Source organism: Pinus tabuliformis, chromosome 2_2 (assembly GCF_031772625.1).
Source record: "Pinus tabuliformis cultivar Carrire ecotype Pingquan chromosome 2_2, CPIR1, whole genome shotgun sequence".
NCBI classification, from domain to species: Eukaryota; Viridiplantae; Streptophyta; class Pinopsida; order Pinales; family Pinaceae; genus Pinus; species Pinus tabuliformis.
This window is the reverse complement of record NC_142300.1, coordinates 831,750,946-831,823,034: the sequence shown is the minus strand read 5'-3', so window position 1 is coordinate 831,823,034 and position 72,089 is coordinate 831,750,946. Positions and strand designations below refer to the sequence as shown.

At 36.3% G+C, this 72,089-nt stretch overlaps 1 pseudogene; it reads right to left on the bottom strand.

Moving 5' to 3' along the window:
* Positions 1–11,671: 11,671 nt before the first annotated feature.
* On the bottom strand, positions 11,672–46,909 carry LOC149195554 (serine carboxypeptidase 1-like; annotated as a pseudogene).
* Positions 46,910–72,089: the final 25,180 nt, after the last annotated feature.

The following is a 72,089-nucleotide window of genomic DNA, read 5'->3' as shown; positions in this document are numbered from 1 at the left end:
ACAAAGTGACTCGAGGGTGAGTCATGATGTTTGTGTTGGGGGCCTGTTGGGCATGCAATCCCCCCAAGACATGTTTTGGGGCATAAGGCGCAAGTTTTGACCAAGTCTTTTGTAAATGCTCCACAAATTGTGGGCACAAAAGTATAATAGAGTCATAGGGTTGTCCACCCTAGTTTTTGTAATGTAATGTCGGCTAGATAGACCTACCCATGGTCCATGGTCCATGGGATTGTATAAATAGAGTGAGGATCTAAGTTTTAAAAGACATGAAGAGAAAATTGATTCTAAGGGTGTAGAGTGTGTCTTTGGGTTGTAAAATAGGAGAAGGCTCTGCAGCTGAGTGTGCAAAGGCCTTGTAGTTCACAACTGAGTGTGTAGGGTAGGTCGAGTCTGTAATAGTTCGAATAACCAATAAAGAGAAAGTCTACCTTATTTCTGTGCATCTTTTTCTATTTCAATATATGCTTGGATATAATTCATAGATATATTGTTTATATGTTGCGTGAGCTTATTTGAATATTTTGTATAACTAATTATAACCTAAGGCATACAAATACGTGAAGGTAATTAATTGATATAAGAGAATAAGTAAGGTCACATAAGATAGCCTGGAGCAACACGGAAGCTCCACAATCCTTGGTTAGGGATGTGCAAAGAAAGTATCTCAAGGCATAAGGACTAAAAGGCACACGAAGTAACCCGTGCACAAGATCATTTAGTGAGACCAGTCGAGCCTCTCAAACATCTAAAAGGTGCAGAAACCTGGTTCTCGTACCCTCCCATACTACTTTGAGTGAGACCTCTGTTCGTGCTCAGTGGACTATTCTTGAAAGTTCCAGTAGTACAAAGATTTTCTCGGCTAGCTAACTCCGAACCTGGGTCAGGCCCTAACAAGCCAACACTCTCAAAAAGAGGAATTTAATGAACATATTATCTTGGTTATCTGAGTTTTCCAATGTGTAATTTGACCCTATTTGAAAAAATTAAGAACATTTTCTCCTAGTTGAGGTCTCCAACTTCCCAAGTTGACCTCAACACATGGCTCCCTTGGGCTTCTACAAATTCTGTCAACAATTGGAAAACATCCCATGCGTCAAACCAACCAACTACCATCAACAAATACCTTGTTCATGGACCTCTTAACTACTGTAGATTTGGTTCTGGTTAGGGCTTCATTGCATGTTGCAAAAAACCCTATTTTTTCCACCAAAATATCCTTCGATTGTTGCAGCCTAGCTTCCTGAGCTTCGTCCTCTTTACACTTCTCCTTGAGACACTTGTTTAGGCCTTTATTTCCCTCATAGATCCATATTTTATGGATAGTAAGGATGGTGGCCTACTTCAATTTCCCTTGGAATTATAAATAGAGGGAACATCGTCACTAAATCCACCCTTAATAACCCTGAACACCCTCTCTGCAATTTGGTTGTCTCCAATACTTAACTTAGACCTGCAATCTTATTTAAACACCCATAAAAAATCCCAAAACTTACCTCTAGACTTGTAGCTTCCTCTCTGTGGTCTCTCAACCCTATTGAGGATACAAAGACTCTCCAAAACAGTTCTTCTAATCCCACTTTCTATCCTCTCTAGAAATCAGCATAATTTCATAGATGTATTGTGGTATTTTATGCCCTTGTATGATAAAAATTGAATCAATTCACCTCCTATTTATACACATAAATAGCGCTCCACGAATTCATTCGAAGGGACATGTGTCCTAGACCAAGCCTACATGACTTGACTGTCCATTATTAATTGTCAACTTCAAAAATTCATAACTTCATTTCTAGAGCTCTGATTTGAGTGATATTTGGAGCATTGGAATTGACACGCCAAGATATATCACCTATAATTTTATCATGCTCAAATACTTCATGGTTTTGGCCCAAATCCTTATGGGTCCAAAAGCCCAACCTTGGGTTCCAAGCCAACAAGTGACCCTTGTGGTAATTTTCCCTCAAAATCCTAAACCCTAGGACTTGGAGTACCTCCCAAGCTACACAAATTAATGTTTCTTAGGTTTCTTGAAAAGATAAATCAATTTGTATGTATTATTTAGTTTCATGGAAAAGAAGACACGTATTTGCATGTTTTTTTGCATTAGTTTCCTAGAAAATAAAACATGTTTTTGCATGGTCTATTGTGTTAGATTTCCTAGAAAAATAAACATGTATTTTAATTCTCCATTGTGTTAAGATTTATTTTGGAAAAACATATGCTTTTTCAACTATAGGAACAATATCCTTTGTGTCAGCTTCCCTTTACGTATTTTCATGCACCAAAATTAATAGCTAAGGGGCTAGTTTATTCTAATAAAAGTTGTGTAATTGCATGCACAAAATCATAACTAGTGTCTTAGCTTCCTTTAAAAGAATATGGATATTTGTATTGGTTTTCCTTTGGAAAAGAATGTGTACTTGTGTGAGGGGAATAATAGTAAATTTGATATTTATCTTGGAAATGTTTACCCTCTTCTTATTTGAAAAAAGGGTAATAACTATGGAGGCTTTGTAATTGATTTTTGTGCGAAGAAATAGAATGTACTTGTTTCCTTTCTTGTGATACATGTAAAAGAGGGACATGTGAGCATGCCTTGGATGTCTTTATGTATTTTTCCTTACACATGCGAGTTATGGATAGACAGACATGTGTCGTAACCATACATATGTGAAAATAAATAGACATGTTTTGGTATTTATATACCTTTAATAAATGCACATGTAGTGTTGTTAAAAAAACGAGGCACGTCTCAATACTTTGTTATAGTTTATTTATGTAAATGAAAAGATTTTTGAAACATGATTGTTAAAGATTATTTATTGATTAATATTTTATCTAATTATGATATCAAATTTTGTTGATGGTAGCAATGATAGAGAATGATGCCGACTTATGAAAAAGATAGATTAGGTTGAACATTATTGTAGGAAAAGAAATAATGGTTCATGTAGATTGAAGGAATGTCAACTACATGATAATCCATTGATGCGAAGAAATAGGCCACAAAGACATAACGTTCAAGGATTTGTGTGTAAATGATATGATGATGAATGTAATAGCTTCTAGGACTAGTTATGTTGTATTTAAAATAATATTTATTTGTAATATTTTATGACAATGGTCAAGGGATGGACTCCCTTATAATGAATGAGTAAGGGGTGAACACCCTCACGAGAATTTAATAAAAATTAAATGCTTGTTTGTTTTTCCCTACAGGGTTTCTAAGGTGTTTCAATGTCCAATGATATGTTTTCATATTGTTCCATTCTAATGATGCTGCTTCCTTGAATGACACGACATTTACATTATCAAGTATGTGATTAACTAGACTAATCAAATGAATGATGAAAATGGTGTAAGGTTACAACAAAAAAACTTATGTTAACATACTATAGTAATGGTTGTTATATTATGTAACTTACTACTATATTTCTAAAGTTACTTTATACAATGATGAAGATTTTATCTAATATTCAGTTAAGGAATATGAAAAATTTGAATTTATATTATTACTTGGTGGTAAATTTTGTAATTTACACAAGATTATTGTGAGATGTTACAAATTATTACAAAATAAAGTAGATGGTTATTAATTTGAAAAAAAAACAAAAGGAAAATGATACACATATTCGAGTGGGAAATTTTCACTAATACTTATAAAAAAATTACCTACTCTCCCATTGTTACATTATTACCAAGAAAATTTTATTGTTATCCACTTTAAGAAAAAATGATTAAAAAGTCGTCATTCCTATACTACACTTTGGTACACAATTTTTTACTACTTTTACTTACAATAATTACATGACCACCCATTAATTGTTACCTTTAATCTACTAACCCTCCTCTTAATAATTAGTCTTTTACCTACCTATCATAAATAAATACATTAGTCAATTATTATATTGAAAAACATGTTTATTTTAAAATAAGGTTTTTAAAATTTTAATTAATTATTAGTAATTAAATGAGTTTAACTTATATATTAATTTATATGATTATTATTATTATTTTAAAATAAAGTTATAATTGAAGAAGGTTTAAGAAAGAAAATTAGGAGGGATCGATCGATGGCAAACCCTAGCTACGCCGTCTCCATGCCCGCGTCTGCCGTCGGCTCTCGGCTCGCTCTGAGTGCGACAGGGTTCGAGAGATCTGGGCAAAGACCAAAGGGTTGCCTCTCAGTTGCAGATCTGCAACATGACCTGGCCATGAATGCCGGCTCAAACCCCAACACTGCGGCCTCCAGGCCCCATGCCGCCATTGGGTCACGGATTGATTCGGCTGCGAAGTGGTTGGAGAGATCTGGGCAACGATCAAGGGTTCATCTCTCAGAGGCAGGCATACAAGATCTCCACGCCATTAACGCTGATGCAGCAGATCTAAAAAGGCCTGCAAACCTCTTAGACGAGAGCTCAGGGAAAGCCTGGACCCAACCCCCTGCTTCCACGGCATGCCTTCGCAGTCCCTTTCCGATTGATGGAGCAGCGAACAAGAAAGATCTTGCAGATCCCTTAGCTTTTCCGCTGACCTTGGCTTCCAGAATGGGAAGGACGACACCAAACAAATGCACGCCGCCCCTGCTCAGGAGACAAATACAGCAATCGAAAATTTATCAAGGCATTTGCATACCCTCTCCACAGATCGGTTGGGGAAAGAGGCTTTCAGAAGCCCCCTCATCATTCCAGATTCAAATCAGGCTCCTTACAGGAAAAACCATGCTACAATGGGTTTGCCAGACGGATCTAGTGCAGAATCTCAAGCATGCACTGGACATCAAACTGGGGATCCCTTCTGCAGCTCAACGGCTTCTCTACGAAGGTAAACATCTTGAGGATCTCTTTCCTATTTCTTTTTATGGCATTAAGAAAGACGCGTCTATTATCTTAACCCTTCATTTGAGAGGAGGAGCTGTGGGAGAGCCATCCTCAGCTAAGGCGTTCTCGTATAAAGATGCAGTCCATGCCAAGAATACTGAGAAGATAGATCCACCGGTGAAGACTTCACCCAAGCCTTTTTTGGTTGACAAAGTGGAGGAGGTTCCCTCAGTGGAGATCTCCTACCCTGATCTGGAAGACGACACCCAAAAATTTGCAGAAAGGGCCATCATCTGCAGATTCAATGGGCTCTGGCCGCGCTCACAGGATCTGTATGACTGGATCAAGGAAAACTGGACAGACCGCTGCAAGGTTTATTTCTGTGCAAAGGGATATTTCATAGTGTTGTTCGATGACCTCGAGCACTGCTACAATGCCCTAGACGAAGGCCCTTGGTTCATGGATTCAGCTGGTCTTTTCCTAACTCCATGGTTTCCAGACTTTGACCCAGCCTCAGCCGTCATCACTAAAGCCCCGGTATGGATCAGACTTCCAAATCTCCCAGTTCACCTGTGGCGTACAGAAGTATACAGGCAAATAGGTAACGCCTTGGGTAGCTTTCTACTGGGAGATTACAAGAGAGAGCGGCAAGGTCTCTATACATACGCTAGGGTTTGTGTGGAGCTTGATTTAAGCAAGGGATTGCCAGAGTACATTAATCTCAAGATCAAGGACTTTGTCTGGACCCAGTTTCTAGAGTACGAAAACACTGCCTTCAGATGCCGCCATTGTCACCTAACAGGGCACCTGCAAAACTCTTGCCCATCGCTGACAGCAAGAACGAAAAAGGGACTCTTCGCACATTCTAAGCCCAAGCGTTGGACTCCCTGTTCACCGCCGCCAGCCGGAAGCTCCAGTCCCCCAAGTATGGAAAAGGAGGCAAGAGAGTCAGAACCAGATCAGGCGCCTCAGCCGATGGATCCGCCCACGGACAATGTGGGGCACACTCATGTCACAGCAAGTTCCCAGAAACGTCCCCATGAGACTTCATCCTCTGAATCAGAGAAGGAGTCCCCTGAGATAGAGAATTCCAGTCTTCAAGTTGTTCTAGCTCATCCTCCCCATGATGGCTGGACAAAAGTTAACAAAAAAAAAGGGAAAAAACAATGTGGTGTAGTTACTGTCCCGTTGGGATAATAGCCTGTAAGTTGGTATTTGCTCGAATCTTCTGTTGTAGCTGAGTTTGTATCTTCCCTCCGAGGCCGAGGTTGATGTATCCATCATTTCCGGTCTGTCGGTCTTTTGCTTTTCCTGCAGTTCTGTGATTGTATCTTTCCTCCGGGACCGAGGTTGATGAATCCATCATTTCCGGTCTGAAGGTCTTTTGCTTTTCCTGTCTGTACTATATTTTACCTAATAGATTTAGTCTTTACCGAGAAAAAAAAAAAAAAAAAGTTATAATTTAATTAATTTTTATGACCTTTTTAATCTTGATAATGTGAGATATATTGTGAAGTAAGTATTTTGGTGCCTACAATGGATTAATGCCCACATTTACCAATCATTTAATTTATATTACTGAGTTAGTATTTATTGAGTGGAAAAGTTCATTATACAAAAGTTGACACATGCTCCTTTCAAAATAAAATTAAAATTATATATAAATTAAAAACAATGTCCACTACAATTAAAAGAAAAAATCATATCCATTTTTTGTTAGTGTTAACTAAAACCATTATAAAATAGAATTATAAAGAATCAATAACCTCATATTAACTATGCTCGCTTGGTTATATGTTGATATTACAAGTGAGTATGAAGGAGATGTGGTAAAAATATTTCATGCTCACTCTCAATCATAAAACACTCTCTAAATGAATATATAAAAAACTAGAAACAATAACGAATATATATGTTTGGTTCCTGTGGAGTTGAGAGTTCTCGTGACAAGGTTGTGCAATAATGTTATTATCAATATTAAGATCACTAAGGATCAGCCTAAGGAGATTAAATCTAATATTGAAGTCAAACAATTGTGTCCCTTATCGGGTAGCATTTTTTTCATGTATATTGATAACTTAGAATTGTTTTGAAGACACAAGTTGTGTTGTACTCACTCTTAGTAGTATGGTCATAACTCTTCTCCTTTTATGTTGACCATATTTTTCTTTTGGCAAGGAACCATTATGATCTTGACAAGCAACTCATATGTATTCTCTAAGATGAATATGACTATAAACAATAACAAAAATAAAGCCATGATAATTTAATCCAGAAAGATCACCTATGATACTTTCATTTAAGGCAACAACTCCTTGGAGGAAGTTCCTTCATACAAATATCTAGGAATTAACATCCATCACCGTTCAATATTACAGTATTGATAAAAGGGTAAATCGAGGTTGAAAGATTACTATGGGCTTGAAAGCATTTTAAGTAGTGAAATCTTCGAATTTGGGGTAAAAATAAGCTCCTCTTTAAGACTCTTGTTGCTCCTATTATTTCATATGGATGTGAGATTTGGGGTTGTAGAATATCTAAAGAATCATGTTGGAAGATTGAGTATATACAAAAGAATTTTATAGCCTACAATTTCAAAATTAAAGAAAATACTTCCTACCCTATCCTCATTATGAAGCATCATTTCCCCCATTGAAAGCATGGATATGACTAGGTATCTCATATATAAGAAAAAGTTATACAACATGGATGTCAAGAGGTTTTCTAAAATTGCTTATAACTCTAGCCAAAACCCCCACCTTGGACTCAAGCAAGGGTGACATAAGGATGCCCAGTCCTCACTTGAACATTTCTGTATAAAGGAGGAAATCATCTTGTAGAATTCATATAGTATTAAAAAAATATTAATTACAAATTTAAGGAGAAAATTTGGGGAAATAAGTATCTGGAGGGAAAAATGAAACTAAGATATTATAAGGAACTCATCAACCCCAATCTTAAAAACCAAAATTATATTTTTCTTGATTGATTAAGAAGAAAATGAATATCGCCAAGATTACAACTAATTCTCATTAACTTCATAATGAACTTGTTATTACTCAATTCTCCAAACACTCACATGAAAGAGCTTCTCAAGTGTGCAATCCTAGGATGATTGAAGATGAAAATAACTTTTTCTTAGATTGGTCATATTATACTCACATTCCATCTAATTTTCAAAACATCTATCATACTACAAACCTTCTTGACCTTCTAACTCAACAAGATTATTTTAGGCATATCAATAAAATGTTAATAAATTATATTTAAGTTATTACCTTCTTAATAAGAGGGAGGAGTAAAAAGAAGGATTTTATAATTCATTTAATTTATAATATAAAAGTGATATGAAACATGGGATGATTAATAAAGAACTGAAGGAGCGCCGACTAGGGGTCCATCTTCCCTATGTTCAAGGAGCCACAGACAAAATTGCTCGGATCCTTAAGAGGTATGATATCCCCTCTACCTTTAGGCCCCTCAACACCATTCGTAAGTCCCTCCGATCGGTGAAAGATCCTGTTGACCCCATGGACATGAAGGGTGTCTACTTGATCCCTTGTTCTTGTGGAACCCCCTACATTGGGGAAACAGGACGCTCCATCCATCAGAGGATAAGCGAACATGCAGCTGACCTAAGACATGGGAGAACCAAGTCTTCAGCGTTAGCAGAGCATGTGGAAAAGACCAAGCATCAGGTTTGTATTGAAGAGGCCAAGGTTGTTGCTAAGATTGCTCATTTCCATCATCGCAAATTCAGGGAAGCTATTGAGATTGAAAAAAGGCCTAACAATCTCAATAGAGATGATGGCTGGAAAATTAGTAGCTGTTGGATCCCTTCCCTGTCATCGTAATTTTCTGTGTTCCCCCTGGAGCCTTCCTTCTGGGGTTGATCCGTTTTGCTCTGTGGTTGGTTTTGGTCTTTTTCCTGTCCCTCCCCTTTTTTGTCGTTCTCTCTATTTTATTTATTTATTCATTTATATACCCTATATTTACAAGTATTTAGGAGTATTATTATTATTATTATTATATATTTTTATTTTTATTTTTATTTTTATTTATTTATTTATTTATGTATTTATTTTTTTTAAGCATTATTATTATTATTATTATTATTAGTTTTATTGTTATTATTTAAATTATTTTTATTTTATTTTATTTTTATTTTATTATATATATATATATATATATATATATATATATATATATATATATATAACTGTCTTTTACCTAACTTTTATCTAAATAACCAAATATTATTACTTATATATATAATTATTAATAAATAATTTAAATAAATAAATTAAACTAAAGTTTTTAACTAACCTTTAAAGTATTTTATCTTACCTATTTTAACTCTTTTCCATAAATAATAATAATAATAATAATAATAATAATAATAATAAATTAATAATGATATTTTGTCTACCAATTTTAATAATATATTAATATCAAGACTATTTTACTAATATAATATTAATTAATAAATGACTTAATTAAACAAAAAAATACTTATATATAATAACAAATAATTTAATTAAATTAAATATTACCTTTTCTAACTAACCATTTATATTATTTTATTTATTGATAATTTTAACCTTAACTATATATTTTAATTGGAATATATATATATATATATATATATATATATATATATAAACGAAAATTAGTGAATAAATAAATAAGTGAATTACCTTCTTAAATTAACCCTAATAGTATTTTATTTATTTTGAATCCTAACTTTTATTAATAACCTATTATTAGTACTTTAATATCTATATATATATACATATATTAATAAATTAATTAATTAATTTTTTAAAACTAACCATTAAATAAATATTTTATGTATTAATATTAAAAATAATAATAAAATTAAATTAATGAACTGTAATTTGACCTCGGTAGGTTAAAATTAGCCGTTGGTCGATTTAGCCATTGGAATCTCTGATGAGACTATTTAACATGCTTAGCTCGATCTGTTTCTTCAACTTGTCCTGACAATGAACTACACTGGTTGGTTAGAAAAGAGTCGACATAGGTCTTTCCTCATGTGATTTTCGCTGAAGTTCTGCTTACAACTGATATGAAACATTTAAATAATATTAAAAATAATAAAAAGATTTAATGTATATTATAAACAAAATATTTCAATATAAGGTTAAGTAATAATGATGAATATTTAAAAATATTTCCATAAATAAAATATTTCAATGTGCTAGAAACACTCTACATCTCCCTTGTATTGTCCCTAAATGAGTGTAAACATTTAGATGTTAAATTATTATCCCTAATAAGTGTAAACATTTACGTCTTAACTTAATATAAAAATAATGTTATAATTATTAGATAAAAAATAATAATTATAAAACATATTATAAAAATTTATAAAAAATAGAAAAATGATAAAAATAATAAGTAAATTCCATTCAATTTATCACAATGCAATATGCCTATCACTTTAAATCAAATTTAAATATAAAAACTGATAATATATAAAACCTTAATAAATTTAAATTAATAAACACATAAGCTATAATTTTATTATTTATATGGTGGTGGGACTAGGGTAATTAAAAAAAAAAGTCAAATGTTAGAGTATTTTAATTGTTTTTTTTTGTATGGTGGAAATGATTCAACGCCATCAAAAACTTATGGGACACCCAAAACCCTGAAGTTTGACAATTGTGAGAATTGTGACTAAGATTTTCAAAAACTTATGCCTGATTTTTTTCATTGCATTGATAGAATTTCCATTATTTTCAAAGCTAATTTGTGGAATTTTATACTACCCTTTATTTTATCTGTAACCATCTTATTTTAAAACTTCATATTCAAATTTTATTAATAAACATATAAAAATTCAACATTCACTATAAATCTAGTAAAAAATGGTTCAAATTGCAAATTTAAACCACTTAATGTAAATAAAGAAGTGACCAAAAAGATTCACTATAAATCTAGTAAAAAAGTGTTCAAATTTGAACCAATTCAAATTGCAAATTTAAACCACTTAATGTAAATAAAGAAGTGACCAAAAAGATTCACTATAAATCTAGTAAAAAAGTGTTCAGATTTGAACCATGTAATGTACATAATCAAGTGACCAAAGAGATTATAAAATCATTGAATATAAAAAAACCTAATATGCTTCTCTCCCATACAAATAATTTTTCAAATTTTGCACTTAAACCAAATCGCTTGAACCACTTAATGTAAATAAAGAAGTGACCAAAAAGATTCACTATAAATCTAGTAAAAAAGTGTTCAAATTTGAACCAATTCAAATTGCAAATTTAAACCACTTAATGTAAATAAAGAAGTGACCAAAAAGATTCACTATAAATCTAGTAAAAAAGTGTTCAAATTTGAACCATGTAATGTACATAATCAAGTGACCAAAGAGATTATAAAATCATTGAATATAAAAAAACCTAATATGCTTCTCTCCCATACAAATAATTTTTCAAATTTTGCACTTAAACCAAATCGCTTTTGTTCCTGGCTAAATTCTGTGACACTTGCTAAATTCGTTATTAAAACTGATAATTACTGACGTACCATGTTCACATCAAATGTTCATGTCCCATGTTGGCATCCTACATTAGTAAAGTTTATAACTGTAAGTGAGAATCACCAAAATATAACTTTGTTGCTTTTAATTTTCATTTTAGCAAATAGTTTATTGAAGCTTATCATTCAAAGTAGGCATCATTTTATTCATTTGTTTAAAATTCTGAGCATATTACAATTTCAAAATGAAATATAAATTCATGCGATGCAAAGATTCCAACAGTTTTGGATCTTGTAGTAATTTCACAAATTTTCGATCAGCACTAAAATATATCTAAAAGTATTGCTGAGGAGGAGATAACTGGGGAAGCACCATTCTTGAGCATGCAAACTCGACTGAGCGAGAATGGTTATGCATGCAGACCAAATTGGAAAAGTTTATCGGAGAAAACCAGGATTTTCACGCAATCAAATTAAGTTGGCAAAGGCTTCCCAGCCAAAAAGCTTTTGAACAACGTTAAGGCCCTGGACGGTTGAAATTCTGGAACTTGATGCCCCGCCCCACGAACGGTGGCAAATGTCAGTCCCTTGTAAATTACAGTATATCCTCCCACCTGCACATATTTTGACGTGGAATTAGAAAATTTCTGCACATAAAGATCAATCTTCTCAGAACTTTATATGTGAAATTAATGACAGTTCAACCTAATTACCTCGTCGCCATCAAGCCAGGGGTACCATGGATTTTCTATTGGAAGTTTGAGTTTATTAATGGAGAATCATTTTCAGAGGTGTCTCCACTGAAAACCAAACAAAAAATTCAGAGATCGTTCTCATGATAAAATAACAAACTTGTCATGCACCGCAGGGAAGAAGTCATTAGAATTCATACCTATAGATAAGTATTCGCAGGCCTGTTGCAATAAGATGGCGGCTATAGATTTCTAACATACTTGGGGGAGTGTCGTTCCAAAAACCATGAACGATATCACTTAAGGTAACACATGGCAAGAAATCAAAATGAATTTATGAGTGGAAAGGTAAAACAAATTTGGTGGGTGTTTTGCTTTGAACTTAAAAATAAATTATTATTATTAATTTGCTTTAAGGAGTCTCACTTGCATTGCACCCAGACTGTTTCCTTTGCATGTATGGCTTTCTGAACATCGGGTCTATTAAGATACGAGTCTACGTAGTAATCAATGCAAGGATCATATCCAGGAATTTCAGCTTCTTCCTGCTTTTCACACAAATATGTTCAATGAAATTTTGAGGCTATAGAAGCTTATCTTAACTCACATATAAATTTATCTAGAGTGATTTTGAAGACTTATTATTATCTTTTTCATTTAGATTTAATTTCCTGCATAATATAAAAAAACTGTTTAAAGCTTATATAAGTGTATTACTGTAATGACATTCAAGTTTCAACTTACTGTAAATTTCTAATTTACACACCTTGGCTTGGCCGGATGACTTAGTTGGACATAGGGGAGCAAAGATGTCATACGGATCGATATTTCCCGTGTCTGGGAGTACGAGATCGAGACCAGAGCTACATGTCCCTATATTTGATTCGATTAGAGCTTCATAAGTTTCATCCGATATTAAAGCATGTGTCCACGGGTACGTAATTTGTCCAAGAATATCTGTCTCGCAGTTCATTAGGCCGTTCCCCACCTGCATAAGTTCAATGAGTAAACTTGAAATTGTTTGTATACTCTAGTTTCAAAATTTCTGGACTTGCACGATGGATTTTAACATAGTTGTAAATTTTAATTTTATTGTTGTGGTTGGAAACGCGGTTCTTTATTGTTAGAGTAATTATCATATTATTTGTCTTGGGTATCATTTAAGGTGGTTAATGGTCCATTTGTAAGTATTTGGAAGTTTACTAATAACTAAAAATGTGGCCTAATGGAAAACCTCAATAATGTAAACCTCAATAATATAGTGTAACCAAAAACCTCAATATGATATTAAAATCTTTACTATTCCTTGCTAATCAAGTACCTGAACTAATGGCCACCCTTGAAACATATTACTAACCTCAAGAATTGGAAGTTTATTACTCACCTCACCTACATAATAATGTGGTGTAACCTAAAACCTTAATATGATATTAAAATCTTTATTATTCATTGGTAATCAATTACGTGAGCTAATTGCCACCCTTGAAACATATTACTAATCTTCTAGTCAACTAATTAGATTTGGAAGTTTATTAATTTGTTTTTGATGTAATGGAAAATTTCAACTGATTTGTCCTACCACTCAATATTTTTGCCTCGTGTATTCTGTATCTGAAACAAATGAAATTGTATCTGAAAAACTCTGTTTTGAACTCACCATTACTCCTTTGAAATTAATGAAAGATGCCTGCGACAACCTTTGGTGGTGTAAAATTGTTGCAGCCAACTCTGGAATGTAATGTCCTACAGTCATGCTCCGATACTCGGCGTTAACACTCTCACGAAAATATCATCTACTCAGAATATCATCTCGGCGTTAATATTTCTTTATACATCTAACAAGTCTTTCATCTACTCAGAATATCACAGCTTTCAGAAGATTTCAAGAGAGTTGTGTTTAATAAAGAGAATGAGTATGACAGTTGCATCTATTCAGAATGTCACAGCTTTCAGAAGATTTCAAGAGAGATATGTTTGATAAAAAGAATGACTATCACAGTTTTCAGACAACTTTGTTTAATATGCAATCCTCACATAAAGACCAGCAATATACCATCCTCACATAAAGACCAGCAATATACCATCCTCACATAAAGACCAGCAATATACCATCCTCATATAAGAAAATAAAATAGATCTCTAAAGATATGGCCATTTTGAAAATTTCCATAATGTCTTTATAATCTTGCAAAGCTTAGTGGAAAACATTGGATAAAAGAACATTATATTATGTATCATTACCAGCATAACTTTTGCCTGCTATATAGAAATCTCGAAATCTATACTCTGTAAACCTGTTGAACCAGTTCACCAGGAATGCATACGCGTCTTTAGCTGGAAAAGAAACAAAGGCCATATGTTTAAATGTATGCTACTACTTAGGGTTTTTCTATTCCTGACATAAATTTCTACAAGACTAAAAACTTCACAAATTACCTGTTCGTTTATCACCACTATTTTCATAATCAGAGCTCCTGTTTGAATAAGAGAATCCAACACCAGCAGGGGACTCCAGAAACAATATATTGGCCACTGTAGAAAGAATGCATGTTGATAATATATACGAAAATTTATAACCTGCACTGAATTCCAGCGTAATCGAAACACATGATGAAGGATGTACGCTCGTATCTAAGTTATGAAGGTGATGATATCTTGTGATTAACATTTATTGATTGGGATGAAATTGATTTATAACAATTTAAAAAGGTAAGGAAATTTTCAGCGTTTTTTATCATTTTATTTTTCTTAAATATTCAGAGAAATTTGGATAATTATAATAATTTTATCGAGTTTTAGTTTTGTGATAAATGTTTCGAAAATAAAACTTATATTTATATCTAAAGTTTTTCTATTTTGAATTTTAATAATTTTATTATTTTTCGGATTCAAATTATTTAGAAAAACACATATTTTCATTATGAAAGTTACCAGAATTATTTTTTATTTTAATAATATTTGTTTTTTCAGTATAATTTTGATAATCTATTTTTTATCAATTTTTTTCCTTTTAATAAGTTTAATGTAATAATATTTCTTATAATTATTGCGTAAAAAAATTAATAATAAACTATCATTTATCTTAATAATATAAAATTATGTTAATTTTAAATTTTGAAAATAAAAATAGATATATAGATATTTTCAATAATATAAAATTTGAATGAAATTTTATATTTAGTATTTGATTATACATATTTATTATAATTTTAAAATTAAAATTAATTTATATTAAAAAAATTAATAATAACAATAATAATTTAATTTTAAAATTATAGTCAAATCAAACACTAAATTGATATATGTTTACATATAAATGATAAATTAACTTATATATTTTTAAATATATTAAAGATATTATAATATTTATATAATATATCTATACTATATAAAATTAATTCACTTTTCAATTATATATTTACTAAGATCAATTTAAATTTATTTATACTAAAATAAATTTTAATACAAAAAATATTTTTAAATTTTTAAGTAATGAGATGAAGAAAATCTAATTTTCACCTAGCTGAATAGAAGAGGGAGGTGTGGGCACCACTTGCCTATTATTCGTAATAAAAATGTTTGATCCTTGTCATTTCCAAGCATGTACACATTAATGAATAAGGGTGGCAAATACAAGAAATTTATGGATGGTATGTGGATATTTATAGAGTTGGATGGTAAGTTTAGCGATTGTTGTTTACAAGTTAGCAGTTTGGTCTCGACTCCACTTAGTCACCTTGTTCTTAGCCTCGTATGGCTCCTTGTTGTTTCCTTTTATGCACTCAAGAAATGTCGAGTTCCTCCTTGCCTAACCTCCCCCTTAGTGGTGTTAATTTGATTCAAGACTCTAAGGAATCAAAGAATGAACATGGGTACGTAGGTGGTGTGGTATCTCTTGCATACACGTGTTTGGATATAGGTATTTTTTTAAATGTTTCTAGATGTTATTTACTAAATTTTTGCTCATATAAATTATTGTTTGCATGCTACTTTGATTTGACTCTCTCTATTTCTTCTTGGGTTCTTGGTTGTCACTATTGTCACATGTTTATATATTATCAAGAATTTCTAGAGGTCCATGGAATTCTTTTTGGCCATCTTTCACTATTATATGGTTAGATTCTAATTTTTTGTTTGGGAAGGGTTCTTTAATGGAGGAGCATCTATAAAACCAAGTTGACTAAAAGGTCAAAGGAGTTGATTCCTCAATGAGTTGATTATTAAGATCGAGCTTACTTTTTGTTGCCATGGAATTCATTATTGCCATGTAATTCATTAGATTTAGATAATAGATGTAATTAGTTTAATTATGCTAAGTTTGGGCTCATCCGATCTTGTTTTTAAGGATTTGGAATGATGCTAAACATATGTATATATTTAAAGTTTTAATCAATAAAAAGAAGAGAGTTTGGGGTGCAAGAGTGCATTGAAATAATTTAAACCAATGGTTTTGCAGTTATACTATTTTCATCCTTGAATATATGCATATGCATATGCATATGCATATACATATACATACATATACATACATACATATATATATATATATATATATATATATATATATATATATATATATATATATATATATATATATATCTATATATATATATATATAGAAAGTGTAAGTGTTGCAAGTGTTGCAATGGTTTTTGTTACCCCGGTTTTATTTCAATTCCTATAATCAGAGCCACAGTTGCCCACACCAACTTAATGGCCTTTGCATAATCCTCCATTAAGAACTAAATAACCAGAGCTAAGTCAGAGTGTACAAGTGGAAGAGGCAACACTTCGCTTCTTTTTTTATTATTCTTATGGGAGTTTGTTTGTTGATAGAGGTCGGGGAGATGGAATCAACTTTTTGTCAACAACTATTCTCCAAAAAAACAGTTTCCTGAGTAATATGTCCTGAAGGGTCTTCCTCTAGAAGAGCAAAGGAGGAGCACGTAAGTGAAGCATCGGGGTGATGAGAACTTGGGCTAACATGGAATCCAACCAATGCATAAAGAACTATTGTGACAGAGAGTTTCTTTATTGGTGCATACTAACGAGAGGTCCGCATAGGAAATATTGACTCCCCTGCGAAGGACAAGGTATCTGTACTTTTAAAATGCACCAGGGACAGTCTTTAACAGAAGTAGGAGATGCCATTTAACGTGAATATTTATGTCTTGGAGTCTGTCTCCTGAAAGATAAAATTATTGTGTACTTTTGGATAGGTCGACTTAATGTGTCCCAATCAAGGATGGAATTTGACGGTCAAATTGTCCGTCATGGGGTGATTTTCCGTCAAATATATTCTATTCTTTTGTAAAACTGTCACGATTGTTTGTTGAAATTGTGAAAATTTGTGGGAAGATTTGAAAACCGGCAAATTTGACAGGTAGATATGTTTTGAAATTCCAACCCTAGTCCCAATGGATGAGGAATTGCGCACTAAGATAGGGACCTAGGTCTCGTGGTCCAGTCGTGTTGTAGGAAATGGGAGGAAGTTTAAAGCGATGCAGCTAATAAGGTGTCACATTGATATATGCTATATATACATGCATGGTCTCTGTGTCTATGATAAAAGGTTTGAGTTGTGGTTTTTATAGAAAGGTAATCCCCTCCTCTTTTCTCTTTTTGAATGAATATATATATATATATATATATATATATATATATATATATATAGAGAGAGAGAGAGAGAGAGAGAGAGAGAGAGAGAGAGAGGCTTTGGTGGCTATATAATAGAATATGTTGGTTGTGGTGGTTCTAGTTTAAGCGTTGGGGCTTGTATATAAAGTTAAGGTCTACATCATTTGGTATTAGATCAAATCATGCATCTACTCCAAAAATAATTATTGACCATGGCACACATGTTTGGATGAGATGAAAAAGGAGGTTAGACAGGAGAAAGGCATAGATAACCAATGTTGAAGTGATGAGATCTATGCAGTGGTTGGAAGAAAAAATTGCGGTCATGGAAAATAGAAAATAAAGAGAACCTCAAGTTGGATATTTAAGTGAGGAGGAAGAAGAATCTCTAGAGGAAGAAACCACTGGAAGATCATGTAGAAGCCAAAATATTGAAGGAAATTCTAGGATCTATCGAAAAGGTGAAGAAAAATCTATCTTCTTACACTGGTAGCATGAATCCAAACGAGCTCATATACTCGATCACTGAAATGGATATGTTTCTTGAATACAAGGAGATGGATTAGAAGAAGAAAGTTAATTTTTTGTCACCAAATCGAAGAGACATGCAACTTTATGGTGGGATGGAGTAAAGGTTAAGAAAAGAAGGAAAAATAAACAAAAGATTAAGAGTTGGGAAAAAATGGTCGCGAAGCTCAAAAGAAAATTCTTTCCAAAGTACTATAAACTCACTTTATTCAGGCACATGCAAAATCTCAGGAAAAGATTGATGATTATGATGGAGTAAAGTTAAAAGTTTTATAAGTTGAATATGAGGGTTGGATATGTAGAGGAGCCCATAGAGAAGATAACTAGATAGATTAACTGTCTCAGGTTGGACATCCAAGATGAAATCAATTTGTTATCACCTAGAATAGTGTAAGAAGCATACTAGTTAGATTTGAACAATAAGGAGGAGCTTGCAAGGAAGCAGTCTCGCTAAGGAAAAAATACTACTAAAGGAAGAGGACAACAATCAACTAGAGGAAGATCTACAATATAAAAATAAGGAGATAGTAGCTCAATTCCATAATGACAATAAGAGGGAGACTTCATAGTCTGAAGATCCTTTTCTAGAGGATGAGGAAGACGTATAGGAAGGGAGATTTGTTGCTACAGCTGTGGCAAGCTTGGACATATGGCATATGAATGCGTAGAAAATAGAGATGCAAGAAAGAGAAGTGTTATTATTTCCCTAGTAGAAGAAGGGGAACCAATGGTACAAGAGGCATAAAATGTACCAGAGACAGGAGAGTCTTTATTTCTTAATAAAGTGTTGTTGAAATCAAACAATGAAGTTGTTGAACGATCTGAGAGAATGGATTTGTTTAGAAATATTTTCAAATTCCAAGGAGAATGATAAGATGGTGATTGATAGTGGCAACACATACAACTCGGTGTCTACAAAAGTGCTAGAGAAGTTGAATTTCAAGAGGATGAAGCATCCAACAACTTATAAGGTGTCATGGATTCAAAAGGGTCATCAACTGTTGGTGAATGAACAATGTGAAGTAGAGTTGCATATAGGAAACTATAAGGATAAAGTCCTCTGTGGTATCATGTCCATGGATGTGTGCCACATTCTATTGTGTAGACCATGATAATTTGTTAGAAATGTAGTGGATGATGGAGAGAAGAAAAATTATAAATTCTAGAAGGATGGTATCAACCATACTTTCTTTCATTTGCTGGAAGAAGGGACTTCAAAAAGAAACAATTCCAAGGCATTGTTGTTTAGTGGGAAATATTTTTTTTAGCAAAGGGAAAATAATGAGTCGAATGTTTCTTTGGTAGGGCTATTCTTACTTCCACTATAGTGATTGATTTTCCTTTTGAGATTCAATAAATGTTCAACAAGTAGATTGATATTGTAGTGGATGACCTTCTTAATGAGTTTCCTCTTTTGAGGAGCATAATTCACCATATTGACTTGATGCTAGGATAAAGTCTACCACATAAAGCTGCATATCGAATGACCCCTTAGAAGAGTGAAAAAACCAAAATGAAAGTACAAAAGTTGATAGATAAAGGACTGATCAAAGAGGGCCTTACTCCATGTGCAGTTCTAATGGTGTTGAGTCCTAAGAAAGATGATGGTTGGTGCATGTGTATAGACTGCAAAACATGGAACAAGATCACAATCATGTATCAATTTCCTTTATCACACATATATTATTTGTTGGACTATTTGAGTGTTTATAGTTGTTTCTCTAAGTTTGACCTGAAGAGTGGGTATCATCAGATCAGGATTAGAGAGGGTGATGAGTGGAAGATAACTTTTAGAACTAATAATGGATTGTATGAATGGTTAGTCATGGAATTTGGGTTTTCCAATGCATCTAGAACCTTTATGATATTGATGAATGAGGTGTTAAATGAATTTATAGGAAAATTTGTGACTGTATATCTAGATGATAGTTTGGTTTATAGCTAGTCCAAAGAAGAGAACTTGATACATTTGAGGTGTGTATTAGAGAAGTTGCAAGAAGAGAAATTTCTCATAAATTTAAAGAAATGTTCATTTTTTAAAACAAGACTTGTATACTTGGGAATTTTAATATCCAAGGACAGTTTGAAAATGGATCCTGAGAAGGTGAGAGCTCTTGTTGATTGACCCTATCCTAAAAGTGTTTTTTAAGTTAGAAGGTTTCATGATTTGGCTAGTTTTTATAGCAAATTTGTGAGGAATTCTAGTAGGATGAGTGCTACAAATGTGGAGACCACAGAAAAGGATAAATAGCCATTCCAATGGATTGTTGAAATAGAAAATGGATTTCAGTTATTAAAGAGAAAGATCACAAAACAACGTGTGTTGGTATTCCTAGATTTCAACAATCCTTTCCAAGTGACGTGTGATGTCATTGGAGAAATGATTGTCATTTTGTTAAGTCAAGAGGATAAACCAATAGCCTATTTCAATGAGAAGTTAAATGATCCAAGGTGAAAGTATAATTCTTATGACAAGGAGTTCTACATTGTGGTTCAAGCTCTAAAGAAATGGAGGCATTATTTAATTTCTAAAGAATTCATTTTGTATACATATAATCATGATCTACCGTACATTATGCAACAACCCAAATTAAGCCAAAAAACATGTCAAGTGGATTGAATATCTCCAAAATTTCACTTTTGTTCTGAAAAATATTAATGGCCAAGAAAAAAGAATTGATGATGGTTTAAGCAAGAGAAATTCAACTATGTAGGAAATTCAAGTCCATATCATGGGGTTCAACTTCATGAAGGAGTGGTATCAAGAAGATGTAGATTAAGGAATCCTATAAATCTTGTAAAAACCAAACAAGCTAAGATAAGAGTCTATGGCTTGATTATATGCTTCAAGAAAGATTATCATTAAAAACTAATTAACTTTTTGTTCCAAAGTGTTCGATGAGGGAGAATTTAATTAAAAAGATGCATAATGTAGGTCTTGCAATGAACTTTGACCATGATAAAACATATGAGTGGTTGAAACATTTCTACTTTTGGCCAAGGATGAGGACTCATGTGTAGAATTTTGTGAATAGTTGTAGAATATACTAGCATGCTAAAGGGAGGAGCCAAAATACACGGTGTATACATCATTACCAATTCCAGATAGACCATGGGATTTGATAAGCATGGACTTCGTATTGGGTTTCCCAAAAACTCACAAAGGTAATGATGCAATATTTGTTGTAGCATATTGATTTTCAAAAATGGCCCATTCCATTACTTTTTTGAAACCAGTGATGCTACCGATGTTACTAATGTGTTTTTCAAACATGTAGTGAGCTTACATGGAGTGCACAAGAGCATGTTAGATAGGGTTACCAGATTCTTGGCGCATTTCTAGAGGATTTTGTGGAAGAAATTAGGGACATAATTGAGATTTAGTTAAGTCTATCATCGTGAGACTGATGAATAGATCAAGGTAGTTAATAGGAGTTCGAGGAATATCCTGCAGAGCCCGTTTGGAGACCATCCCAAGTAGTGAAATCATGTGCTTTCCAAGGATAAATTTTCCTAGAATGATTCTCCAAACATAATCACTAGCCGGATTCCTTTTCAGACTATGTATGGGATGCATCCAAGAGGAGTGTATGACTTGAGAAGAGTAGAAAAAAGGAGTGCAACAAGAGAAGTCTTTGTTTCAACTATGCAGGAGATCCATGAGAGAGCAAACAAAGACTACAAGAAGGAAACCCCAAATATAAGTCCATAGAAAATCTTAAGAGGAAATAATAGACCCTTGAAGTGGGAGACTTACTATTTGCAGATTTGAGCGAAGAAATATTTCCTAAAGGAGAATACAATAAATTGAAATTAAAGAAAATTAGTCCTTGTAAAATCCTTCATAAATTTCTAACCAATGCTTATGAGATAGAGTTGTTGTTAGGTATTTCCATCTTTCTCATCTTCAATGTGGAAAACTTATATACGTATCATCCATGAGAAGAGGTACAAATGGTAGATGACAGTGGACACTAACAAAACCAATGGAAGAAAAAAATACCAACAACAAAGCCTTTGCAGCTAGAGAGGATTTTAGACAAAATACTAAATAGGAAGACCACGGGAAAGGAATAGTACGAGTATTTTGTCAAGTGGAAGGACCATCTAGTAGTTCATGCAACTTGCATGACTGCAACATTAGTATAGAAAATGCCACATAAGCAGGGTCACTTGATTTTTTTTGTTATGTGGGAGTATGATGGAGGGGAATCTGTAAAGCAAAGTTGATCGAGAGGTCAAAATATTTTACCAGAGGAGTTGCTTCCTCCATGAGTGGATTGTTAAGATAGATTTTGTTTTTGGTTTCCATGTAATTCATTAAATTTATCTATGTGTTGTAATTAGTTTAATTATGCCAAGTTTGCGCTCATCCAATCTTGTTTTCAAGGATTTGGAAAGATGCCAAACATATGTATATGTTTAAAGTTTAAATTAATAGAAGAGCAGAGAGTGTAGCAAGTGAGAATGGATTGAATTAATTTAAACTAGTCCTTCTACAATTATATTGTTTTCATCCTTGCATATATCTATATATATATATATATATATATATATATATATATATATATATATATATATATATATATAGAGAGAGAGAGAGAGAGAGAGAGAGAGAGAGAGAGAGAGAGAGAGAGAGAGAGGCTTGAGAATATATAGATATATATGGCTCTTAGTGCTATAAAATAGAAGATATTGGCTGTAGAGGTTCTATTTTAGCTGTTGGGGGTTACATAAATTTTCTTTTTATATAAAGTTAAGGCCTACACCACTCTTTATGTGGCCTAGTGGTTCTTCTCTTCCTTGATATTACTAACTACTCCAATCTTGAAACCTCTCACCCCTCTAGATCACCATCTACCCCAATTTCCTTAGTCCTGCCTCTTCTTTCGTAGCCTCTCCTTAGTCCAACTCCCCCCCACATCAAAATCCATGACACAACAACTTGCTCGCTACCAGAAGGACTACAATAACCATGGCAGTTTGGAAGGTTCTCAAGCCCATTTGTAGTTTTAGGATTTGGCCTGACATTATCATGCCAAGACTGCATCATAAATTCAAGAACATTATGATCGATTATGGATCTCAGTTTCATCCTGAATTTATCATAGTGGATCATGCTCAACACATGAAAAATGAAGTTTTATCATCCTTGGCAAACTTGGTACTAAACAGACGGCACACTCGAGATGTTGAGATTAATGATGAAATGTATTAATGGAGTGTCGGTTCAATCGAACCTTAGATTAGGATTTTGTTCCTAATTTATAGGGTGTTGTTTCAACTTCCATAATTGTGTGTGAATTATATATTTCCCATGTAATGAATGTAATGTCAGAGCATGTTCTATAAAGGCAATCTCCAAGTGGTGTTCCACACTTGTTAGCTACCCAGGTTCAATTCAATAAATTTTATTTTTATGTTGTTAACATGGTATCAGAGTTACAGGGCTCAGGACTGCCTGTAACCCTAAGTCGAGGAGTTATAGTGGAGGCTGAGAGGATGATATATGTGACTGGGAGGCAGATCTATGTGAAATTAGACTGATGCGTTTTTTAAGGGCCATCAACACGGGATCCATCGCCATAGTCACGTTGATCCAGTCCTTCCCTTTCACATTTTTAGTTTCCATAATGGCGCGGCTTTCCATAGTTAAAGGGCGCCAAGTTTTCCAACCACCCACAAGCATCTACATTTGAGTTTCTCTCTCGAGGACCTTTTGTTGATAATGTGGCTCTCTTAATAATGTGGTGGTTGGTGTATTTACTTCACGGTTTTCGTGGCACAAGGCCTAGCATTGCTTCAAGGTTGAGATCCCTTGCCTGCAGGCCGACATCGCTTGAAGATTGGCTAACTGGTGGTGAGCATGGTGGGAGCTATTACGGTGGTGCGGTGATCTGTTAGTTCTTCATTTAAAGCTAAGTGTGCTTGGTTGGTTGGCCATCGCCTAATTTCTTATTGTCGTGTTGATGGTGCTGGACTTGCCAACATTTAAGGGATCACCCCATATGAAGTCCCAACTTGACCTCACACCGTTTCATGTCGGAGTCCCATCTGATATGATGGCCAGGTTTCCATTGTCTTAAGGAATTGCATCAACTCTTGTTTTTCATCACCGGAGAATGGTTTTATTTATCTTCAAGAAGCGAGGTTCATGTGCTTGGTGAGCGTAAGTCTACTTGTGTCAATGGTTCTTTCGCTGTGAGGTGGTCAAGGTGAAGGGGAGTTCCAAGTTGAAAGTGGTCGGTCCCAACTCGGCTAGGAACACACAACATAAAGGACATACACAACTTTCGACGGAGCAGTCCACTGAGATGAGGAAATCAAAACATACAAGGTAAGATAACACATACAACACTCATGGATCAGTATGAGATGAATGCAACGGTTGTTACAACAAGGTTCATGTGAAAGGTCTGTCTGATGTTCAGTAGAGTAGTCGACATGGATGGGATAGCATTAACAACATATACAACACATTTCAATTAATACATTATGCATTAAAATAAATGAATCAGTTTAGTTGTAGAACACATGGTTAAAGAATCATGCATTACAAGTGTTAAAGATCAGTCTTACAACAAATACAATACATGTGTGAAAATGTGTTGGCCTTTGACAGGCTTCGGAATTAAGCGAAAGTTCCAAGACACATCGTTACACCTTACATCACTAACCCCATCAGCAAGGTGTTGGAGCCACTACTTACTCCTCAGAGAAAATATTACAGATTCTCCTAACTATGTTGTAGGTGCTGAGGTGAAACTTATTTTCATGTAGAAATGAGGGGGGTATTTATAGCCAAGGTTGAAACTGACCCTTGTGGTTGTTCGACTACCCTCATGACTATTTGACTTCCATGACTTTATGACTTACATGACTCTATGTTCAACAAGTGGTCTCTTGGACTTCCACATCACATCACATTGATTGACAACAAGCCCATAGTGGAGATGTGGGCAACATAACTCATGACTTGACTCAACATGACTTGAAAATACAATGCTGGTACATTTGTGCTATTGTTGGAGTGCATGTTGAGCTACAGTGCTGCTAAGTGATGGATGTCTTCATGGTTGTATCAAAGCTTCACCTCTGCTTGGAAAAGTGCACGGAGTCTTCAATGGTCCTTGGTTTTCTTGATGAAGCTCTAGCATGTTGTCCCTTGCTTTCATGTTAGAAGGCTTAACATGTTCACTTTTTCGTGAAGGTGCATGTTCGTCGCATTTGTCCACTTTGCATGCTTTGTTCGTTCGTCCACTTCACATGCTTCATTTTTTCGTCCATTAGTAAACCTTTTTATCTGCATGGGCTCGCTTCGTTCATCCCATTTGTCATCATGACATGTTTGTTGGTGTACCTATACCTACAATCACTCATGATGAGATGACATCAAATCCGAAACCTCCTAGTCTACCATGACACATGATCATTCAGATGTGGGTGGCTGGGAGAGGCAACAAGGCTTTGATGTGATATGATGATGGCTTCGGGAAACATCTAATGAAAATTACGCAAGATTCACAGAAGGGTGGAGATGAACAATCTCAGTTGACAGTGACTAACTGCAAGGTCTAGCTCGGATGGGAGGCAACATTGAACAAATTTCAGGAGGGACAGTCTAGGCTTTTAGAAGCCAAGGGAGGCATACTTTGCGCATTTTCTGAAATCAATGGTTAGCAGTAGCTACAAAGCCAAATTTGTGCAAATTTCCAGAGGAACGAGCTGGGTTGCATGAGGGGTCAGTAGGAAAGGATTGCGCAATTTTTCTGGCAACTGCTCGGGAGACTGGTAGCCAGAACTACGCAATTACCAGAGGAAGCTACTAGTTGGCTGCTGGGGTCACTGGAATTCAGAACTGCACAATTCCCAGAGAAAACTAGAAATTGTCTACTGGGGTCACCGGCAGCCAGAACTACGCAATTCCCAGAGGGAACTACCAGTTGGCTACTTAGTCACTGGCAGTAGAAACTGCAAAATTCCTGGATGGAACAGGCAGTCTAATGTTGGCTAGAAAATATGCACTAAGGATGGAGGTCAGCCTATTGATCATCTCTGCACAATTTCTAAGCTATGCTAACTGATGGGTAGCAGGAGACCTACTCATGAGCACTGCACAATTTCTGATATGAAGAGTCATTCGGTTGTCCGAATGGCCAACATGAGTGCTACTTTAGCTGCTTGTGAGCAAAGTAGCTTGACAGAACTAACTTGGTGTTTCTGCGATGCTCTGGTTGACAATCGATCGAGTCAACAATGGGGTGATGGTCCAGCTGTTAATGAGGATTCTGGTCATCAGAACTTCAACAAAATTGACTAAGTGTGTGAACAGTCGAAAGATGCATAAGTGATCATATGGACACACACTCATATGACTTGCCTACGAAACGACCAAACCATCCCAACACATATGTTCAACATGACTGACCGAAGGTGTAATCGACAAGAGTGACACTTGTGATTGATCGTTCATGACTGAGATGATGCTTGTGTGATAATGAATATGACTCTGTGTGTGAGTGTGACAAATGCCTTCATGGTTAACGCAAAAAACACATACGAAGCAAAGACTTTGAGCATAACTAGAACATGATCGCAAGCATTACTTAGACATCAACATGTAGAGACTTGAGTACAATAAATAGGCAAGGTGAATGTAAAGTCTCACACGAGCTCATGGAGTGAACCCGAGTGTGTGCAGTCATCAAGTGAAACTCTCCATGGGAGGCTCCAAAATTTGTGCATGCCAAAATTTTGTAGGGTGGTTGTAGCCGCTACAACACTTGGCGACACACTAGTAGAACTCCAGCTTCTATGTTTTGGTTCATTGCTATCACAGGGCCTTGGTCTTTCTGGAAGTATTGAGTTGTTGTGCAGGTTACTTTAGCTTCCCCACTTGCCCATTGGAAATACATGGTTCACCCTTTGCCAACTCAGTCAAACACAATCAAAAGTTCAGCTTAAACCTCAGAGTTTCAAATCCGTGAAGGGTAGGTTAGCTCACAAGTTAAAGATTTTCAGAGTATGAGTTTTCATCTTTGGTGTTGCTCCACTGCAAGTAGGCCTAGATAATACACCGGTGGAGTCTCGCAGGAACACACACATTGCTCCACTGCCAAAAAGCCAGGTCAGTACCTCAGTGGAGTTGCATGCTTCACCTCTCTGTGTAGGAAGCCTTTCTCTTTTTTTTCCTTTGTATTTTTTAAGAGAACTATGCATAGGAACTTATTTATTTTTGGGGTGGAAGAGGGATCTCGACTTATTCAGAGCGTTTCCTTCAAAGAAGCATGTAAGAGCTCTGACATAAGTTTTCTCATTTATATTTTTCCTCTTCTCTGTTTCTACTAATTGGATTAGCTTCAACACATAGAGCAGAAGCCTGAGTATAGGCATGTGGCTTCCCAGTGTGGACACAAGTTCACGGTTGGACCAAAGTTTCCCTTTCAGACGATTTGTATTTTCTGTAGGGATTTCATTGAATGAAGGTTACAACCAAGCATGAAGAAAGTGGATAGAAGACTGGCTGAGTGCTGCAATGTCACAAGTCTCTTCAAACTTTAGCCACAGACTCTATTCAAAAGCCATAATGTATTAGTTGGTAGAAATTATTTTCAGAAACAAAAATAGTACTATATCAAACAAATAAAATGCACGTGAACAAAAATAGTACTAAGAATAAAACAAATCAAAAGCAAAGATAATAAGAAAAACAAATTAAATGAAACAATAAGCAACAAATGGACTATGTACAAGGCACAGGCATGGCCCGAGCTACTGAACCAATGTTTGAGGACTTGGTAATTTCACAAGAAGATTATAAATCCTCCCATCGAGTGACTGCAAATGATAGGTGTGTGAGCCAAGTTTATCGTGGACCAGTGTTGGTCCACCGAGCTCCACTACTGGAACCTGGTGGCATTCCAGAAAACCTTCAAGTAAAGAGAACACTATTGTCTCAGGTATGTGTGCAACATGGGCTCAGATGATGGCACGGGGTAATTGTTTTTACTCTGGGAAGAGTTCAAATTTCTGAATTCAATCCGTGAGTGGATCTTCCCATATTTCTTATATGTTGGATTTAAAATGGAAAACCAAGTGCAATGACAAATTTTCCAAGAAATCCAAACACTTGAAATGTTAATCAATCTATTCGGTGAAAGGAGTACAAACAACATGTATGTGTTACATGTTCTTTGTTCTAATGGCTTGTCTTCTCCTTTACCTGGAATCTCGTGTTGGATTGTTCACATGTAGTGGGTACTCAAGTCATCATCTACTCGTCCAAGCCCATCTTGGTACTGTTCGATCAAGCAGTCAACGATTGGTCGCTACTGCAGTCTATAACTTGTACCGATATTATCCATCTTTGGATCATGGTGGATCCCCAAGTTTCTATGTTTGTTCATAGTGTTGGTCTTTCATGTGCTCAGCATGAGTGCTTCAACATCATTGTTTGTGACTCAAAACTTCAAATAACTTGAAATCGTGCATAGTTCCTTGTTTTGGAGGACTAAGATGCACTCGGTCCTTGAGTCATCATGCATTTCTGATTTATCAAGACTCATGGTCCACAAATTATCTGTGCATGGACCATTTGGCATGCTGGTACTGCTGCTACTATCAATGTTTCTACTACTACTACTACTAGGAAAACAAATTGTACAAGTTTCATTATCATCAGTTGGGAGACGAAGGAGTCCTAATTGCTTATCTGATAAGGTTGGGGTTGGTCGTGTAAGATAACACTCCAATGTTTTTTCCAGGAAGCAGTTGCTACATGATTTATGTAAAGGCCAATGGTTGGTTCTCATCGTTAAGGGGAGTGACATTGTGTTTCATATACCTCTCAGATAATACTCAGATTTGGTTGCATTTTACCTTGTGCAGAAGCCACAGGTGAGTCCAATCTGTAGAAAAGAATCCATCTATCTTGGTGGACTAGTCTCTGCTGAGCAACAGACCATATGATTTCGGTATGTCCCCAACATTTATGTTGATGCACGGGTGGACTCGACTGTCATGGGAGAGTCAGATGATCACATCTCATAGTTAACCAGTGGCTAGTACCAATGTTCTATCAAGTAGGATGATTCTCACGGATGTTTAGTTCCATTGTGCATTGATCTTATTGGCAATGGAGAGCGGTATGACATCGGTTTCCACGCCAGAATCAACCAAACAATTGTGGACATTATAGTTAAAAAATTCGAATGAAAATAGGAATGGGGGGAAACCTGAGTTTTCTTCTTCCATCTAGAATGTATTGAGTACCATGGATAGTGATCAGGGAGGTGTGCATGCTTGCTTGTTGGTAGAGGTCGCGCTGTCTATTTTTCTTTGTCATAGTGCATGCAGCAGGATGTCTTGCTGACTCTGGACATTGGCTAACTTGAGGAAACTAATGTTCACTTGAGTTTTCTTCATGTCATCAACTATGTTGTAATCCAGAGGTGGTAAACTCACTAAGGTGTCTGGAGTGGAACAGATGCTCGTGCTATCTGGTGGAATGTTCTACAACTTACTGCTCATGGATGTGTTCTTATCCTCTGCAATCTTTCTGGACTTGCTTTGTGTTTGTTGCTTTGTGGCAGCTGGTGGATCAGCCTTCTTTATCAGTTGTCTCACTTTCTCTTGCATCTCCTAAAGTGTCAGGGGAACCCCTTTACTCCTAATATTGTATTGATAATTTTTCTTTGGGGGCTGCTTCTGGGTGTTCGTCTTTGAGACTATTTGCAAGCACTAATACATTCACCACATTCCCAGAACTTGGTGCTTCATCAGGTGCAGCCTCTTCAATATCATCGGTGTCTTCTGGTTGCTCTTGTACATCACCATCCAAATCGAGTGTATGAGTACACACAGAGGTAGCAACTCGCTTCCAATCTGAACAAGATTTCTCAGGATGAAATTCTTCATGGAAGGAATAGTACTTAGGATCAATGCATTGATTGAGTTGGAACATAGGCCTCTGCGTAGATATGGAGACAAAACCACTATTTCTTGATGAGCCGGTTGATGAACTACTTGCTTGTCTCTTTCTGGGCAGATGACTCTTCGAGAATGTGTCCATCTTCCGTTGCTTGAGTTCAGAAATTTAAGCGGTCAAGTTCTTGACAAGGTGACTGAGGGTCTCAATATCAGTTGCTTCCTTATATCTGTCCTTACTCACCATTGCTTGGGGCTTTCTTCTCGCATCCTAGGAGTCTTTCATTGATTCGTCATCCTTGATGACTCCAATGGCATGCAAGTCCTTCTTAACAATAATAGCCTCTTTACAACTTTCTAACAGTGTTGGCTTCGTAGCCCACTTGACGAACTGTGCAATGTTTATTGGTAGTGTAGATGTGTAATAGTCGACAGTGATGGAGTCATGAGGTTTGGTGTCTGGTGAAAACTTGTTCAAGATACGCATAAACCTCTGATTAAAATCTTTCACCTTCTCTTTTCTCTCCATCTTGAGGCTTACCAGTTCTTTGAGTATCATGGCTCAGGTCTTTTCATCAACAAACCTTTCAAGAACATAATTTTGAAAGACCCCAGTTTTGTATGGAGTTCAGTGGAAGGATGTGATACCAAGTAGCCGGCCAACCGTCCAAGGTATGTGGAAACAGTCTACATTCTACATCATCATAATGTACCTCAAGGGTCTTCAATTGTAGGTACAAGTTGTCTAAGTGCTCTTCTGCATTCACCACGCTATCAGGGTTAAACTCGATGTTAATTCTCTCTGCTCGCTTCGACATCTTGTGAAAAACATTCAAGAGAGCCAATGTTCCCTGAGTCATCCATTGAAGATTTGGGTCAGCCATGTCTTCGTCTTCTTTGTCTTCTTCGTCTTCTTCCTCTTTGTTTGAACTGAGTCTGTTGGTTCGTCTCCACCTCCACTTCCTCCACTACCTTCTCCTCTGTCTCCTACACCGGAGTTCAATCCCAAGACCACAAGACTGCCTTGTCTATCTTGAAAGAAGATTGGAGGTTCCTCTCCATCATTAATAGCTTCTTCCAAACCATTAAGAGTAGTAATGACTGCTTCTTCCACCGCTGATACAACCACTCCTATGGGAGTGGCCTTTTGCATCCTAGATGCATGTGGAATGTACTGTACACCTGGGATGATTCCGATTGTTTTCACAAACTAGCAAGTGATGGGACAGATGGAGTGAGGATGTTGATATGAAATTTCGTGTTAAATTCAGGGAGGCGAGGAGTAGCCAACTGCAGGGTCGTGAGAGAGGGGTTACGAGTTACTACCTTGACCAGATGATTGATGAGTGAGTGAGGGGAATTTCAGCCATGTACAACTGGCTGCCCTCCTTCTAGTTCTAGAAATGTTGATGGTGATGGACCCACCAACATTCAAGGGATCACCCCGGAATGAAGTCCCAACTAGACCTCACACCATCTGGTGTGGGAGTCCCATCTGGTATGATGACCTGATTTCCATTGTCTTAAGGATTTTCCTCAACTCTTACTTGGCAGCATAGGAGAGTGGTTCACTTTATCTTCGAGAAGTGAGGTTCAAGTGCCTGGTTAGTGTAAGTGTACTTGTGTCAATGGTTCTTTCACTGTGAGTGGGTAAAGGGTAAGGTGATTTCTAGGTTGAAAGGGATCAGTGCCAACTCAACTAGGAACACACAACACAAAGGACATACACAGTTTCCAGTGGAGGAGTCCACTCGGATGCAACAGTCACAACATACAATGTAGAATAACATGTACAACACTCACAGATTAGTCTGAGACAAGTGAAACAGTTGTTAGGCAAGGTTCATGTGAAAGTTTTGTCTAATGTCTGGAAGAGCACTCGACACGGATGGGACAACATTAATAGCATATATAACACATTTCCATTAATAGATTATGCATTACAACAAATGAATCAGTTCAGATGCAGAACACATGGTTAAAACAATATGCACTGTGAGATCCACTGCATTGAGCTCATTGGTGTGAAAGTATTTTTTAAGATCTCGAGTTGTTTCTCTCAAGATGTTGGGGTTGAAATTTTTTTATTCAAGATGAATAATCAATTAGCAGAAGCATACCTCAATGAGAATAAAAAGCTGGATGGATCCAATTATTTTGGTTGGAAATTGAAGTTGCAGACCCTGCTTGAGGGACACAATGCATGGAAACTTGTGAATAATGATGAGGTGAAGCCAAACGTGCTTGCAGGAGGAACAACAGCAGCAATCGAAGATTGGGATAAGTGAGAGACTAAGGCGAGAATGATCCTGAAATTTTTGGTTAAAGATTGCATTATTCCCCATATCCATGATTGCAAGGCTGCACCAGAAATTTGGAAGATGCTTAAGGATCTCTATGGGCTAAAGAACACCAATCGATTGTTGTTCTTGAATAGAAATATTATCTCCATTAAGATGGAGGACAATGAGATAGTTGTGACATTTATTTCGTGGATCAGGGAGCTTAAGAACAATTTGGGTGACATCGATGAAGCTACGTTAGATACAAATTTGGTCACGATTACCATGAATGGTATGACTGACGAGTATTAGATGTTCATCACTCACTTGAATGCAAGAGAAACATCCTCCTTGTTTGAAGAATTGACAAGGATCCTCATGCAAGAGGAGGAAAGGAAGCTGACTCATAAATGTTACAGTTCAGATTTGGCCTTAATGGTGAAGAAGAAGCCCTTCAGAGGAAATCCAAATGCAACACAAAAGAGTAGTGAAACCCCATAGAGAAAGATGCCCCCACCTCAAGGTATGTCTTTCAATAGAAATGAATCTACGAACAAATGTTTTTTGTGTGTGTTAGAACCGGCCATATAACCAGATATTACATAAAGAAGAAGTCTGATGAATGTCGGAAGAGACATAAAAAACATGCAGGTCATTTTGTTGATGAGGAATAGAGTCAGAACCTCAGACTGTTCATATCTAACTCTGCGTTTTTGGCTAAGTATGATGAAGCAGATACCTGGTTTGTGTACCCAGGTGCATCTATCCACATGACGGGGAACAAATAGAGGTTTGAAGACTTCAAAGAGACCAGTAGTGGAGCAAACATCTATCTTGTCGATGATAGAGGGTACCAAATCAAAGGTTATGGTAATATCCCCATTTTTTTTCCTGATGGAAATACTAGACATATTCATAATGTAATGTACGTACCGGGGATAAAAAAGAATCTGATCTTTGTCTCTACGATAACTGATCAGAACCTCAAGGTAGAATTTTATAAATCATATTGTGTTATTAAAGACTTGTTGGATCATATGAAGCCTATTGCATCATGTATTTGTGTGGGAGGATTGTACAAGCTAAATGTCAAAAGTGCACCACATCGGGCATTAACATCATCTTCCATGACTACAATGGACTTATGGCATCAGAGGCTCAGCCATATTAACTTCAATGATTTGCTGCTATTACAGAAAATAGGTATGGTCGAAGGTCTTCCCGTTTTAAAGCCTATCACTATTGATTGTGATGCATGTGCACTTGGAAAGATGCACAGAGATGAATTTATTGTGAATTCTAATAGGAGGAGAGATATACTCGAGATGGTACAAACTGATTTATGTGGGCCTAAGCAAACAAGGTCATTAGGTGGTGCATACTATTTTTTACTGTTTATTGATGACTGTACTAGATTTACTTGGGTGTATTTCCTCAGGAAGAAGAGCCACACTTTTGAATACTTCAAGGAGTTCAGAGGTATGGTTGAAAAGCAGATATGTAAATGCATCAGGATTCTCCGCTCAGATCAAGGGGGAGAGTACAAGAAAGCTTGTGTCCTCAAATAATGCAAATATCATGGGATACAACAATAGTTTACAGTACTTGGCACTCCTCAACAAAACAGGGTTGCAGAGAGGAAGAACAAAACCCTTATGGAGTGTGCTCGTAGTATGTTAAAAGGAAAGAATCTTTCTAATGGGTTTTGGGCTGAAGAAATTAATATTGCAGTATATCTAAAGAATAGGAGTTAAACAAGAAGTTTAGATTTCAAAACTCCTTTTGAAGTTTTATTTGGCTATAAGCTTACAGTTAAGCATTTGTGAGTTTTTTCTTCTAAAGCCTTTTCACATGTCCCAAAGGAATATAGAAAGAAACTAGATTCAAAGGCCATAAAATGTATTTTTGTTGGGTATAGTACAAAATTTAAGGCTTACAAACTGTTTAATCCCTCTACTCATAAATTTTTTTCAAGGAGAGATGTAGTGTTTCATGACAAGGATAATGATGGAAGCCATGAGAGTGCTAATGAAGAATGGCACGTGCCCTTGTTTCCGGAAGAAGGAAGTGACGAATCAGGTAACAACAATGAGTGGCAGCAACAACAACAGAAGCAGCAGGAAGGGAAACAAGATGATGTAGTTGTCAAACCAAGTACACAAAAGGATGATCAGACAAGGTTTGAAGCTACCCCACCACTCAGGAGATCAAGTAGGAATGTTCAATTATCAGTAAGATATAAGGAAAATCCTTTTATAACTAGTACGATGAATTTTTTTGAACCCTCTAGTTATAAAGAAGCGAGTCAATATAATGAATGGAGGTCTGCTATGGAAGAGAAATATTAGTCAATCCTCAAAAACAAAACTTGGGATTTAGTTAAACTACTTGAAGGCAAACAACCCATAGGATGCAAATGGTTGTATAATCCTAAATTTAAAGCAGATGGGAGCATAGATAAATATAAAGCTAGGTTGGTTGCAAAGCGGTACTCGCAGCAAGAAGGCATAGATCATGATGAAACATTTTCCCTTGTATCTAAACTAAACAAAACCACAATGATAACTTCTTTAGCTACCGAACACCTTTCGATGATTCACCAGCTAGATGTTAAATTTGGTTTTTTAAATGGGGACTTAAAAGAAGAAGTTTACTTAGCGCAACATGAGGGGTTTGTCAAATAGGTAAAGAACATTTAGTCCACAGGTTGAAGAAAGTGTTATATGGACTAAAACAGGCACCCAGGTCATGGTATGACAAAATTGATTCATTTTTCCTATGGCATGGTTATAAAAGAAGAAAAAATGACCCTAATCTTTATATCGTGTTTGATAAAGAGGGAAGGATTGTTTTGATTTCTTTATATGTAGATGATATAATCATTACAGGGAATGTTGGTAATCTCATTAAATAAGTCAAGAAGCAGATGTCACAAGTCTTTGAGATGAAAGATCTTAGAGAGCTACACTATTGTTTGGGTCTAGAAGTCTGGAGGGATTCTGGAAAAACTTTTCTGTCACAGAGTAAGTATGTTAGGAGCTTACTGGAAAAGTTCAGAATGGATCAGTGCAAAGTTGCAGCAATACCTTTACAACAAAATATAAAACTTCAGAATGATTATGGATGTAAGGAGGCAAATGCGACTTTAGATAGACATCTGGTTCAGAGTCTAATCTACTTAACTACAACTAGGCTAGATTTGGCTTATGTAGTCAGCGCGTTGAGCCAATTTATGTCAAATCCCCTTGATATCCATTGGGTTGCAGCAAAAGGTTTTTTAAGGTATCTCTACGAAACCATAGATTTTGGTATTGTTTATACTGATTCATGTGATGTCAAATTGATAGGTTTTCCAAACTCCAATTGGGCTGGAAATATAGATGAATGACGATCCATAACAGGCTATGCATTTAGCATTGGATACGAGGTCATTACATGGAGCAACAAAAAGCATAACACAGTATCCTTGTCTTCTGTGAAAGCTGAATATCAAGCTATGTGTGCAGCAACATGTGAAGCAGTTTGGTTGAGGAGACTTCTCCTTTATGTTGGAGAAGAACATAAGGTTGCAACAATGATCAAATGCGACAACTAGAGCTCCATCAAACTTGCAAATAATCCAGTATTTCATAAGAACACAAAGCATATCGATACACAGTTTCATTTTGTCAGGGAGAAAGTTCAGTCAAAAGAAATCCATATTGAGTATTGTAATAGTTGTGAGAGTGCTGCAAATATTTTTACCAAACCTCTTGGTAGAATCAACTTTGAGTTATTTAAGGAAGCATTAGGCATATGTGGGAACCCATTTCTCCATTAAGGGGGAGTGTTGAGATTATTGATGAAATGTATTAATGGAGTGATGGTTCAACCGAACCTTAGATTAGGAGTTGGTTCATGATTTCTAGTGTGTTGTTTCAACTTCCCTAATTGTGTATGAATTATATATTTCTCATGTGATTATTGTAATGCCAGAGTGTGTTCTATAGAGGTAGTCTCCAGGTGGTGTTCCACACCTGTGAGTTGCACAGGTTCAATTCAATAAATTTGATTCGTTTATTTTTTATTCTTATCTGCTATACAATAGAAGATATCGGCTTTGGTGGTTCTAGTTTTAGTGTTGGAGGTTAGATAAAATTTCTTTTTATATAAAGTTAAGGCCTACACCACTCTTTATGTGGCCTCGTGGTTCTTCTCTTCCTTGATATTACTAACTACTCAAATATTGAAACCTCTCACCCCTCAGGATCCCCATCTACCCCCATTACCTTAGTCTTGCCTCTTCTCTCGTAGCCTCTCCTTAGTCCAACTTTCCCCCTACGTCGACATCCATGACACGGAAATTTTCTTGCTATCGCACCAGCTACAATAACCATGATAGTTTGGGAAGTTATCAAGCCCAATTGTAGGCTCAGGCTTTGGCCCGACGTTATCATGCCAAGACTGCATCATAAATTCAAAAACATTATGATTGATTATGGATCTTAGGTTCATCTTGAATTTATCATAGTGGATCATGCTCAACGCATGAACAATGGAGTTCTAGCATCCTTGGCAAACTCGGTACCAGACAGAAGGCACACTAGAGGGCGTCAAAACAAGACTTACACACCATTAGCCTATCTTGGCACATGAAATCACTACTTGGTAAGGTTCTCCATAAGAGAACCAAAAGGCCCACCAAAATGTTTTATTATATTTAAACGGGGTATAAATACAATACAAAGATATCGTTGAACAGTTAGCCCACATAAAAGTAACTCTAGCTACTAACAAAGAACCTCCAAACAACCTACAAGCCCCTCCAATAGAGGCTTCTACTTTGTCTTGATATAGTTTTACTAACTTATAGTCTTTGCTATGCATCCTAAGGATGCTCTCTATTCACATGGTTTGTTATTAGTTAGTTTGTTATTACGCCAATTAAAATAGTTTCTAATCAATACCATTAATAAAAAATATTACTAATTAAAAAAAAAACAAAATTAACAAAATATACTTCAATATATACCAAAGGAAAACCCACTATGTTTTTCTTTCCTTTTTAAATAAATATAAATAATTATGATTATCCTTGAGATTCTTGTTACTCATTTTCTTTTTAAATAGAATTGCGAAAATAACCCACAATACTTATCATTCTTATTTATTGACTTTCCAAATCCGCAAAATATCCATTTTCGGAGATCTTCTTTCAGATTTGAAACGTGGACAGACATCAGTAGCAAACACTGTCGATTATCCTCGGAATTTTATCTCTGGATAATTATTCTATGATAATCTATTGTATATAAGAAACAGCACCCAAAAATGCCATACTAGCCTTGGTTCCATGCGTAGCAATTGAAGTGAAGCATTTTTCCATCTGGGTTTACGTGAAAGGGTCCTAGTTCTGCCATTGCTCCTACTCCAAATGACGAACATCCAGGCCGTGCGTCCGGATTACCTGTTTGTGAGTTACAACGAAAAGTGGACAAAACAAAATCAGAGAAAAGGGAAAAAAAAGAGCCAATATTAAAATGAATTCACCGCCATTAAGCTAGAGAACAAGGGGCTGCTTCGAGGCATCGTGTAAGGCCTCTGTGAAATAATAGAAAAGCGCTCTGCCTGCATTGGCGTCAACTATTACATATCCTGAGTATTGTCTAAATTTGATGCCTTCTGTAGAATATGAAATGACTTATTTCCAGCCAAATGAGAAAACAATGCTATGAAGAAAAAAACATATAAAAGATAAAACAATTAAAAAAACACAATGACTGTGTGAGCTAAGAAATGGTGCAAATATCATATATTAAATTCAACTATAAACTACATTCTTAAATAGTAAAACTATTGCTAAAATATTTGTCAATCAACTCTGCAATCAATCTACTGGAATTACAACGAATTTCCAGCAACACAATCTGCTGCTTTAATTTTAAAGACAACACAAAATCTGCTGCCTACTTTGTCAGCAATTTACATAACTAATTAAGCATTATTCCCAACACTCCCCCTTAATGATTAATGAGGATTTACTATCTTATCTCGTAATGCCAAAAACTAATCTTTTGCAACTGCTTTAGTGAATATATCTGCTAGTTGATGCTGAGTATTTATATGCTTCAATTCAATCTCCTTCTTCTGCACCGAATCTCTAATGAAGTGATATTTCAGGTCAAAATGCTTTGTCCTGCTGTGATGAACTGGATTCTTTGCTAACTTGATGGCACTTACATTATCACAATAAATCACTGTAGGGTGAACTTGTTTTTCTCCAATTTCTTCCAAAATTTTTCTGAGCCAAAGAGCTTGTGTACCTGCTAAGGTAACTGCAACATATTCCGCTTCTGTGGATGAGACGGCAACAATGCTTTTTTTTTTTGAGCTCCATGTAATCAAACCAGAACCAAAAAGAAACAATTTCCAGATGTGGACTTACGGTCATCAAGACTACCTCCCCAATCTGAATCACTAAATCCAACAAGATTGAACTTTTCAGAAGAGTAGTAATGAATACTAAAATTTAGAGTGCCTTTCACATACCTTAAAATCCTCTTGGCTGCCTTCATATGTATTTCAGATGGATTTGTCATATACCTTGAAACAAGTGAAACTGAACATGTAATATCAGGCCTTGTGTGGGTTAGAAATATCAAGCTTCCCACAATACTTCTGTAAGTTTTCTCATCAACTAAATCAACACCATCATCTCTACATAACACCTCTCCATGAGCACTTGGAGTAGGGGATGGATGACAATCAAGCATATCAAATTTATTTAGCATATCGTGTGCATACTTTGTCTGACAAATGAAAATCTCATCCCTACTTTGATAAACCTCCATTCCTAGAAAATATTTCATGATGCCTAGATCTTTCACCTCAAATTCATTCATCATAGCAGCTTTGAATTTATCATTCATCTTAGAACTACTACCCATATACAATAGATCATCAACATACAATCTTATGATTAAAATATCAATACCTTCTTGTTTGTGGTAAAGGGTAGGATCATTCTTACTTCTCTGGAAGCCATTTTCCTGAAAGTATCCATCAATCCTTGCATACCACGCTCTTGGTGCTTGCTTAAGGCCATACAAAGCCTTCTTCAACTTGTAGACATTATTCTCCTTTCCTTCCACTTCAAAACCTTGTGGCTGCTCCACATATACTTCCTCTTCTAAGTACCCATTCAAGAAGGCACTTTTCACATCCATATGATGTATGCTCCACCTTTTATGAGCTGCTAATGAAATCAACATTCTAATGGTCTCTTGTCTTTCTACTGGTGCAAATGTCTCTTCATAATCAATTCCATACTTCTGTGTGAATCCTTTAGCAACTAATCTTGCTTTGTGTCTTTCAACACTCCCATCACTGTTAAATTTAGTCTTATAGACCCATTTGGTGCCAATCTTTTTCTTGTCATGTGGAAGCTCTGTTAACTTCCAAGTGTCATTCCTTTGAATGGAATCCATCTCTTCTTGCATGGTTTGCATCCAAACCTCATTAGTACATGCATCTTCAAAACATGCTGGTTCAAAATCAGCCTTAGCTAATAAAGCAAAATTGACTATCTCACCTATTAGGCTTTCTTCATGTGCTTGATTTGCACTCCTCTCATAAATATCACTCAATCTTCTTACCTTCCTTGTATAACTTGGAGAAGAAGTTGGACTTGAACTTGATGTTGAAGAAATTGATGAAGGGCTGCTTGGCGGAGTTAAGCCACTAATTACAGAAACATTAGTTGGCTGCTCATGATCATTATCAACAATTATATCATCATTCAAAACAGATTTTGTCTTCTCAACATGGCCTTTTTGATGACCATAAACTCCCCCTTCATCAAAAATTACATCTCTTGAGACAATAAGCTTGTTTGTTAGAGGATTATACAATTTATAAGCCTTGCTTGTCTCACTATACCCAATAAAAATACATAACTCACTCTTTGCATCTAACTTTTTTCTATTCTGATCAGGTACATGCACATAAGCCAAACAACCAAAAACTTTGAAATGATTAACATTAGGCTTTTTTCCATACCAAGCTTCATAAGGAGTCATATTTTCCAGTGCACTGGTGGGGCTACGGTTCAGGATGTATACTGCTGTAGCAACTGCATCTCCCCAATAAGTGTTGCTCAATCCCTTAGTTTGTAGCATGCATCTTGCCATTTCAACCACAGTACGATTTTTCCTTTCATCTATGCCATTCTGCTGGGGTGTGTATGCTGTAGTATGCTGCCTCCTGATGCCATTCATATCACAATAACTCTGGAAAGCTTTTGAGCAGAATTCTCCCCCACGGTCAGTCCGCAAACATTTGATCTTGCACCCTCTCTCATTTTCTACAAGGGCTTTGAACTTCTTGAATGTATCCAAGGGTTCACTTTTGGCCTTCAAAAAATAAACCCAACAATTTCGTGAGTAATCATCAATAAAAGTGATGAAATATGATGACTTACCCAAACTCTTAGTCTGCATAGGACCACATATGTCTGAATGAACAAGCTGAAGTGGGTAATGAGCCCTCCATGCACTTCCCTTTGGAAACCTTTCCCTTGCATGCTTTCCTTTAGCACATCCTTCAAAAACCTCCTTATGCTCTTCTACCTTGGGCAAACCAGAAACTAATGCATGTGAGGTTAGAAACTTCAAACTGTGAAAATTTAAATGCCCATCCCTGAGATGCCATAACCAACTCGAATCCTCATAAGCCATATTAGCAAGATTGTTCTTATGTTCATCAAACCTCAAGGGAAACATCGTATTTCTTGTCATAGGCACAACAATGATCACCCTATTTCCCTTATTCTTATCATAGATAGTACATGTCTTATTTTCAAAGACTACTTTATAATTTTTCTCACATAGCTGTCCAACACTCAACAAATTATGCTTCAATTGTGGAGTATAATAAATTTCATGAATACTCTTTGTACCTTCTTTTGTTTGGACCTCCATAGCTCCTTTGGCAGCAACCTCCAATGATTTATCATCACCAAGCTGGATCTTGGATTTGAAACTTCCATCCTTTGCTGAAAACAAATTCTCATTCCCTGTCATATGGTTAGAGCATCCAGAATATAGGTACCGAACATCTTTAGTAGTATTTGCACCTTTGGCATAAGATAAAAATAAGTGATCTGGAGGATACTCACCATTTTCTTGAGCATAATTAGCATTTTTACCTTCTTTCAATCTGCATTCTCTTTCAAAGTGACCATACCTGTTACAATGGTAACATTGAACAGATCTCTTATCAAATCTACCTCTACTTCTTCCTCTGAAACTACCTCTTCCACTTGAGCCACCTCTTCCTCTACCTCTTGAATAATTTTGGCTTTGCCATTTACCTTGACCTTGATGGCTTTTGGTACTGCTACTTGCATCTTCATTCTTTGTAATTTGTAATTTAGAGGAAAAAGCTTTTTCTACAGCTTCAAAACTTTCCTTCAATCTTTCTTCATGAGACATCAAAGATCCAACCAATTCATCAAACTGTAGTTTTGTTAAATCCTTACTTTCTTCCATGATTATTGCAACATGATTCCATCTATGTGTTAAAGATCTCAATACTTTTTTAATTAAAACTTCATTACTTACAGCTTCTCCAAGTGTAGCCATTTTATTGACCACATCTTTGACTCTCACACAATAGTCACTGATACTTTCAGCTTCTAGCATCTTCGAATTCTCGAAATCTCGCCTCAACGTCTGAAGCTTGACCACCTTAACTTGATCACTACCTTGGTAAGCTTCTTGCAGAGTCTCCCACGCAGCTTTGGCAGTTTTTGCTCCAGATATTCTTGGAAATAAGCTCTTATCAAGAGCTATCTGAATGTGAAACAAAGCTTGAACATTCTTCTTCCTTGCTTCCTTTCTTGCTGTTCTTTCATTCGCTGTAAGAGCATTCCAATTAGCCGGCTCTTCATATCCTGATTCAACAATATCCCACAAATCTTTTCCAATAAAAAAGGTTAGCATCTTAATGCACCAATAATCATAATCGTTGCCATCAAATTCTGGAACTAGCATCTGGTTAGAATTCGACATGATTAACTTTGGCGAAATTCCAACAATACAACTTTAACCCAAAATTATTTTACCTGCTCTGATACTACATGTAGAATATGAAATGACTTATTTCCAGCCAAATGAGAAAACAGTGCTATGAAGAAAAAAACATATAAAAGATAAAACAATTAAAAAAACACAGCGACTGTGTGAGCTAAGAAATGGTGCAAATATCATATATTAAATTCAACTATAAACTACATTCTTAAATAGTAAAACTATTACTAAAATATTTGTCAATCAACTCTACAATCAATCTACTGGAATTACAGCGAATTTCCAGCAACTTCCAGCACTGACCATCCTAACAATCTGCTGCTTTAATTTTAAAGACAACACAAAATCTGCTGCCTACTTTGTCAGCAATTTACATAACTAATTAAGCATTACTCCCAACACCTTCGGGCTGTCCGGGGAGGCCATGGGGGAGATAATGGGCTTCTTGCAAGTGACCCATTTTTAAAACTAACGAGGGCGTCATCAAAATCCCATTCTGTAGTCTGTACGTTGTGGCTCATATATCTTCAATCATTGATCCACGAACGCAGTGCGTCTCCTTGAGTAAAGCTCTGATGAGAGGAAGCAATTGCCGTGTGCAAAATGACGAAGAAGATTAAGATGTCAACTGCCAACGATGGAAACGGCTGCAGAACTTACGAGTTCAACCTTTACTGAAATGGGATGTATCAAACTTACGAGTTCAACATTTCCTGCGATGGGATGTATCATTTATAGTTGGAGATTGTGGTTATTTCTACATGCCCAACATGGTTCTCTCGAAAGTCCTAGAGCGATTAACATGCAAGTTTGACCATTCCAATTAAGCAATAAATATGTGATCTGCTAATGCGTATTAATTCCCTTTGGCTCACCAAAACAAAACAGAAGTACAAAGCGATTAACATGCAAGTTTGACCTTTCCAATTAATTCCTTTTCGTGCAACAAAACAAACAAAATAAATATTTGATTTCTACAGGAGTGTTAATTTAATTAATTTATTTATTAACTGAATGGTACTGAAATGGATGTATTATCTATCGTTGGAGGTTGTGCGGGTTTAAGAGCATGGTCGCAACGTCCGAGAGACATTAACGTGCAAGTTTGACCTTTCCAATTAATTCTCTCTCTCTCATTAAAACAAAATTATTATTCTTATTTTTAGAGGAGTGTTTATTATATAGTCTTTATTATGTCATTGCTATAGCAATGACATATTGGATCAACATTGTTATATTAATCTAACTTGTATATAAAAATTTTGTAATTTTTTTTTTAATTTTATAAAATTCGATTTAACTTTATTATTAGGAAAACTGCATAGGTTGGTAGCGTTTTCGTTGTACTACAACTATTTATTTTTGTTGTGTTGTAATTATTTGTTAGACAACTAATTTTTGGGATTGGGTTAGTTTGTATTATGGTGAGTGGTTATCAAAGCCCAAGAAAACATGGAAGCCGTTTCACTATATATTTATATGTACATTATTGACATCATTCATTGAGATCAATTAATATACATTTGGATTTGGTTTCGAGTTTATGTATCTTATAGTGGTAGGTTTCGAGTTTATGTATCTTATAGTGGTATCAGAGTGGGTAGCGGGTTGTTCATCCACCCTGTTAATTGAATTGTGCCACTGGTTTTGTGGCCATCCAAAGCATTCAGCAAGAGATCTTGGAGGAGATTCTCAACAGGCATATTGTGCCACAACGGATCTATCTTTGACTCCTCAATGTGCGTGTTGGTTACTGAATTATTCAAACAAAAGGTGAAGGAGACCGATGAGCATAAAGTGCGTGATTAATGTGAAGTGTGGTGATTAATGTTGTCTAAGCAAGACAACGAATTCCGAGCAGGGGTTAAATTTGACAGGTGACTCTACCCGTCTAGGAATTTTTTAATGACGTTTTTATTTTTCAACTGCCCATCATATGACTTTTAATATGTATTTGTAGAAGTTTCATCTAATTTCAAATTGTACTCATAATTGTTGCAAATTTTTCCATTCTTTGTTGTACCATTCGACTCAAGTCTCATTGCTACAGTTTGTTTTGAGCCCTGTTGATCAAACTTTTCTGCAAATTTTCCACATTGTTGAAATATTCTGAGTTTTTTTTAAAGATGGAAATAGTGATAAAATAGATGGGAAATATGTATAGAAACAATAAAAGATAATATTATAAAGTGAAAAGATATATATTCATAATTACTCTCACATGAAAATAATGAATGTTAATATTGTTGCAACAAATTGACAAAAATAATTCACTAACACATACAATGTTTTCCATTTAAGTCACTACCATGTTAATCCCATTAAAAGAACAATAGTTGTGAAATAATTTTCAAACCAAAAACATAATGTGCATGAACTATGTAAATGTTCAAAAAGTAGATTTAATATCATCATGTACACAAACTAAATTTTGGATAGTTTCACCAAAAGAGGTAATTGTCAAAACACCACCATTACAAACATAAAAATAAAAGTAAAAACTTTAAATATTTAAAATTCTTCTTTCTTTAGCATCTTTCCAGATGTCATATACCATATCCCATTCCACCATCGATGAATCAAGCCCTGTTAGAGACACCCACATCAAGGCATCCAATGCAACTAATGATAGCTTTGTTCTTCGGACATCCTTTATTATGTTTTTTCTTGAGAATCCTCTCTCACAAGCAACTGTACTTACAGGAATAGTAAGTATTACCTGCCCTAATTTTGACATGTTAGGAAAATTTGTAAGCAACCCTGTAACATAAAAAATCCTCCATGCATATTTCATGGATGATCCCTCACAATTAACACGAAGAGTGTCAACAAATGGATGCAACTCTTTCAAACAAGCCTCAAAATCAAATGTAGTTTTGTTTTCTTCACTTTGATAATAAGGATGTTGTAAATGTTGAAAAATCTTTTCGAGCCAACACTTTTAATTTCGTTCTCTGCCATGAACATCCTCTAAATAATGGCAAGGGATAAACAACCTTGCTGAGTTGAAAAGTGCAAGATAAGGGAATCTTCCGTTCAAATTCTCTACGAGAGCTAGAACATAATCTTTTGCAAGTTGTTTGCAACTTTCTATTGAACCTTCAATACACAGTTTCCATGATTGTTTTTGTATATCAACACAATCAACATATGCATGTGGAATTGGTAATCGTAATTCATGCTTGTGAACAAGCCTCTCCTTATCACAAATTTCTAGAAAGCCAAATTAAGAGGCATCTATAAATTTATATAAATAACATGTGCCATCTGCAAATTTGTCGCTTCTTAAAAACCACCTTTTCAAAGTGTTTACCATGACATCTATGGCTGCCCCCAAAGAGCTGACATCAATGTACTCTTCTTCGAATTGCTTGTTCAACTTGTTTAATTCACACATTATATCTGCAAGCATATGTAAACAAAATTGTACTGAAAAGATTCTTGCCTTATCATACCATGAGTCTTTTCTTTCATTTTTCCACAATGTTAATATGGGAGGCATAAGTACAACAAGTCTTTCAATGACTTGTCCCCTTGAAAGCCATCTAACTCCATGGATTTGAAGAGCTTGAAGAGTTTCAAGTTGCATAAGTTCCTGTAGAGCAATAAGTTGACTATTTCTTTTCATAGAATTTTGCACCCAAGAATATACCTTATTTTCTAATCTCTCAACAAATACTAATTCATGTATTTTTTTGAAGCATCTGATGTGGCTAAAGCTTCACGATGAGCAATGCAATGAACACCTACAAGATTAGGTACATCTTTCTTCAAGAAAGTAATAAAACCATTTTCATTACCAACCATTGAAGAAGCGCTATATGTGGAAACTCCTATCAATCTTTCTGTTGAAAGGCCCCTTGATTCCATTAAATGTTTGATTGCATCATAACTTGTTTTCCCTCTTCCATCACAAACATTTATGAGCTTTAAAAACTATGAAATTGGAGGGCCCAATCCTTTTGAGTTTAAAAACGTGGCATAAACCACAAGATGTTTTTCTAAGCTACGGTCTGTACTTTCATCTAACATCAATGAAAAAAAGGGCTATCTAGCATTTTGGAAATTTTTAGCTCTTCAAGATACTGAGATATAGCAAAAAGGAATTCTTTTGCAGCCATGTGATTTGTATATGATGTATAATCTTTGTTCTTTGGCATATTTGGCGTCTGTAAAGACATTGTAAACAAACAAAGAGATTCATATTTTGAGAGTGGTAGAACCTCTTGCGCCATCCAATATACTAATTTCATAGTAGTGATCACTCTTTCTTTGTTCATATCATCAATGCATGCAATGTGTTTTGTAATAGACTTCGTCACCTTCTCATTTCCACATATCCACTTTGCCTGTGAGAGTTTATGAATGCTTGAACTAGCATGAACAACTATAGAATCATGCTGTAATGTAGAGCAACCAGTTTTGATTCCCCATGGCCCCATTTCCTTATGAATTTCACAATATATGCATTTCATAACTGTTTTTCCTTCATGCTTTGCCTCTCTCAACCACTTATACTTAGTTTTCCACTGATCACGAAACTCTCTTTTTACTTTCATTTTTCTTTTCTTTTGGGTGCTAGGTTCTCAGTGGTGAAATTCTTCATCGCTTTCTTCATTATGCTCCAAGATATCATATTCTTCATTATGCCCCAAGACATCTAAATCTTCATTTAGATCAAAATCACGATCTTCTTTATTGGGCAATGAAGCTTGAGATGTAGTAGACCATCCAAAGAATTTTTTGATAGAAAGTTGATTCCCTTTTTTTGAATACATTTTTGATATATAATACCTATATAATAAAAATAAAGTATTTAGTATATATGAATTTCATTTCATCAACTAAAACCATATTAAAAAAATAATCTTGCAGTGATTCAAGAAATGATATTAACCAGGGAATATACCTATTTATTCTTTATAATATTTAAAAATATACCTATTAATTCTTTATAATATTTAATAATTTCTCAAGTCTAGGTAAACTTTTTTTCAATATTTACAATAAATTGTCTATTTTTTCTATCTATTTTAGTGATTTGTGAAGGCAGAAAAGTTGAATATTTTAGCATAAATACATTACAACTTCTGTTTGCATTTAATAATGGTTATTTCAACAACACTATTTCTTCGAGTTCAAAGTGGACATATTCAAATTTGTATTTGAGTTATTATTTCTCTATTCACTTTTTGAAAAAAAAAAAACACTAATTTTTTATTTGGTTTAAATTGTAATAAATCCATATATAAACACAATTTTTTCTCACATAAAAATAAATAAATTTATTATGAGTTGACTTACTTCTTTTTAAATACTTGTTGAAATTTTCCGACAAAGTAGGTTTCTCTCGCTACTTGGACTAAAAAAATTGCAGAATTGTGGTCGTTGTCCTGTTGTGGCCAAAATCAAAACAACAAATTTAACTATTTTTGAAATGCCAACAAAAAGTATGAGGACGACCTGTAAATCTTCATTGTGAATTTTTACTAAATATTGAAGATAAATAAACACGAAACATTTCTTTTAAGATAATCAATTTATATCTTCAAAAATATAAGTTTTTAAAATAATTAATTTATATATTAAAAAATACACTTTAAATAATGAAAACTTTTATTTCTATTTAAAAAAAATATAACAAAAAAATAGTAAAAATAACATGTAAATAAACAAATTCAAATAACTAAGGAGCAACATACTATATAAACATAAAATAGTAAAAATTCTAAACATAAATTCTAGTTATGTATTCTATTATGAACAATATATCCAATATACCAAAAAATCTATGAAAATAGAAAAAACAAATGGAGTTGTCTAAAGAGGCGGAGAAATTGCCCGTATGGCCAAAAGTGGCCGGAATTGGGGCAAAAAAATTTCAAAAAATCTTGTAGATGCAGTGTTTGAATCGTGTTTTTGATGGTGGAAATGGATTCAGCACCATCAAAAACATCTAGGACACCTAAAATTTTGAAGTTTAACAACTATAACTTGGATTTACAAAAATCCTTGCTGGATTTTCTCTAAATATGACCGGAATTTCCATAACTTTCCGGGCAACTCATCCTCCTCATTATACTACATGAAAACAAATTTCTTCTTCTAATTATATTTATTTTCATTTAATTCCTTTTTCTTTAATATATTATGAACCATGTATCCAACCCTATTAAAAATCTCCGAAATTTGAAAAGATACCAAAAAGATCTAGAAAAATTCCCTGACATGCTCATATTTATTTTCATTTAACATTTAGAAAAATTCCCTAACATACTCACATTTATTTTCATTTAACTTTAGGTTATGTTTTCTGTTATGAACAATATATACCAAAATGCTCCAATGGTTGGCTAAAAAGATTTTGAAAAGTGAGCAGAGATGTGTTGTGAATATATCCAATCCCTACAAAAAAAGGTATGGGAGGACTGAAAAGAAGTAAAACAGGGGCTTCAAAAAGTGATAGCCAAATATTTGGCGATGATTGATGGAACAGTCAAATATGTGAGAAATCAATCATGCTCCAACTAAATCGCAGAGTTGTTTAGAAATTAGGGGATCCCAAATCAGAGCCAACATCATCGCATCACCCAAATAGTAATCTAGAAAAGCTCTTCCCCATCATTGAAAAGAAATTACAACACCAGTTTAGAGAAAACCCCCAACTCAATCTCTTGCACAATGTTATGGAATTAGTTTTGAATATGATTATATAGAGGGAAAAGCCACAATATCCATCACATTTTCAATGAAGCACGTCCATTATCAATTGACCGAAGTATGGTCAATTGGGCGAAGCAGAAAATAATTGTATTTCTTGTGTTGTTGGGTCAACAGTGCAGATCAATTTGCATGAGAATCTCTGTGGTGTTAAACACTAGCCTACCAAGTTTGAAATATACCCCCTCTTGTCACACCTTGCTCTGCACATTATAATATTATAATTATTTCACAAACTTATTTCTACGCTTTTGGATGAGATGCTCGGCAACACAATCTCTGAAATGCCCTCATGCTTTGAATCTTCGGTTATGGGATCCTGAAAGCAAGGTATATGCCATCAACTTTTTAGAAAAGTCATTCTGACTATGAAACTATGTCACAGATATTTGAATACGAGTGTGTACACAAGTGTGAAAACCGAGACTTACAAATTTGGAAATATGCTGACCCCTGTCACTTGAATTATAGAATTATAGTATGCAATTCATAAACTTATTCCTACTCTTCCGGCTTTGCTACGAGATTTTCACGTGTTAGGTTTAGTTCGGGCCACTCAGAAGTGTTGATAGTCACATGATGGCGTACAACGACATTGTTTGGAAACAAAGATTCTTTCCAAATACGCCAGTGAGGGAAATTGGAATAAGTCCTGGCTAGGTCATGGCAACAAATCATGGTGAATTGATGGCGAAGGCAAACAAAACCATAGTAATGATGTGTCCAAAGATTATTTATTACTCATTACTTGCTATAATTTTCAGTCATTCCATGCCTGCAGCTCAAGACGGTGTGACCAGGGAGAGGTGTAACCAGGGTCCCTCTCCCATTGGATAGACCACCTACCATTGTATGTGATCATTTCCCAAGTTCACAGTGAATGCATTGTGAATATATTCAATCCCTGCAAAAAGGCATGGGAGGACTGAAAAGAAGTAAAACAGGGGCTTCGAAAAGTGATCTAAGATGCATTGTGAATATATTAAATCTCTGAAGAAAGCAAGGGAAGACTGAAAACAACTACATCTGAAAACAACTACAACCTATGATTGCATGACCATGGCACGACAATTGAACGAACCCCATCCTTAATTGACCATCGATCTTGATAAGGATTCCATAGTAACCTTACTTCCTCGTCTGTTTCAATCATGGCCCATATCTATATATATATATATATATATATATATATATATATATATATATATATATATATATATATATATATATATATATATATATATATATATATGATTTCATCAATCTAAGCCAAAAGTCCTTAAAGCTAGGCGTGAGGGTAAAGATGATAGGAAGAAATTATTATGCAGGCATTCATATATTTTTTAGATGGCCAGGCTCTAGGGTTTATTTCTATATCAATTTTGCGATAAATATAACCCACCCATCACATAATAATAAAACCATAATCAAAATACACAAAGCCAAGTAAATATAGAGAAAAATTCAATTTATTAAAAATTAAAAAACAAAACACTACGGCCTGAGAGAGATATCCAGTTAGCATGCATATAAAAATGAATATAGATATCCAACAAGCATGCATAGAAAATTGAATAGAGCAGAGCATCTCTAAAATATAAGTAGTGTGAAACACTATCTATGGCTATTACTTACTGGTTACTTGGTCAGCTGAGTTTTGGTTTTGTAGCATTCGAAGTTCTAGACTTTGCAGAGTTTTTCTTATGCCCTGCTCCTCACCACATTCAACAATGCATAACTTACAGATTGTTGTTGATTGAAATTTGACACGAACTGGAAGTTACAACTTGCAATTGAATCACCATAAATTAGTAACATAACTTGGCAGTGTGTAGTTGAGAATTAATTACCAATAATACCATACCATTTACTTGTTGAAAGCTAGAAATTGATATTTATGACTTAGTCCGGAATCCGGATAGTGATCACTTGGGAAATTGCGATACGGGTGGATTATTAAATAAGATATTAATAATGTTAATGAATCACTATTCACAATGATTCACTCTCTGTTCAGCTCAAGGTTATATATATATATATATATATATATATATATATATATATATATATATATATATATATATATATATATATATATAGAGAGAGAGAGAGAGAGAGAGAGAGAGAGAGAGAGAGAGATATATATAGAGAGATATATATATATATATATATATATATATATATATATATATATATATATATATATATATATATATATATATATATATATATATATATATATATATATATATATATATATATATATATATATATATATATTTTAACTTTTCATTTTTAAATATGCTCGTCATGTTGACGTTCTTAAAAATTATTGGCAAGTTACAAATGACGTGGAGATTTGGAATTAGAAAGTATTTTACTTGTAAAAAAGCCAAATACGGGCATCAAATTTAACCCCTGATGCCGAGTACATTGAAGAAAACTAGTTTCCAATTCGATTAAGAAGCATAATTCCAATTTTTTTAATGGGCATGCAGAGAGAGCACCATTCCATTAGCAGCAAATTTTTGGAAGAGTTACGCGTTGTGCAAAATCACCTTAGGATTTTGGTGGAAAGATTGAACTACGAAAGTAATCATTGCGATTAATTGTTGATTTCTGCTTGAAGGTAATGACTTGTTTGTTTGTTTGTTTTATTTTTTTCTTACTTTCTTCTAAGTGAAAAAGGAATTTTACAGTGATATTTTAGCCCTTTAAACCCCATTTGATGATAAGAAATTATGTGACAATAGTCATGTCTGGTTTAGTTGTGAATGGAACTGTTGTGTGAGTGCAAAAATTAGTGAATTTGATATAAATCATTTCATTTAATGTACAAAGGTGAAGAATGACTGTAATTGTTGTGGAAGTGAAATAGCAAGTTTCCTTGAATTGAAAATAATGAAGCAATGTTGTTTAATCGCTCCCATTTAAAATTTGCTTCTCGAAACTGTGCATTGGAAATGGCATGAATTTCATAACGAATCTCAGGTCGCAAGCATTTTTTTTGGTGTCTTCTTGTGCAAAGTCAACCATCTAACTGTTAAAAAAAAATGGAGTTTCCTCTTATTCGGCCCAAAAAAACCTTTCACATTCGTTATTTGATTGCTAGTATGTTATCTATATTTGTGCAGCCTACATACACAAACACTCTTAAAAATTGAAAATTTACCACATAAATCTATGTTATTTTAAACTGAAGTGTGATAGCCATATTTATGATAATGTTCTTATAACCTAGAGATTGCTTTGGAAGATATTTAAGGAGTTTGCATAAATGGCAAAGAGATGAAATGTTGTCGCCTCAATCACATTAAAAGAAAACTGTGAAGTAGCACTTCGAATCTAAGGAGAAGAGCAGAGCGATCAGATATTATTTTTCAGCGAATTGGGATGCACACACAAGCATGCGTACTACAAGACTGAAGATCATCATTGTTAATTTTAGGTATGTTCTATGCTAGAGAAATTTATTTTAATTTTTATAGTTAGCTCATTAACTTTTCCATATTAGCAATCACATCAACATTAAAGTAAATTGTAGATAGAACATAAATATAAATCACAGAAGACAAGCCAAGACAAGAGAACACAAGATGTGGCGCTAGCCAGGGAAAAACCCCACAATGTGGGGAAACCCTTGATCAATTCTTCTTTTATGTTCTTCAAAGTTTAGCAGAGAAAGAGAGAGAGAGATAGTACATTTACAATAGAAGCCAACATTTTGACTTATCCAGATAAGAGCATAGATCATCTCTAAGAAGATGATACATGAGATCAGTTGAAGACATGCTGCTTCAACTGATTCTCCAAGGTGACTCCTTCACCTATCGTTGTGCTGCATTTCGTCATCATGCTACACCTCACCATGTTGTACCATGCTACACCCATCATCACTCTACTACATTATGTGCCATTGTTGCACCATGTTTCCTTCCCGACAGTTTTGGCTATTCCCTGTAGTTCCGATAGTTTCGGCTATTTTCGGTAGTTCCTATAGTTCCGACAGTTACAACAATTCCGGCTTTTTCAATAGTTCCATCTTTTCCGACAGTTCTGAATTTTTTGGCAGTTTTGGCTTTTCCAGCAATTTTGGCTTTTCCAGACTTTTCAGCAGTTTCGGCTTTTCCAGCTTTTCCGACAGTTCCGGCTTTTTTGGCTTTTCCAGTTTTTTTGGCAGTTCCGGCTTTCCCGGCTTTTTCAGTAGTTCTGGCTTTTCTAAATTTTCTGACAGTTCTGGCTTTTCTGGCTTTTTTGGCAATTTCGGATTTTCCGACTTTTCCGGCTTTCTAGATCAGGGCAGCGTTATCCCTTAGGATCTCTCCTCCTACTAAAACCCAAAGACAAGTAGAGAGAGGAAGAGATTCCAAGTGTGTGTTGAAATGACTTGAAGTCCTCTATATTTATACTAAAACGTATATGATGAATAGGCATGTCTATTGGGCTTTTGAGCCTACTCAAGATGTTGGTCAGCTTGATTATAATTCCATAATCAAAATAAATTCATAACTCCATGAATACTTATCAGAATCGGATGATCTTTAGATCAATCCTACACCTCTTAATGAGAGGGATCGAATAAAAATTATTAGCTGCCATAAATAAGATGACCCACATGGAGTTTGGCCCTAGTTGCCAATTTTAACACTCCCTCTCAACTAGCAAGAACTCCATCCACTGATCCATATGTCTAACTGTACTGTCTCTGCCATCAGTGCCCTGCACTACTCTGCTCAGCTCTGCCAGCTCTGCTCAGCTCTTCCAGCTCTGCTTAGCTATGTTGTCTCTGCTCTGTTCTGCTTAGCTCTGTTGGCTCTACTTTGCTCTGCTCAACTCTTCTTAGCTCTGCTAGCTTTGCTCTTGTTTTCTCAGCTCTGATGAACCATGAAGAAGAAGAATTAATCGAAAATGTCTCATACCATTCTCCACTGACCCGAAGTCAGTCTTAGAGTGCGTACCACTGGTCCCAGACCAGTCTCAACCGACCTAAAGTCAGCGTCATACTACGTACCACTCCTACCACTAGTCCTAGAGCAGTATCATCAATCTCATAGTGTGTACCACTAGTCCCAGACCAGTCCCAACTGACCCGAAGTTAGCGTCATAGTATGTACCACTCTCACTGGTCCTAGAGAAGTCCTCCACTGACCCAAAGTTAGTCTTAGAGTAAGTACCACTGGTCCCAAACTGGTCTCAACTGACCCGAAGTTACCGTCATAGTAGGTACAATTCCTACAACTGGTCTAAGACCAGTATCATTGATACCAGATCAATGAAGGTCATCCTAGCATAGGGAGTGTGGTAGATACAGTGACGCATCCATCGGTACTACAATGGTCCCTATCCTCATTTCCCTGCTCATTGATCAGATGGGAGGTACTTCCCATGAGTCCCAGACTACATGGGTAGGATGCTTCGACAGGAGAACTAATCAATCCTATCCTCATATGAGAACTTATCATCATGCTACACAATTGCCATGGAGAACACATCATCCAGGCCTCACAGGAGAGCTAATCATCCTACTACATAATCGTCATGGAGAACACATCATCCAGACCTCACAGTAGAACTAATCATCATGTTACATAATCATCATGCAGAACACATCATCCAGACCTCACAGGAGAACTAATCATCCTTCTATATAGTTGCCATGGGAGAACTAATCATCCCGGCCCACAGGAGAACTAATCATCTTGTTCATAGCACACCACCAGGGGAGGGTGAGTCACCTTGTGGTCGTATGTTGCTCAAGTAAGTACCCCAAGCCCCCCAGAGCTCCCAGAGCTCAATGCATGCAACATGCAAGACCCTTATAAGAAGGTCTCTCAATGACTCCAAGTCGTTCGGGAAAGTCACAGATTTGACCTTTCCCAGGGCTTTGAAAAAATGTCTACGACCTGTACATCAGTCTCAATGTGATGGAGCCTCCTCGCTCATCGACTTACCATATCCCAGATAAGGCAGTATATGATGTTTATCTACTAGAGAAATCATCTAAACGAGATTCCTCAATAATCGAATCCCACCTCTGGTTGTCACAAAGAATCACAGTGGTATTCATCATGTGTACAAACAGCTCACTTAAGAGCTTCTGCAACCATGCAGCTTCACATGAGATCATACTCGTAGCTATGTATTTGGTCTCGGTGGTGCTTATAGCAACCGATTTCTGCTTCTTGCTCATCCATGATATCGAAGTAGAATCTAAAGAGAACCAACACTAAGAAGCGCCCTAGTGATCCTCCACACTGCCTACCCACTCATCATTTGAATATTCATGTAGTTTCATGTTTCTGGTAGTGTATCTCAATCCATGAGAGATTGTGCCCTGAAGATATCTCAGAAGATTCTTGGCACCAATCCAGTGAGGCCCAATCAAATGTAAGCTTACCATGCTAACTGCAAAACATATGTTCGGACGGAAGCTCACCAAGAACATCTACACGAATGAGTTTATGAAACTCAGAGGAATTTCCCAAATCTGGTCTGACATCACTACCATATAACTTCTAAAAGTTAAGATCCTCGAGGTAGTCATAAGCTTGCAGTTTACCATTCCACATTTGGAATCCAACTTCCTCTTACTTCTGCAAATGAGAGGGTTTGCACCTGTCAGAAATAGGTCGTCCTCATAAAGTGCCAGTATGAGAGGTCTATCCTCCACAACCTTCAGGTAATGGTTTGGATCGATTTGACTCGTAGTAAATCTTAGCTTCATCTGAAAGCTATCAATCCTTTCATACTACGCCTGGGGAGTTTTGCTTCAAGCCATAGAGGGCTTTCTTCCATTTGCATACGTGAGATTCCTGATCATCAATCTCAAACCCCTCAGGTTGTTCCAAACCTATGGACCTGCTACATGAGGGGAATGTTCCCCTTGTAAGATTTTCCTTTGGTACATCTTAGACATGTACTTTCATGCTCTTTTTGAATTCAGGCATCCCTATCACCATCTGACTCACAGGCCTTTGGTGTTATGTGTCAATGGACATGGTCCTCAGTGGACTTCCTGCAACTTGATACAACCCTGAACTCGAAAACATCTTTGAAAATTCTATTTTCAAACACATACCTTTCCATCAATGAGTGCCACCCCGAAACATTTGACTTCCATTTTTGAAATGGACACCAATTTCTTCTCGTGATCAGGTACATAAAAGAGATTATGTAAATGAATTGAGTTACCCTCATTCAATTGAGGGATAACATTCCCTACACCCTTTCCAGGATAGGTGGCATCGGTTCCAAGTATAATCCCACGATTGTTTCTATCTCTACCAAATTAGAGAGTGCACCCATCTATCCGATGAAGTGCCTTGAAGCACTACAATCAATCAGCCATATTACCAAATAATCTGAAGGAGAGGGCCAATACAAGATAACACTACTTTATCTTATCAGAAACAATATTTGATTCTTCATACCTGGGGTTCCTTACTTTCTTTGAAGAGTCGAGCATTTCCTTGATGACCTGCATTACATGTCATTCCTTTGATCATTGAAGATGTCCCTAGAATGATTTTTATCTTCATTAAGAGATATGTCTCTTCCATTCAGAAACTCCTTTGCATAATGGCCAAATTTATTGAAACTAAGGTGTCTGCCTTTCCTTCCACCCTTAGATCCGAACTTCCCAATGAAGTGATCTTTAGGTTGGCCATCAAAAACTTCTGCTATGCCATTCTGATAATATTCTCTTCTTTGAATTCATCCTCAGTGAATTTGAAGAGGGATGAGGAATCCATTGATCCTTTGTCCTTTCCCAACTATCTTCAGTGATTACTCTTTCACTCTTGCTTGGGCATTGTCTTCACCTCAGCTCCGATACCATGTTAATTTTAGGTATGTTCTATGCTAGAGTAATTTATTTCAATTTTCAGAGTTAGCTCAATATCTTTTCCAGATTAGCATTAAACTAAATTGCATATAGAACATAAATATAAATCACAGAAGACAAGCCAAGACAAGAGGACACAAAATGTGGCACTAGCCAGGGACAAACCCCACAATGTGGGGAAACCCTTGATCAATTCTTCTTTTTTTTCCTTCAAAGTTCAACAGGGAAAGAGAGAGAGAGAGAGAGATAGTACATTTACAATAGAATTCAACACTTTGACTTATCTAGATAAGAGCATAGAGCATCTCTAAGAAGATGATACATGAGATCAGTTGAAGACATGCTGCTTCAACTGATTCTCCAGGGTGACTCCTTCACCTATCGTTGTATTGCATTTCATCATCATGTTGCACATCACCGAGCTGCACCATGCTACACCCATCATCACTTTACTATATTATGTGCCATTGCTGCACCATGTTGCCTTCCCGGCAATTTCAGCTATTTCCTGCAGTTTCGACAGTTCCCGCTGTTTTCGGCAGTTCCAGCAGTTCCACCTTTTCTACCTTTTCCAGCAGTTCTGACTTTTCCGATAGTTCCAACTTTTCTGGCTGTTCCGGCTTTTTCAGCAGTTCTGACTTTTCCAACGGTTCTAGCTTTTTCGATAGTTCCAGCTTTTCCAACAGTTCTAGCTTTTCCGGCTTTTCCGGCTTTTTCAACAGTTCCAACTTTTCTAGCCTTTCCAATAGTTTCGGCTTTTCTTGCTTTTCTGGCTTTATTGGAAGTTGTAGATTTTCTGGCTTTTTCAGCTATTCTGCCTTTTCCGACTTTCTGATAGTTTCGGCTTTTTTTGCAGTTTTGGCTTTTCGACCTTTCCAGCTTTCTAGATCAGGGAAGCATTATCCCTTAGGATCTCTCCTCCTACTAAAACCCAAAGACAAGCAGAGAAAGGAAGAGATCCTAAGTGTGTGTTGAAATGACTTGAAGTCCTCTATATTATACTAAAATGTAGATGACGAATAGGCATGTCTATTGGGCCTTTGAGCCTACTCAAGTTGCTGGTTGGCTTGATAATAATTCCATAATCAAAATAAATTCATAACTCCATGAATACTTATCAGAATCGGATGATCTTTAAATCAATCCTACACCTCTTGATGAGTGGGATCCAATAAAAATATCAGATGCCATAAATAAGCCGACCCACATGGAGTTTGGCCCTAGTTTCCAATTTTAACAATCATTCAGGCACTCGTATTCAGAACATGAATATTTGAGCCCACTGTTGAACAACATCCTTTGACCTCCAAAAGCAGCTGGTTGATAGCATCGAATGCGCTACTTCTGATAACTATCTATTGTTCAAAAAAATGGTGCATGTGTATTGGTAATTATTACAGGTCAATTTGGGCACATCAACCCTGACTTCCGGATCATTACTATTATGGTTTATCGATCCCTAATTCATTTGTTTCATTCCCTTATGAGGTCAACCTACATCATTCTTGCCTCCCAAGAGTTTCCATGACACTGGTCATTCATCCAAAAAGTACCCCTAAGGAGATTAGCGCAGGAAGCCTTCTATCACGCTGCATTACAATGCATGAACTAGACTGACTGGGTGCACTGCAATGCACCTAGCCTTTGTTTCACCTGTGCTGAGCGAGTTTTAACTAATTTGTTAAATGAATCCATTAGATTCCTCATCCAATGGATGCTTCTGGAAGTTTCCAAGTTGCTTGAGCTCGCATTTGGAAGAGGAAGAGGATTAATGAACTTCAATCCATTATCCCTTCCTCCATGGAACCACATCCAAAATTTGACAGAGCATTCATGAGGGCCATTAACAGCTTAGCCTCTTCCATTCAGCTATAAATTGATCAAGCATTCAAAGGCTGGTCTAGGTTGGAATTTCTTCAGCTAAGGATATGTTGTTGGAATGAGATTAGTGAGAGTATTGTAATGATGTCAAATTGTTGCTTCATGAGGAGAGAAGGGATTGAACTATTAGGAGAACACCGAATCAAGCATGAACATTCATGAGTTGTAATCTTTCCTTTTATTAATAAAGAATTCAAGTGTTTTTCCATTCATGTTCTTATATGTATATTCTATTCTGGATTCTATGATATGTTTAATTAACAGATATTTATTTTATGCTTTGATTGGTTTCTATCTCGGCTTGTGTGCAGGTAATTTCTAAGTGGATTAAGTACAGAAAGGAGCAGAAAACTTAGTCAAAGGAGAGAGGGAGTAAGAAAAAGCTACAAGTTGGTTTCTCTTCCTCCTTCTCTTATTTGTTGATTATAGAAAAGGTAGCGAATTACTTTGTCTGTTGTTTCTAGGCTAGCTACTAAGTCTAGAGGGTTAGGCATTTATCCATGAACACTAAATTTGCCCAAAACAAATTGGCAACTTCACTGGACAAATCATTAACCCTTTTAGCAGCTTATCCACCTCCTTTAACACCTTGACATACTTTAATTGTTGTCATTCAGCCTTTTGCATTGAATTTTGGTCAAAATTTGAGGTTAGATGACTCTTGAGTGGCCTCACAGGAATCACGCAAGCTAGCCTTAGAGACAGTGCTCTGCAGCACAGTTAGGCCTTCTTTGACAGGTAATGATTAACCTTGGAATATTTTAATCAGTGCAGTTTGGCCCTGTTTGGCCTGCGCTGATCAGTACAGATTGGCCCTCTTTGACCTGTGTTGATCAATCTTGAAATCATTGAAATCAACGCAGGCTTTAGTGAGAGACAATGCACAGCAACGCAGTTAGCCCCTTTTTGACCTGCATTTATCAACCTTAGGTTAAATTCCTACCTTTGGATTGAATTTTTGCCAAAATTCTTCTGATTGCTTGCTTGCTGAATATCAATGATGTCTTATCTCTGAAAATAGTGTTTTCATCTCCTTAATCCAGCCCTACTTTGATTGGATTGGTTAATGTTTCTTTAATGTTTTCTTTGTCATTATCAGTCTATAGTCAAAGTTAGAATATAGTTGATTGATCTTTGTTAAAAGAAAGTGGCGCAAAATTTTCTTTTCTTTCAAATTTTGAATTGTCATAAAGTCTTCATTCATGAAAGATCGATTGATTAATGTGTTCATTGGATTTTTATTTTCATTTAAAGTGTATAAAATCTTCATTTCTTTAAAATCGAAAGTGTCGCACAATATTCCTTTCCATTTAAAAGAAATTGTCACAAATCGTCTTTTTTTATGAAAAGAATTATGAATCATTTGTGCATTAGTTTTTCTTATTGCATCATTCACATTAAGAGAAACTGAAAAGAAATGCATGCAATTTGCATTTTGTAGTTTGTGAAAGCTTGAAAGGAATGGTTTAGGGAATTGCATTTTTGTGCTCTTTGTTGCTTGTTCAAAAAGTACTTGTATTCTCTATCCCTCATAGATAGGATTTTCATTGTTCAAATTAAATGGAAAGAGTGCTTCTCATTCTAGTTGCATTCTTAGGAATTTCGAAAAACATCTTGTGGTGAAACTTCAAAGGAAAATTTTAAGCAAGATCAACCTAAAATTTACACCAATGAATCTAATAATGCCTTGGAACTTAACGAAAAACATGTAGAGGTCTAGGCTAGATACGTGTTCCGACGTCTTTAAACCTAGTGGTTGTCATTTTCACTGAGGTTGGGTGATTCCTCCTCTCTGATTCGATAAGTGCTAGTACGGACTTGTGCTCCCTGTACCATCGAGTATATGGTGGGAGACCCCAATAGGTTGAAATCCTTTATCCCTAGGAAGCCGAGTCTACCGCCTTATTGATCACAACGTGCTGAATATAGCATTCAGGAAGATTGACTATTGTACATAAAGTCCTTGGTCATTTCTCTTTCATTTATCACTAAGGTGTATATTGCAGTTTTGTGATTTGTCTGGTAAACCCTCTTGTCTAGAATCTCCATAGAAGTCACTTTCGTTCCCTTTCGACTCTTTAAAAGTAAAAGGATCATCTGAGCACTTGTCCTTTCAGGCTCATTAAACATCATAGGTGACCAGAGTCATCTTTTGTTTTTTCTCGACTCTTTAAAAATGAAAAGGTGAAGTTGTGTTCCAGTATTGTAAAAATTAATTGACTGCGGATACCACCCTCCACACTCGCTCCTTAGTTGATCTTAGGTTGAAGCATATGGCAACAAATCTGGAGTCCACCAATCAAGGAAATCCTTTTGATGGGAATCCTAGTCCTTTTCCTCCTTTCAGAAATATTGGTGCCACTTATATGGCTACATTGCCCCTTCTGTGATTTACCATTGGCTTGCTAGTATTTTTTTTTTTCAACCTCCTTGGTTCAAAATGTCATGATTTCTCCACAATCAAGTACACCTCCAACTGGACAAAATCAACCTCCAGTTGATCCTAAAGTTGACCCATGGCCTTCTCCCTCGTTTGTTTCTTCCTCCCCTTCTTCCTCTTCGCCTCATGAAAGTATTGGTACTAGTAACCAGGTGGCTAAGAAGAAGAAGAAAGGGAAGAAGAAGAAGAAGAAGAAGCAAATTCAGTAGAGGGGCAACCAAGCAACCATTTCTTTGAATGCAACATCTGATGAGAAACTACCCGTCAAGCCTCACAAAGTTCGATATCCATGCAAACTTTGTGTGGGAGACCATCTTCTTTGAAATTGTCCTGATATTCCTCAAATCTTAGAAGAATGGTCTTCCCGTTCACATCATCCTGTGTCATCAACTTCTGGAGATCATGTTGGTGACACACCATCAACTAATGGTAGTAAAGTTCATGGAAAGAAGGGTAAAGTTAAGTTTCCATGTAGGTTATGTGAAAGGAATCACCCCATTCACCTTTGTCCCTATCTGGATGAAGCCAAAAAAGTGTTGGATAACCGTCCTGCTTCACGCAGCGACTTCCATCTGGTTACAAGAAACTCTCCCTAAGTCCTTCACTAGTTGATGAATTGACTGACTCAAATCAACCATTGGTCAAACCCACTCTCTCTGAAAGTGAATCCTATGAGTCTATACCCGACCCAAATAACCAGGTCGAGGTAACAGTTGACCCAATTTCACCTTCAGTAAATCGTACCTTTCTCGGAGAGAGTGATTATGATACCACGCAGGTTCTTTTTGTTTCTTCAAATTCAAAAGAGCTTGGGGGCTATCCTCCTATTCCATCAATATAGGAGGAGACTCCTCCCGTTCTCATAACTCAAGGGGTTAATTCTCCAGTTTCTACGATATCCCCTCCAAGTAGTCTAGTCACTTCCTTTGATTGGAACTGACTGGCAGGATTCTGCCTTCCTTCTTATGTGCCTTTCCGAATCATAGTACAAGCTTGTAATATGATTGTATCAGGCACTATTATGGATGAAGGTGCATCAATGAGTATCCTTTCCTTAACTTCTTGGCAAGCACTCGATTCGCTGCTGCTTGTGCCTCTTACCCAAAATCTGTCGGCTTTTAACAGAGGAACCAGTAAACCATTAGGGATCCTCCCTCAGTTACGTATTACTTTGGGAGGAAAAATCATTTATCTGATCGTGATGATAGTCCAAAGCCATTTAGATTATAATTTACTTCTAGGGCACGACTATGTTTATGGCATGGGAGCTATTGTTCCCACACTCTTTCGAGTGACGTGTTTCCCGCATGAAGGTAGAATTATCACTGTTGACCAGATTTCATTTCCCTATCCAAATATAGCTCCTAGTCAACCATCTTCCCTAAATAGTCCATTTTGTACCAATGGTATCATCCCCGCCATGGGTTAATTATGTGGCAACCCGTTCCATACCTACATCAACTGACGATCAATTTAGTAATGTTGTACATCATGTACTCAGGGCATTGGAACCAAATCTCTCCTTTATGACCTCTTATGAGTTGTGATCCAAAGAATCCGAGGATAGTTTGTTGTCTTGTGTCAACCTCATTAAAAATGAAACAAGAGTTCCTGAGGATAGTTCATTATCTTGTGTCAACCTCGTTAAAAAATGAAACAAGGGTTCCCAAGGATAGTTCCTGGTCTTGTGTCAACCTCGTTAAAAATCGAAACCAAGGATATGAGGATAGTTCTTTTACTGTGTCAACCTCATTTAAATAATGAAACAAGCCCGAGGATAGTTCGTTGTCTTATGTCAACCTCGTTAAAAAATGAAACAAGGAGTATGAGCATAGTTCCTTGTTTTTCGTTTCAAGCTCGTTAAAAATTGAAACAAGGAATTTGAGCAGAGTTCCTTGTCTTGTGTCAAGCTCATTAAAATATGAAACCAGGTCCTAAGCTCTAAGTCGAGTCTTTGAGTAGATCTTGTAAAATTCCAGTCGAGTCTTTCATTTGATCTCATAAAAGAACCTTCATTCCATCCACCTGATAGCCATGAGTAGTCTACTTAGGTGAATGTAATGAAGCTTGGGGGGCATGCACCTAGTGGTAAGGTTAAGTTTCCCTGTTGGTTATGTGAATGGAATCACCCCATTCACCTTTGTCCCTATCTGGACGAAGCCAAAAAGGTGTTGGATAACCATCCTGCTTCACCACAGTGACTTCCATTTGGTTACAGGAGACTCTCCCTTTCATCATGCTGGGGGCATGTATACCTATCCAAGCATAGTTCTTCATTTCAATCTTGTTTAAAAATGAAATTGAATCCAAGAATAGTTCTTCGTTTCAAGCTTGTGTAAAAATGAAACTGAATCCAAGCATAGTTCTTCATTTCAAGCTTGTGTAAAAATGAAACTGAATCCAAGCATAGTTCTTCATTTCAAGCTTGTGTAAACATGAAACCGATTCCAAGAATAGTTCCCTATGGTTCAAGCTTGTCTAAAAATGAACCCATTTCCATTTTAACCCTTATGATTGCCATTCTATCAGCCTTTTCTACTAGATGAGCCTTGGTTGTTTCATTCCATCACCACCATTTCTTTGGCCAATCATATGCTTTCACTTGGTTGTTTTACCTTTTTTTTTTTAGGAACAGTTGTAATGAGTGGTCTTATTAGCTAGCCTCTTCACATAAATCAACATGTTTTGAGAAGTTCCAACATCACCGGATCTAGTTGCTACCCTAGACCACTCGTTCCTCAAAATGGAGTCCTCTTTAAGCTCTTTTCAGACTCACTAAACATGAAAATATTGTTGAGCGCTTGTCGTTTCTAGCTTGTTAATGGATTAGAATCGATATCTACTCAGTATAGTTTTACCCCTTATTCGGGTTGAGATAGATTAACTACGAAAAAGGTACTCATTGATCGAACATGGTCAATAGGTTCTCTCTTGTATTATTTTATGCTTTTTCGAACCCGAGAGACAAATTTACGAAAAATAACTTGTGGACTTTCCTTTTAGTCCCTTTTCAAACTCTCTAATCATGAAAAGGACCAAGTTGTCTTTGTTGTTTAACTCGTTAAAAACATTAAATAGCGACAAACTTGTCCATATAGACAAGATCGAGTTTCACCTTTGCTAGACTTGTTAACTCACCCGAAGGGTGGAATTACACAACAAACATATGTTATCCTCCTCAAGCTTGGTTAAAAATAAAGAGCTACTGGTTAGCATTGACTAGGGAAAATGGGAAAAAGCTGAGAAAACTTTATGGTAGCAGGTCGCTCTTGAACATGACACTCTCACCTCATCACCGTGACTAAGTGGGTTGGGTCACTCAGCTTGATGGCTATCACATCGTTGGTCTATCATACCATCCACTACTTTGTTTTCGGTCAATGCTACCAATTCACTTCAGTGTCGCCTATATGTTCAAGAGAATTCATTCAGTTCAAAACTTCATCCTTTGCAATACCGTAAACTTTCATTTTCATGCTTGCCATTCCTGAACCTTGTGTTGTCAGTCGATGTTTCATCTCCAAAATCATTTACCTCATTTTGTGTCGTTGATGTGGGATACATCAAGGCCCTCCTGCGATGAGTTGCTTCTTGTTGACATCAACAAATCATCCAAGAAGTTGACTTACAAACACCCCTTCAGTACCTTGAGGCTTGCATGCATCAATGGCAGGTTTCTTGCTTCCAACGATAGGTTGACATCACTGGCCTTCGACCAAAAGACTTTGTATGGTGTTCAACATCAAATCAAATACTCACACCATGCAAAATGTACTGCAGTACCTTGAGGGTCATTATCATTATCAATGATTCTTCTCGCATATGTTAACGACTCACATCATTGGCTAGTAATCAGCCAATGTCTCCCCATGTTCGACTTCAGATCATTTATTCACATGGTTTGACTTGTACATTGAGTGAAGATTGAATGAGATTGAAGACGTTGGATCTAGTTTCATCCATCTGGGCTGCAATAAAATTTCAGGAGAGCTATATCAAATGTACAATGGCCTAACATCCATGGTCATCCATTCATGGGTCTATATCTGTAGACAACTATATTTGTACCTATAATGAAATTTTATAAGCTGAGTATGGGTATGCCTTCCCTCAGTTATTTCATGAGAAAAAATCGAATTATCATGGTATTTGTATTGTAATTGATGTAGGTCACCTTCCACTTGGAAACCTTCTCTCCAAATGGTAAAGCATTTCTCTTGACATGTTTATTTTTGACTTCATGCTTTAGGGGGAAACTATTACAGGTCAATTTGGGCACATCAACCCCGACTGCTGGATCAGTACTATTAGGGTTTAACCATCCCTAATTCAGTTGTTTCATTCCCTTATGAGGTCAACCTACATCATGGTTGCCTCCCAAGAGTTTCCATGACACCTTTCATCCAAAAAGTACCCCTAAGGAGATCAGCGTAGGAATCCTTCTATCAGGCTGCATTGCAATGCAGGAATTGCACTGACTAGGTGCACTGTAGTGCACCTAGCCTTTCTTTCACCTACATTGAGTGAGTTTTAACTAATTTTTTAAATGAATCCATTGGATTCCTCATCCAATGCATTCTTCTGGAAGTTTCCAAGTTGGTTGAGCTCGCATTTAGATGAGGAAGAGGATTAATGAACCTAAATCCATTATCCCTTCCTCCATGGAACCACCTCCCAAATTTGGCAAAGCATTCATGAGGGCCATTAATGGCTTAACCTCTTCCATTCAGCTATAAATTGATCAAGCATTCAGAGGTTGGTCTAGGTTGGAATTTCTTGAGCTAAGGAGATGATGATGGAATGAGATTAGTGAGAGTATTGTAATGATGTCAAATTGTTGCTTCATGAGGAGAGAAGGGATTGAACTAGAAGGAGGACACTGAATCAAGCATGAACATTCATGGGTTGTAATCTTTCCTTTTATTAATAAAGAATTCAAGTATTTTTCCATTCATGTTCTTATATGTATATCGTATTCTGGATTCTATAACATGTTTAATTAACTGATCTTTATTTTATGCTTTGATTGGTTTCTGTCTTGCCTTGTGTGCAGGTACTTTCTAAGCAGATTAAGTACAGAAAGGAGTGGCAAAATCAGTCAAAGGAGAGAGGGAGTAAGCAAAAGCTACAGGTTGGCTTCTCTTCCTCCTCTTATCTATTGATTATAGAAAAGGTAGCGAATTACTTTGTCTATTGTTTCTAGGCTAGCTACTAAGTCTAGAGGGTTAGGCGTTTATCCAAGAACACTAAATTTTCCCAAAATAGTAATCCTTCCTATATTTTTATACAATTCATGAGTGATGTTTTGCTCAAAAGAGAGATTGTTGAGATTTTGTCGATTTTGGAGGGCAGACAAAGGGAATTTTTTTTGCATTTTGACCTGAAGGCATAAATAAGTGTTTCAATGGCGCATAGAAGTGTTTCATTGTTAAAGGCAAAGTGTGGTTGTTGGAGCATTTTGAAGTCCTTTGAAGAAAACTTCTCCCTATATTTGGATTTTTTTTTTATGTACCTAGAAGTATTGGAGTTGGTGCTGCAGCTGGGAAACGAATCATGATTTGAGACCAACAAAAACATTGTAAGGAATTGATTCACATTAGGAAGATAAGTTAGTTCACACAAATTCATGGTCAAAAATCAAAGCGCATAAATAGTTTTCATTACAAGTGTGTAAAAACATTGAGTATGGAGAATTAGAAAAGTTTTGGAACATTTTTGTGAAGTGAATAATGTTGAGAGTTGAGTATTTTTTAGAAATAAATAATTTTTGGTGACATATTTTATTGAGCCAATTGGTTGAAGAGAGTGAAAGCAGTGGAACAGAAGTTTTTTCTACTTTGTATAATGGTGTTTATTCTCACTTTCCTCCCTCAACATTTCGAATATTGTACCAGATGCTATTCATATTTTACTTGAATTTGTATTGTTACTGGGTGAATGATTGGTTGAAACTGACACCAGGTTAAATCATTGTAAATTTCTTTGTATTGGGTGCATTTTTGGTGGTAGCCTAAACCCTTTTTAAATTTGATTGCAAACTTTTCTTCTATAGGAATCTGGAGAAAAAGGAAAGACTAAATGATTTTCTACATTTATTAAGCAATCTAATGTTATCTACTGTTGATAATAGTGTCCAAGTAAGCTCTTATCACCTAGATTGAAACTCAGGCTGAAGGGAGGTAAGCCAAGGTAACCACAAACCAAGCTTAGCCTAGTAGCTAGCCCTACTAGACTGGGAGAGGGCTTGTTATAGACATTTTTGTGCCTTACAGCTCTAAGCATGAAATGTCCATAAACCAAGGGCTACTAAGTCCCTAAAAGTGTTGTTCCAACCCCTAAAGGAATAAGGTCAACAAATTACAGCTTCTCCCAGAAGTTCTCTAGCAGAAACTACTCAAAATTGGTCAAAACTGGATCAGTGCACTTGCTCCATGGCCAGGGTGCGATGCAGCGCACCTTGTACACACGGGAAGTGCATTTCAGTGCACCTAAATACACTGTGAGGGTGCGATGGATGGGAAAAGACAAGTGGCGGAGACAGTTTGCGAGGTGGATGATCATGGAATCTTCCAGAAACTTCTCTTGGGACACTTGCCTCTCAAAATCGCCCAAGGATGAGTAAGAGATCAATGAGATCTCCAAGTGGCATCAAGAACTATCAGCGAGAAGACACTAATCAAAAAGCCAGAGCTGACTCACACCTCTGCAAATATCTATATATAGATCTCTCATCCCAGAGATCCAGAGGTTAGAGGCTGGAATTTTGTACATTGCAGAGAATTGATGTTGGTTTTGAGATAGATATCAGAGTATTGGGTGATTTATGCGTTGTTGGAGGTGAAGAAGGGATTCTATGTTGGGAGGTTGATGCTGGATCAGGAATCATCGGTTGTAACTCCTCCTGGATCTTCTTGTTTTATCAATAAAACTATTTGAGTTTCTCCTACATGCTTGTATATCATTGATGTGTGTTATATTTGTATGTTTAGCTTAAATCTGATCCTAAGATTTTTATGAACATAAATCCATGTCTTTGTGTAGTTTCTTTCTTCTATAAACTTGCAGGAACTTGGTGACGCTGGGCAAGTGAGGGAGCAGATAGCTGGAAGCTGTCAAAGAGAAGAGAGATTGCATCAAAGGACTAGCGCAAGACACAGTTTGGTTCATCCTATTCATCTTCGTTTATAGTTCATAAAGGAGAATACAAGAGTAGTTTTCGCTGTTTGTTTCTAAGATCTCTGTCACAACCCAGTGGGATAGGGTCATTCTGAATAGACACTTTTCCCGAAAACAAAATGGCGACTCCGCCGGGGATCGTGTCTAGTTAGTTTGTTTTTGTTTCTATTGTTGTTCATCTCATAAACTTAGGAGTAGCGAATCGAACTGCATTTGCCATTTACAAATGCAACGTAGACATCTGCTACTCTAGTCCATTCACTGGATCTGTTTATGATCTGAACAGTTGATCTACAAATGATCTGATTACCCTTTGTGATAGCTCTTAAACCTCTTGTAAATCAACCCTCTGATTGTGCATTACTGATTGCTTTTACCCGGCCAAAAACCATAGATTAAACTGCAAACCGTGACCTAGAACCCGGAGAGAAATCTCGTTTCTACTCCAGCGCAGGCTCTGTGAAGAGACTCTGCATTTCAGCGCAGTTTCCGAGTGGGCTACCTGCGTTGCAATTCAGTTTCTCTGTGTAGCAGGTGCGTTGATCAGCTCAGCCCTGTGTAGTTGAGGTTCTTTGCTCACTTTTTCTAGTTTTGCCTCTGATTTTTGCAGCGTGTGATCAGTGTGTGTGTCTTTTTAAAAGCCCCTTTTCTTTGCCTTAATTCCACCTCAGTTGTATAAAAGAAACTGTATTTGTTTTTTGTGTGTTTGTTACGTCATTTACAGTTTCCCATTACAAAAGTAAACTAGTCATACTGTCGTCCTTGGATTTAGATCTGTCGTAAGTGTTGATTTTGATCTTAGGAGAAAGTTTATTTGCTGTTGAAAGTCGATTATGCATTTACTTTTGCATTTGGCTTGAGTTTGTGAATTTCTAGTGTCGAAACAAGTGTTTACTTCAAAATCATAAAGTGTCGTAATCGTCTCTACCTTTTGATTTCGAAAAGAAGCTTGTTTGTGTTTTTCACTTGAAAGCGAATTCAAATTTGTACAACAACTTTCTTTTTAGGGATCAATATTAAGAAAGTGAAAAATAAATACATGCACAAGTGCATTTGCCTATTGACAGTTTGTTTGGCTTGATTTAGGAAAAGTGCATTTACAGTGTGCTCTTTGCTCTTTGAGAAAAGATTGTGTCTTTCTTTTCCCCTTGTAGCTAGGATTTTCATTGCTGAAAAGAGATAAAAGCTTGCTTATCATCTTTAGATTGCATTTTAGGAATTACATCTACATCTCGTGGTGAACCCAAAAGGCAAACTTCATAAGAAAGATCAACCTAAAATAAATTCAATGAACTTAACAACGCTTTGTAACTTAATGCACAACATTTAGAGGTCTAGGCTAGAGACGTATTCCGGCGTCGTAAAGCCTGGTAGCTATTGTCCTCACTGATGGTTGGGTGATTCCTCCACTTTGAGACGATAAGTGCCAGTACGGACTTGTTCTCCCACGTACCGTCGAGTATATATTGGGAGACCCCTATAGGCATAAAACCTTTATCCATAGGAAGCCGTGTCGGCCGCCCTACTGATCACAATGCACCGAACACAGCATTCGAGAAGATTGACTGCCGTACCCTAAAAAGTATTCTACAGTTTTGCGATTGGTTTGGTACTCCCTCTACCTAGACCTCCAGAGCAAGCCCTTTCGTTCCTTTTCAGACTCCTTAATGGAAAAGGTCCATCTGAGCACTTGTCACTTCAGGCTCATTAAAAATCGAAGGAGACTAGAGTCATCTTTTGCTTTTTCTCGACTCTTTAAAATTGAAAAAACAAGTTCTGTCAAAGCGTCTAAAATTTATTTTAAATGGAATAATCATCACCTTTCCCTCGTTGATCTTCGAAGTTAGTCTCCCTTCATCACAAGTTCTTGTAGAATCACTAAGAAATCTTTTGGATAGGCTAGATATGTCTGAACAACCATCGACATCTAGGACTGTGTCATCTGATGCAGCAGTAGCAGAGCCTCCTACTGCTACTCCAACAATGTTCGATGGTATACCAACTGTCCCGGCAAGTTATCAACAACAAGCCGGAGTCCAATCGGGGACTGTTTCGATGACATGGTCAGTTCCTATTTCTTCATCTGGATTATCATCTAGTATTTCTTATGTTGAAACTCAACAAGTTGATCCAATGTGTCTTCAAAGGCCAATCTACCCTTTAAGTACTGGATTTCCACCATATGGAGGGCAGTATGCCTTTTCATTGTTCCCTCCCGGAGAACAACCATATGGGAGTTTACAACAAAGTTCAGGTCAAACTGGAATTACATCCAGCGGTTGGGTACCAATACTGCCTCAGCAACCAAGGGTTGTATATTCAATGCAACCAGTCCACCCTGTGTCGAATATTCCCACTATACCTGCTATGGTGACTGTATCGCAAGTACAAGCGTTACCTGTTGTATGTCAACCCCAAGTTTCTCAGGTTACAATACAACAGCCTCTTGTCTCAACGACTCAATCACAACCTCAGGTTAGTGCTTCCTTATCTGGAGCGACTCAGGCTCAAACAAGTACTATGACTCCTCATCTTGGTCAATCATCCAGTTTTGGACAACAGAAAATGGTCCAACAACCAGGGCTGGTTCAATCTCAACAACCGCCATTCCAGCAATCATATCAAGGACCTGAGCAACAAGTCTTTGTAAGTAATGGGAAACCACATTTCCAAAGCGGTTATCAACAACCATATTATAATGGTTATGCCCATCAACCTTGTCAAAGTTGCCAGCATCAAATACATTATGCTGGTATGCAAAGACCCATTTCTCAGGCAATTCCATCTTATCATGGGTATGCTTCACCTAACATGAATCAACAGTTTCCCTTTGTACCAACTCTAGAATTACCAGATCTAAACTGGCTGACGAATGATCCAATTGCTTATGCCCCTTGGTGGCCAGCGATTCCGCATAAACTTCCGTCAGATATTCCTAAATTTAATGGAAATCCGGGTGAAGATCCATCGAATCATGTGATGACCTTTCATCTATGGTGTTCATCAAACACCCTAAATGATGATTCGATAAGACTTCACCTTTTTCAGAGGACGTTTACGGGTCCAGCGGCAAAATGGTACATTGAATTTCCTAGAGCTTCGTTCGACAACTTCAGTACCTTACCAACTTCTTACAGACGATGGCCACTCACCAACTGCTTACCAACTGCTTAACGGGAACGGAACTACTTACCAACTTCAAACAGACGATGGCCACTCACATATCTGATCATATACATGAGTGGCGACGTCGTCGTAGGATGGTAAAAACGTACGTTCCCGATCAGCTATTAGCTGAATGGTTTATCAAGTCATTACTGCCTTCCATCACAGAAGATGTGGCAAAGGGGGGAGTCGTAATGGAAGAGCAAGTGATCGCTCGTGTATAATATCTGGACTTGATTTACACTCAATCTGGCACGCTGTACGACAAAATACCTGACGCCCCTAGACCGGAATTCTCAATTCCTCCTCCTCCTAAATCGAACAATGACTCTCACGTCGGCGATGGCAAGATTGGCACGACAGACACGAAATCGACAAAGGCTACATCCAAGAAGGC